We start from the raw sequence: 72089 nt of genomic DNA on the forward strand, positions 1-72089 counted from the left end.
ATTGTTCATCAGTTTTAGTATTTAAGAGCACATAAGTAAGAATTAAATTAATCTTTTTCTTTATCAATTGATCACGTTGATGGTGTGATACCTGTATATTTTTCTGCATGTTCTCGTCAGACCTGTTTTATTTTACAGATTGCCTACATGTATTCAATATCTTACTCAATATAACCAGCACTGGGTTATATTTTATTTTTCAGACTGCCTGTTCAAGATCTGCCCCAATAATCGGTACTCGGCTCAGAAGCAGTTCTGGCAGGCCCAGCGGTCCGGGACAAACTCGACTACTTCCTGCTCTGACACAGTCCTGCTGAAAAAACTCCACGTAATAACATCTCTCTGTCCTATTTTGTGATAATGTGGTTTGTTGCATAAGTTTAAGACTCGCATTTCAAATAGAAATGTATTTTAAATACACTGAGTTTGACTAAAAATCTGTTTTTAGAGAAAATACATGTATATAGAAAAAAAAAATGTTTACTTGCTTGATTTATATATCATATGACCACCTTTAAAACATTCACAGTGAAAAGATTAGGGTATGTTGAATCCCCTTCAGTTTGGTGTTGGTTTGGAGAAAGTGGCTTTGATATGATATTATGACTGTGAAATAATAAGCCCCTAATGGTCCATACAATGACCTTGGAAATACAATTTCTCATTGAGTCAAATGCTGACTGACTTTTTCATACTTTATCATTTGTCCATTATTTTAACACTGAACTGACAACAGATTTTTCCGTTATTTCCCAATCACGAAAAGGAGCACATGGCGGGTGACCGGCTGGAAAGGGATACTCTCTTCTCCATGCACCTGATCCCACCCCTGATGTTTGGGGGGTCCTTGTTTACTCTGATCTTATTTTCTATTGTTTTATAGACTTTAGAGCTTGAATACTGTTCGTTATCTCAATATGTTTCATCAGACTCTTACTATAAGAGCTACCCACTCCCCCCGGCCCCCTCTCGCCCCCCTCCTCTCCCCCAACCTTCAGTTTTTCAGCATTCAGTTGATTTACTTTTAACAGTCAGTTAAAATCTTTGTTTAAAATAAAAGAAGTAAATTCTTTACTGCCACAATGTCCTTTTCAAACTGTAGTACATCTGAAATGGAAAACAATTTTATGTTATCTGGTTATTGATTGTAGAGTGCAGCGGAATTAGAAAAGAAACAGAATGAGACAGAGTACAAGAAACAGCTGGGGAATACCGTACAGTACGGGAATGTTATACAGGTAACCTTCCATATGTAACTTGATGGGAACAATTCTTACAGTCAAGCATTTATCAATAACCCGGTAAATTTTTAAAAGCAATTTTTAACAACTGAATCAATTGATAATGCCTGCATGAAACGAGGAATCTGAGATATACTAAGCAGATACAAGTAGTGTATTCCTATATACAAATAAAAATGTAATTCATCTAAAAGTTCAAGTAACACCACACCTATAACATGAGGGAAGGTAGCGCTGTGGGCAGGTTCTGTTATAGTTCTATCTGTGTTGTTAAGTAACCTGAGCTTGTCTGCAAAATACAGCTCAGAAGAAAGGTTTCAAATGCACAAAAATGATTTGTGTAATTCACACTCTGTCAATTTTGTTTATTAGGATTAAATTTGAATATTATATAGCTAGGTGATCTGCCAAGTTTTATAAATAAACATAACATTGGCGTTTACAATTAAATAAAAGAGAAGACTGTTAAATCTCAGAAACATTTTACACACTTGGACAACATTATAAAATAATAATTGTTATTTTGCCAAGAAAAAAAGTTGTTTTTATGTTGGGGTAATGAAGGTGCAAAAACCTGGATGTGTGAATTCCTAATGAAGAAGCTGTATAACTACATAAACAATAAAGTTACATAATCTGTCACCTAGAAATGCTTTCTCCAAGTCTGAATTTTCATGTATTGTATCATGTTAGATAATCAAAGAAAGATAAAATTGTACATGTTGCTTCTTTTCATTTCAGTTTCTGCTTTATGTATTATAAGTATTATGTATTATAAGATTTAAACATGTCAAATTGGAATAAGATAAAAAAAAAGTTTTGAATATTAATACACTTGATTCATTAAAGCATTAAATGAATATAAATTTTAGTATGTAAAATTGAATAGCCTGACAATTACAAAGTACCTGTTGATTTGTTTGAACAGTTATTACATCTCAAGAGTAACAAATACCTGACCGTTAACAAACGACTCCCCGCCCTGCTGGAGAAAAATGCCATGAGGGTGACACTGGACATCCAGGGGAATGAGGGGTCCTGGTTCTACATTGAGCCGTTTTACAAACTCCGACAGTCAGGGGACGCGGTAAGTATAGAGCTGTTCTACAAACTCCGACAGTCAGGGGACGCGGTAAGTATAGAGCCGTTCTACAAACTCCGACAGTCAGGGGACGCGGCAAGTATAGAGCTGTTAGAGGATGCTTTAAGTAAAAGATTCCAACATTAGTACATAGAGGCATTTATTATACTCTAAATCAATTTTTATTCACTGTAATTCCTTTATTTGCCAGAACTTTTTTTGGCGTATTTACACGAGACAGTGTGCTAGTGAAAATTTAATTCTTGCTTATAATATTTTCATTGAGATTAAATATAGCAATTAAATGTACCACAATTTGTGAAAATTTTGTCTCGCTATTCAAGAGTCAATGACCATCTCGCGAAAATAAGGTGTCATGAAAATTTTGTGACCTACAGTTTACAGACAGTCAGCTGACATCCTAATGAAAGACTAAAAAATTTTTTACATTGTTGTAAATAACCCTTTGATCATTCTGAGTTGTGACTTATACACCACTATACTGAGTTTATTAATTGTCTTACAGGTGGTGGTCGGGGATAAGGTGGTTCTGAAGCCGGTGAACGCCGCCCAGCCCCTCCATGCCAGTAACTACGACCTCCCAGACAAGCAGGGCTGTAAGGAGGTCAGTATAATTAACTGTCACATCATGCACATCATTAGTAGACAAGCCTGTATTGATTTGTGATAAGTAGACACAACTGTCTGTTGACTATTTGTTGACTTGTCTGGTCAGTAGACAGGACTATCATCATGGATAGAAGTGTCAGGGCTGACCAGGCCTGTTGTCAGTGAAGACTTGACTGTCTGACTTGTCTGGTCAGTAGACATGACTGTTTTAGTTGACTTGGTCTATGATCAAAAGAGACAAGTTACTTCAGATATAAGGAGATAATTTATCGGAGAGGGTGAGTGGCTGGGTGGGTCCACATTTATCATTTATCGGAGGGGGTGGGTGGTAAGGATTGGAGAATTATCTTATGATTGAATATCTGCTCTAACTTTTTTTTTAATTATGTTATTCTTTTGCAGATAATTTTTTGTTTTGAATATCTTCATGATAAAATTTATTGTTTTTGGCATGCAGAAAATGGTTTCAAATTCCTATCAGTAAGATAAAGATGACTATAATTGTCAGTAATGTCTTTGTCCAGGTATAATTACAACATAACACTGTACATTTCCACCATCAGGTGAATGCTATCATAGTTGGAATGAATCCAGATGAACGAGAAAAAATGGTGCTCTGTTTTCTTAAAATCTTGAGTATCTCCCTTGCTGGTGGGGTTGATCTTCCTCTCCTTTGTCATTTTCTTGCATATACTCAGAGATAAAATACAACACATCAGTTGTCATTATGAGTTAAATCTTTGTAAGAATTTATTTATAAACATTACCTAAAGATTAATAAAAAATTACTGTGTTTATTTGCATAATGAGTTTAAAATACTATACCGAGTGGATCTAGATTTCTTGATTTCACAGCTTGTTAAGATATTAATCAATGCCACTTTAAGGATTTATTTCTTGCAAGTCCAGAATTTCCCTCTGTTGCTTTAAATGTCATGGATGAGGGATGTATACTCTGTTTTCAATCTAATTAAAATTAGATGTTAGATCCGCTCGCATACTCTCTACACTAACATCTAACAACATCCCATAAAAGGTCACGTCTGAGGTCAAATTCTATCAACCAATCAAATCGTCGCTGGCAAAATCATTGTATATTGTTGAAGCGAATTGTCTAGCAGCCGTTCCAAATTTGAATATGACCCTCAATGGGATGTTGTTAGATGTTAGTGTAGCGAGTATTCGAGCGGATGTAACATCTAAATTTAATTAGATTGATTCTGTTTTTTGATATTTATTCAAAGATGTGTTCTGTATTTTTACATACAATGTATCCAGATCAGATTTAAAAAAAACATGAAGAGCTTTTTAAAAGCTCCACATAATTGTGTTGATTCAGAAAAGGATTAATTTTATAATTAGTGTTTTACCCTACTCTTGTAGAATTCAAAGTAAGAATTCTTATTTTTTTAAAGAAAAGAACAAAGATAACATTATTAGATACAGAAAAAAAAACATTATTTAAGCATTGCTGATATAAAAATTAAAACTTAGGAAGTTCCTGTTCTTATATTTTGACAAGTATGGATTATTTTTTAGGTGAATTCTGTGAACTGTTCGACCTGCTGGAAAATGACCTTGTTTATGGACTTTAAGGAAAACATGGAGGATGTCCTCAAAGGGGTAGAGCTACCTTAACTTGATCAGCTCAGTTGTAATATAAAATTGAGCTTAAATTTTTTTATGATGTTTTAAAAATATATAGATTATTTTTAAGGTACTGCAAAATTTAGATTTAGATCAAACAATATGTAAAAATATGAAGGAAAACTCAGCTAAATTCATAAATGTGTAAAGAAAATGTAATAGCACGGCTTTGTGTTTTGTAGTATAGAATCAATATGATTATACATTCATTTGTTCTGCAGGGAGATGTGGTGAGACTGTTTCATGCAGAGGAGCAGATGTTCCTGACGGGGGATGAATACAAGAAGCAGCAGTATGTTTTCCTGAGGGCCACTGCAAGAACCACAGCTACCACCGCCACCAGCTCCAAGGCTCTCTGGGAAGTAGAGGTAGGTCAAACCGGTCACCACCACAATTCTGGTAATAGGTGGTGATCCTATTAGAAGAAGGTGAGTGTTATTTAAGATAGGAACTCTAGATCTGCTTATACATGTTTTATATGCAGTCAAATCTTGTTATCTCAAACTCAATGAGACCAAGGTAAAACTGAGATATCCGATGATTCGAGATACCAAGGGTAAAATGCCTAAAGTATAAGTGGTTTCGTCTACCAAATAACTTTGACATATCCATGGTATTTGAGAAATTGATGTTTGAGATATGGAAGTACAACTGTTATATAAAAAAAATAATATTAAAATAACTATGTTATCTATGTAGAATTTTAAAACCTGTTAAGATAAGCTGTTTTAGGAACACCGTTTTTTTCTGTGACAGGTGGTGCAGCATGATCCGTGTCGGGGTGGAGCAGGGCAGTGGATGAGCTTGTTCAGATTCAAACATCTGGCCACGGGGCAGTACCTAGCAGCAGAGGTCAGCTAGGCTAATATAAAGATCAAGTCTTCATTCATAATTCTGTTCATGGTTTAATTTTTATAGCCAAAACAGTAACAATTGAAAATACAGATTTGGAAATAATAATTTAAATTGAAATAAAAAATGGAAAAAAAAAATCTTTATTTGGAAAATTTGGAGTTAGTTTTCAATGAGAATCATGACAAAGGAGTTAGTTTTGAATGAGAATCATGACAAAGTCAGATAATGTTTAATTGGTTATTTTATTTTTCTTTGTAGGTTGACAAGGACCCTACCAATGACCCCATGAGGAGTAAGTTACGAGGGCCCCCCACAAACTCCGTCTTCACCCTGGTGTCTGTGCCCCATGGCCACGATGTGGCGACCATATTTGAACTGGATCCTACATCACTGACCAGAGACACCTATGTACCAAGGTAGAATTAGGAGAAGACAACTCCAGATTGTTATGCTCTCTCTCAAAAACCCTTAAATTACTTTACAATGAAATCCTACAAAGTCCTAATATGAAAGACCAATCATATCCTATGGAAAATTTTGTCAGGCTTTTGATCTTCACCCACAGTGTTTGAGATAGTTAAATTTCACAAATATTGAATATTTTCTTAATGTTGAAGAGCACATGAAGTTATATTTCCAGCTTGTACATATTCCTAATTGTTTGTAGGAATTCCTATGTCCGGCTCCATCATCTATGTACTAACACCTGGGTCCACTCTACAAGTATAGCTATAGATAAGGAGGAGGATAAACCAATCAGAAAAAAGGTAAGATAAGTCTACAAGTATAGCTATAGATAAAGAGGAGGATAAACCAATCAGAAAAAGGTAAGATAACTCTACAAGTATAGCTATAGATAAATATATATTATTATAACAGTAACTTGATCCGAAGGGTCGTATCACGTCGAGGACAGGCGCGGATCATAGATCAAACGAGACGCCAAGCGTCGAGTTTGATCTGATGATCCGCGCCTGTCAACGAGAAACGGCTCTTCGGATCAAGTTACTGTTATAATGATAAATTTATTATATACCCCCTTACAACTAGGGCTGGGACGATCCACCGGTGCACCGATGCATCGCAGAATTCACTTTGACGATATACGGATCGATTCCTCTAATTTAGTATCACGATACCTGACGGCACTTTTTTTTAATTTCCAAAAATGTCCGGGCTCTAGAATTCGAAATTTTTAGTCCTTTAGTCTGTATCATCAAGACGTTTAAACAATTAGAAATTAAGTACAAACGTCTTGGTGATACAGAATTCAAAATACAAGCGTCAGAATGGCGTCAGACACGCCGGATTATGTTAAATCAACAAAAACCCAGTGGCAGTAAGTCGGGTTTCTGTTGAATTAGTTTATTTTTTATAATCTGTAATTAAATGTTCTAAAAAATATCTAGTTTTATTTGGTTTCAAATGTATCGTGATATGTATCGTATCGCACCTAAGGTATCGTGATATGTAGCGGATCGGCTAAGTTGGGTATCGTCCCAGCCCTACTTACAACTGGCTGAAAGTATTAAAATAAACCTTTAGAGATAAATTGGATAATATTAATCCATTAAACAAAGCATAATAACAAGGGACTTTTTAACACGCAAGAAAAATAACGTCATATTTCTGCGTACTACGTCATCAGTTTCAGAGAGTGGTGATATGGATTCAGAAAACAAAATGTTGGTGAACCGGAAAATCGGATCACGACGTCACGTGATAGCGTACATTCAATAGTAAAATTGGGTGATACACATTAGGTATATAATAAAGAGGAGGATAAACCAATCAGAAAAAAGGTAAGATAACTCTACAAGTATAGCTATAGATAAAGAGGAGGATAAACCAATCAGAAAAAAGGTAAGATAACTCTACAAGTATAGCTATAGATAAAGAGGAGGATAAACCAATCAGAAAAAAGGTAAGATAACTCTACAAGTATAGCTATAGAGAAAGAGGAGGATAAACCAATCAGAAAAAAGGTAAGATAACTCTACAAGTATAGCTATAGATAAAGAGGAGGATAAACCAATCAGAAAAAAGGTAAGATCAGCACATAGGGTCTACTCTTCAATTACAACAAAGATAAACCAATCAGAAAGAAGATAACATGAGCACATAAATTATTCTACTGTCAGGTGAATATGCAGTGAATTATTTGTAGACTTACATGTGTTTTTCAAGAAAAAAAAGAAGTCATAAAAAAATATTATGGGTTATCAGGAGATATTTCTTTATGCCAGTCTAAATATAGATCTATCTTGTTCTAGGTGGGGTGTGCCTCTATTAAGAAGGATAGGGAGGCCTTTGCAGTGATGCCAGTCTATATATAGATCTATCTTGTTTTAGGTGGGGTGTGCGTCTATTAAGGAGGACAGAGAAGCCTTTGCGGTGGTACCCGTTTCCCCACAGGAAGTAAGAGATCTGGACTTCGCTAATGACGCCAGTAAAGTTCTGTCAGACATCGCAAGCAAACTAGAGAAAGCCTCCATCACCCAGAACGAAAAGAAGTATTTGTCCTATACAATACTGTCTATGTGTTGAAAATGTTGTACAAAATTTACTACCATGATTTTTCTCTTCAAAGGCCCATAAAACCCATAATAATTTGTCAATTTACAATGATTTGAACTAGTTTTGAGCTACAGAGAATAAGTTTTATGTGGCATTCTGGTGCTGGATTACATGTAAACTATATAGTTAACTTAGATTCCATTGGAAAAGAATTCTCTTCATACAGTGACTTTATGTTGTAGGTTTGTGACCCAGCTGTTGTCTGATCTGATCTACTTTGTGACGATGCAGGAGTCACATAATTCTACTGGGGACCCCCTAAAGGTGGAGATGACGAAATCCAAGGACTGCAGGGAGCGGCAGAAACTGCTCAGGGAACAGAACATCCTCAAACAAGTGAGACTGGGGGGTAGGGTGTGTGTGGGGGGGGGGGAGCGGAGTAGAACATCCTCAAACAAGTGAGACTGGGGGGTAGGGTGTGTGTGGGGGGGGGGCGGGGGGATCGGAGTAGAACATCCTCAAACAAGTGAGACAGGCAGAGAGAAGGGGTGGGGGAAAGCAAAATAATGTAGAGAATATAAACATGAGGAAAAATGAGCAATCAAAATGAGTACACCATTTCATATTAAAATTTAGATAGTTAAAAAGTACCGTAGCAAATAATCGGTAAAAATTAGGGATGTCAACGAGTACCCGGTTAACATACAAAAATATACATCAGAGTAACCGAGTACCGATTAAAATCGGTATTCGGTTACTCGGATGTATATTTTTAAATATTCTTAACTTATTCATTTATGCATGAAACAATCTGTTTTAAAACTTAAAATCCTCCTTGCACTTTTACATGCAGTAAATAGGGTTTCCTATGCCTCTAAATGACCGTAATTGCTTGTGACAGTGTTTATACAGTAATTATGGGGGTTCACCTTTGGCTGTCTTCTACCCTTATTTTTGGTTTGCTTTAATTATTTGTTTTCAGAGAGCTAATTTATTTAAATAAATTAAATAAGAAGTGAAGCCGTAAATTCTCGGGAAAAAGAAAGATGATATACGCGTGCGATTGTTGATTGGTTGTGTTTGATTACATGGCAATACAAATATAAGGCAAAGGCTTTGAAAGATTTCCATCATTTACTACAAAACATGTCCAGTAAAACTACAAAATATAGGAGTGAAAAGTGAGAAAATCAAAATGCTCTGCTAGGCCATTTCATATTAAAATTTAGATAGTTAAAAAGTACCAAATGCAGCAAAGTTCCAACATTTGGTAAAAATTTTTTTCAAAAAAGAAAATTTTATTGTGCTTCAAATTTAAATTAACTTCAAAAAATGTTAATAGACTAAATAATTCAAACGAAATAAACTTACCATAACCTCATGTTTTCATTACTACAAGAGTTTACAATGTTTTACAGTCATCAATTTACTTATTTGTATTTATTTATTTATTTATATATATTTTGTGTGTTTGTAGGTGTTCCAGATCCTGACTTGATACTTTACATCTGTCTGTGTGTTTGTAGGTGTTCCAGATCCTGACTTGTTACTTTCACACTGTTTGTTGTGTGTTTGTAGGTGTTCCAGATTCTGAAGGCCCCGTTTGGTGGTAAGAATCCTATAGTAGAGATGGAGGAGCTGGCTCATCAAAGACATCAACCATTCCGACAGATCTGTAAACTGTGTTACCATATACTGAGGCTGTCCCAGCAAGATTACAGGAAAAATCAGGTATCTCATGAAAAAAATCAAAACTCTTATCATCAGGATATATAATTGTGATTCCACATTACTAAGCACGTCTATCAAGAAATTCTGTTGTTGTGTCACATGATGAATGTTCACATTTTCATTTTTGCAAAATCCTTTTCCTTATCCTTTTCACTTTAAAACCTCATAAAAAAATGGGGGTAAAAAAAGGAAAAACCCCATATTTGTTTTCTATCCTTTTATTTTCTATATGAATTCTTTTACAAATACAAGTGTAATGTTAAAATTCATACATTTGAAATTTGAGAATGACATAATTTATAATAAGACCTTTTACAAATGTCATGATATATAATAAATTAGTGTGATTATTTACAAATGACATCGATAATAAATAAGTATGACTATATTTACAAATGATATGATTTGATAATAAATAAGTATGATTATTTACAATGAACAGAATAAATATTAATGATATATGAACAATGATGGATGCACAATAAATGTTCACAATGCACAATAAATGTTCAGTAGTCAAAATCACTAAATTTTCTTGACCGTTCACATCCTGCTGAGGCAGTCGAGGGCGTCGTCCAGTTGTCTCCTCTTGGACATCCTGAGGAACTCTCGACTCCTGCTGACCAGCTCCACCTGGTGGCTGTACTCAGGGAACTTGTTGATGAAGTAGTTAGGGATCTGTCTCCGTGTGTTGTTGGCTCGACTCCTCTTGTTGGACAGCCACCGCTTAACCTGCTGGGCGGTCAGACCGGTCTGGGCGGCCAGCTCCTGTCTCTGTGCCTCGGTGGGGTAGGGATGGCTCTCGTTGGCGGAGTACCACTGGTTCAGAACGTCTCGTGACTCGGCAGGCATGGGCTGGAAAGCAGGTGTCTCCTTCTTCTTGATGTTCTTGAACTTGATCGGATGCTGGTTGCCGGTGATGGACAGGGTGTTGAAGCAGCGGACTCGCTTGTTGGCCATCCACTTCTTGACCTGTTTGTGAGTCAGACCGGACATCTTGACCAGCTCCTGGACCTCCTGGTCTGTAGGGTAGGGGTAGTGGATGTGGCTCTGGTACCAGGAGTTCAGCACTTGAGTGGAGTCCAGGCCTGTGGAATCGGTCCTGTTCCTCTTGCTGTCTGGCTCCTCTGTCTCTTCTCTCTTCCTCTTCAGTGCGTTACTGGGCAGGACGTCCTCTGGGCTGGTGGTGAAGATCTCATCACTTCTGATGGGGCTGTAGTCACTCAGGCTGGAGTGGGAAGAGCTGGTGGAATTGAAGACGGTCTCGTGTCGTGTCGTATCGAACTCGTGTAGCACTGGGACTGTAGGCAACACAGCAGTAGGTGGACTGACTCTCTGGCTGTTATCACTGGTGGATGACGTGTCACTGAGGGGAGGAGCTATGTCCTCTTCTGTAATCCCACACAGATCACTGGCCTGCTGGAGGAGGTCCACACCACTGTCAACTTGGAAGGATAAGCTGGTGTCGACATAAATCCCAGAATCCACTTCTTGCTCGGATGAGGAACTGTTGCTGCTGGAGTTGAGCTGAGAGGAGTTGGGAGAGATGGCAGACGACGTCTGACCTGGAGGTGAGGTGGTGATGACTTTGGAGTCTGGTGTGGTGGTGAAGTCAAGGGCACGTCTGCTGGATTTCACTGATCGTGATGATGCTGAAGATGAAGTTGATTCTGATGAGGATGGTGGTATGTGTGGAAGAGGAAGGTCACTGGAAGCACAGGATGACACGGACATGCACTGGGACACTGAAGCACACTGTGAGCTGTAGAACTGCTGAGCTGGGTCTGTCTGGAGGAGGGAGCTGTGATTGAAGTCTGGTTGAGTTCTGTGGATCTGTAGCTTCTGCTGACAGGACACGCTGTATCCACTGTAGTCCTGGGTCACGGTCTGTACCAGGGTAGAGGGGCGGTGGAAGTGGAGACATTCTTCTGCGAGGATCTCCTGGAGAGGTCCAAACATGGGGTTACTCTGCAGGTGGTGGAAGAAGTTGAAGGAGGACGGCACCTGCGTAGACATGTTCTGTGGGTGGAATGCTGTGTCTGCTGGACCTCGCTGGAAGTTGATGGCTGGAGGGGAGAAGATCTTCTCTGTGACGTGGTGCTGAGGAGGAAAGCTGTGTCTGTAGTACTGGGGCTGAACTTTTGGGTAGGCGCTGTACCTCTGTGTTGTTGGATACTGATGCTGGACGTACCTCTGGGCTGTACTGTAGAAGTGATGACCCTGGGGGACGGCCCTAAAACCAGGATGAGAAAACTCACCTTCCATGTTGAAGCTGAATTCTCTTCTCTCTGACAGATCACAAAAGATTTCTTATTAAATCTATATAATATTTATTGAAATCTTTGTGAAATCTTAGTTTAGTGCACACACTATAAACTCTATGGGAACTTTCTGTCACAAGTTCAGAATACTTAGATTGCTTTATTCTTTGCTTTGTGAGAATCAAGGCTTTGATGCTGGGGACTGACCAGGCCAGGATTTATATACAGGGAGGGGGCACCTGCTCCCCATTACCTGAGTCTCTCTGCCTGCAGGTGTCAGTCTCCTCTCCCCCACAAACCAGGAGTCTGTAATTACTGTCTCTCTGCATTTGTTTGCTTGGTCCAGTTTATTAATGTGCATTAACAAAATTATCTGCTTGTTTACAACCATGTTAAAAGGATAATTAATTAATTTATTAAGTATTGTGTTTTGATACTGGATGCAGTTACAGTGTGTATACTAGGCGAGGGTAATTAAGTAATTATACATTTATTCAGTTAGGGGGAAATTAAGATACAGTGATAGCTTGGGTATAAATTATAGGTGTTACAGTAAAATATGCAAGGGATTAGTTGCTCAATCTACAATTGAAAATTCATACTTTATGAGACTTTAATTTAATTTATAGAAATAAATTCATTTGATTACTTGGAAGAAATTAAACTTCTTTTTGATAATGCATTGAAGGTGAGCTGACAATGAGAAAGTATAATAAGATTATAAAAAAAAGAAATAATCAAAATAAAACATATAGGTTCATGTATATAAAGAATAGGATATTCATTATGATTAGGAAAGAATTAATTTAAAAGTTCTTTCTGATAATTAATTGAAGAAAAGCTGACAGTTAAAAAGTATAATTATTTTTATTAACAAAAAACCCATATAAGTTCATGCATATATATATTTATTTTTTATTTCTTCTGTACACATATTTAAATTATGAGTCAATAAGTAAAACTTATCAGTTGACATAATGAAATTTTTTTTACAGAAAATATAGAACTTGGAAATCATTAATTTAGTTTAATTTAAACAAAATTGTCAGTAAAGAATTTTTCTATTTATTCTTATTTGTGCAATTAACTGATTGATTGAGAAACCAAATATTATGTCAATATTTATTTGAATTGACAATTTGGACAGTTAAAATTATACCCCTTGGATTTTGAAAAATTCTAATTATTCAAAGAGGTTTCTGTTAATTTTCTTTGCAAAACTTGCACATAATATTGAAACAAAATTTGGTGTACATATAGTTATATCATAAGAATAATTCCAATTATTTGAGGGTAAGGTGGCATAAATGTTTTACAAACATCTCTTCCCTTTTATATATATAACAATTCTTCATGCTCTTTGTATTACAGGAGTACATTGCCAAACACTTTGCCTTCATGCAGAAGCAGATCGGATACGACGTCCTGGCCGAGGAGACGATCACAGCACTGCTAAACAACAACAGGAAGTTACTGGAGGCCCACATCACCAAACAGGAAATAGAGACGTTCGTCAGCCTCGTCCGCAAAAACAAAAAACCCAGGTCTGTCTGCTAGAGGGAAGATCTGATTTACTGCTATTGTAAATAAAAGGATTCAATTAAAAATATGATACCATGATCAACTGTCTCATAAAAACATTTGTTAATTTACATAATTTATGTATAATTTGTACATGTTACCAGATAAGGAATGAACGATTTAAACATACTTTTATTTTTGCAACTGAAGATCTATTTTATAATTTTTAGCATGTTAAGTTTTAATACTTGCAGGAGATAGTTAAGTGATCTATGTATGTACTCTGTGTTTTGTAGATTTTTAGATTACCTCTATGTGCTGTGCGTCTCTAACAATGTGGCCATCCCCGCTACACAGGACCTCATCTGTAACTGTCTACTTTTGGAGGAGAACAAGGACATCCTCATAGAAACAAGGTCGGTACCATAGCAACCGTCAACATCACTATATAGTCTCACAGTATCATGTCTGTCATGTTCTTATATCATCTCTCTGTACACAATTAGTTACACGATTGTCCAAATTGGAAGTCGTATCACTATATGTGCCGGATGTAGAATATTTTTCAAATGTTGAATCTGAATTTCATCATTTTTTTTCATGCATTTGAATGTTCTGTAAACATTTCATAAATTTTGCAATAGAACGGAAACTAAGAGAAAAATTCCAAAGTAAGTATATCATTTTGTATTAAAGACTGAGACATTTAACTATAGTACCTAGTACTTTACATTTTCTATGAACATATGCTTTTACAAATATGAAAAGCATGAATCTGTAGTGCAGAACACAACATCAACAGACTAAAGATGATAAAGTCTACATTTTAATTCAATAATAATCATTTATATATATATATATACAAATTCCTTTGAAATTCATGATTTTGTAGGAGCTATTACTTTATTTTGTTGATTATTTTTCTAGTGGTTTATAAATAATTAAAAATAATTATTTTATATATTGCTTAAGATATACTTTTAAATACACTTTAGTCAATATTATACCCTATAAGAAATTAACTTCTTTCAATTTTCATTTATGCATGTCCCCTGTAAGTAAATATATGATTAACAAATATATTTTCAATCATTAATCACATATATTATAATATTATACATGACCTTCTTAATCATATTATGAGGGAGTTGTGTAGGCTTGCTGTTTTTCCAACTCAGACAAAAACTTAAAATTAAATATGGAACTGAATGAATTCAGAATGTGGCTAATTACTGCCAGTTAATCAAAGTGCTGTCTGATTTTAATGATTTTAATGTAAATTTTAATTATTCATTCTGTTGAAAAAATCTACAAATTGATGTCATCTTGCTGAAATTCCACACTGTGATTTTTTTTTGTAAATAATCAAGATTTGAGAACAATTATATAGAAAAACAGTTATCCATTCAATACAAGATTTAATTTAATATGAAATGAATTTTTTACTAGAAAGAGGAAATGAATTTTTTACTAGAAAGAGCTTCAAAGAATCACTTTGGCTTTAACCTAAGTTTACAATTTACAGTCATGTTAACTTTGCTTATCATTGAGTAGAGGTTGAAATTTATAAAGAGCTTCTGGGAGTCGTTTAAGTTTCTCATTTATAAGCTTGCTGATGGAAGTCAATGTATACTGGTAACATATTTACAACATACTTTCAAGATACTTTCTGTCGAGAAAGTTACAAAACCTATTTGTTTGTAAGTCTGTGTATTATAATAAAGTTTTAAATGATGTAAAAGAATACGCTGAAAAATTCATAAATTTGTTATGTGGATTGAAAACAAGACTAAATGTGAATCTTCTAAAGAGTTAATCATGAAATCTGAATTCTTTACTAAAGTGGATCTACATCTCAATAATAACACCAGTCCTTAATCCAGAATTTTAATCTTACATGCATACTTATTTATAACACAAACAAAGAATGTCAGTATGAGTATATAACAATTCTATGTATAAAGTAGGATAAGCATGTCAAAGACTAACATGGATTGTAAATGATGCCCGTTACAACCTGTACTGAGTTCCCTCCGTTTTATTTATAGGTTGGAGAAGACCCAGATGGAGGTTGAGATGGAGGTCGAGACGGCGGACGGAATCCCGGCCTCTGAGCCGATTGTTACAATAGAGGAGGATGAGGTCGTCATGTTGTACTGGGACTGGGGCAATAATAACACCAGTCCTTAATCCAGAAACTTAAGTATAACAACAGGAACTTGTCAGTATAGGCTAGAGTAACAATCCCTTTTATAAAGGGATAACATGAGAGACTAACATGGAGGGGAAGGGGATGAAGGCTGTACTCGAAAAAATACTACAGGTAAAACTTTGTATATCAAGTATGACCGGAACTACAGGTGAAACTCGGGTTAGACAACTACAGGTAAAACTCATGTCAGAGGACTCAGCTGTACTTGAGTACTACAGGTAATACTCATTTTTCAGAGTGAAAGGAAATGGGATTTTGAGGATGGCTGGGGGGGTCGAAAAAGGATTCTTTTGTAACACTGCAAGTATTACACATTACACTTTTTAAAACTTAAACAATAAAAAAATTAGGTTTTCCAAAAAATCCTACATAAAGAAAAGAGCCCCAAAGTTTAATTTCGTCATTGTATTGATTAACTTTATTGTTTGGTGAATTAACTTTTTAGAGGAAGTAGGCTATTTCTTTTGTAAGTTTTAAGAATAATTCTGAGGATTGATGATGAATTTTAACATGTTCCTTTGTCTGTAGGCATCAGCTGGATCTGTTCTCACACATGTGTCTGGATCGTCAGTACATCGCCATCAACCAGCTCTCCAAAGATCTGGAAATCGATCTCATTCTCAGGTCAGTTTGAACATACCATAGACCAATCAGCTGAAAAGTTCACATAAAGGTAACTTCCTAGGAAATTAAATGTATTTCTTATGAAATGATACTGTGAATCAGTAGTCCATGTGTGAAGAAAGTTTAATAGTTTTAGAAACAAAATATTTGATTTGAAGAATGAATTTCAAGACAGTGTTGATGAATAAATGAAGGAAATATAAAAATGATGGATAATGAGACATCAGTTTGTGATAAGAAATATTTAATATTACATCAACATGTCTATGTCAGGTGTATGACAGATGAGATCCTGCCCTATGACCTGAGAGCCTTGTTCTGTCTGTCTGTCTGTGTTAAGTAATCTATTATTTCTGTGTCAGGTGTATGACAGATGAGATCCTGCCCTATGACCTGAGAGCCTCGTTCTGTCTGTCTGTCTGTGTTAAGTAATCTATTATTTCTGTGTCAGGTGTATGACAGATGAAATCCTGCCCTATGACCTGAGAGCCTTGTTCTGTCTGTCTGTCTGTGTTAAGTAATCTATTATTTCTGTGTCAGGTGTTTGACAATATTCCATAGACCAATCCTGAGAGCAAAGTTTCTGTCTGTCTGTCTGTGAAATGTATTTCTTATGAAATGATATAGGAATTGTGAATCAGTAGGCCAGGTGTGAAGAAGATGTGATAGTTTTAAAGACAAAATATTTGATATGACCTGAGAGCAGTGTTAATGAATAAATTTCTGTCTGTCTGTCAGTGTGTTAAGAAATATTTAATATATTTCTGTGTCAGGTGTATGTCAGATGAAATCCTGCCCTATGACCTGAGAGCCTCGTTCTGTCGACTGATGTTACACATGCACGTAGACCGCGACCCCCAGGAAATCATCAAACCCGTCAAGTACGCCAGACTGTGGTCCGAGATTCCAACCCAGATCTCCATAGAAGAGTGAGTTATCTCCCTGTATCAAGCCAGTTCTGAGCATTTGGTATTTTGTGTCAGATCCTAACATTTTTATATGTCTGTATTTTCAGCATGTAATATTGATGATTTTGATTGAACTTTGTTTACTATTGGCTTAGTTTTGAATTTAATTATTAATATTTATTTTTAATTTTGTTGCATGAGTATGTTCATTAATATTTTCTTGTGAAAACATTGCTAACTGTATGCAACCATTGACATGATTCATTCTTTATAAATTTATAAACCACCCACATTGTCATTGTTTATGATGCCTTATATCAAATTTGGATCTTATGCTTTTAGAAATCAAGCGATTTTTGACAGATATACTATGGATAAACAGTAGAGTTAAAGTAAATTGATTTAGCGACGGGAAATGATGTATGGATCTCTCTCATATTATGGAGAACTTACTGTAACTTTACGGAGAACTAACTGTTAGCCCTGTATTTCAGATATGATAATATCGAGAGTGAGAAGTATGTGTGTCACTCAGACTTCACTTTTATCTTTCAATTCAGTGTTTAAAATGTTCTGCCATATAAAATGTTTTTTTTTCAAGCCATCACTATTTTTCCTCCCGCCTCTGTAATATATTGTCAGTAGATTTAGTTGATGTATAACTTGACTAACACAGTTGTATCTGAGTCTGACTTGCATATTTTGGTTTAATCTAACATACACTGCTTGGTTTCTTGGACACTTGTAAAATAATTGTTTTAATTAAATATAATTTTTAAACTGATTCCTAGAGATCCATATAGGAACTTAACAAATATATGTAATATCATTTCCACAGATTTTCATAATTCTCAGTGACTGTGAACTAAGATGAATTTTAATTGAAATTATGACACATTCAGTGAATTGCTTAACAATTACCGTAGACTAAATTGTATTTCATAATGAAATCACATCTTGTGCAAACAACTTAAGTAAGATAAAATCTACAGCAAATTCATAAAAGACTGGCTGTAACAATCTCTTTATTGTTTGTTAAAACAGCCATGTAGTATATAACTATATAATTATACTGGTCTCATAATGCAAGTAATATTGATATTTACTGTAAGTACAGAGTTTGTTTTGTCATTACAGCTACGAGTCTAACATTGGTAAGGACCCGGAGAAGGAGAGAGTCAAGCCAAAGTTTGCCTCCACCATCCTGTTTGTAGAGGACTACCTACTGAACGTGGTGTCACACGACGGAGCATTCGCCGACAAGAAACAAAACAAACTGACGTACGAGGTAAGCAAACAAAACAAACTGACGTACAAGGTAAGAAACAAAACAATCTGACGTACAAGGTAAGAAACAAAACAAACTGACCTACGAGGTAAGCATTTGCTAACAAAAAACAAAACAAACTGATGTACAAGGCAAGCATTCGCCAACAAAAAACAAAAAAAAATGACCTTCGAGGTAAGAAGCAAAACAAACTGACCTACAAGGTAAGCATTTGCTGACATAAAACAAAACAAACTGATGTACAAGGCAAGCATTCGCCAACAAAAAACAAAAAAAAATGACCTTCGAGGTAAGAAGCAATACAAACTGACCTACAAGGTAAGCATTTGCTGACATAAAACAAAACAAACTGATGTACAAGGCAAGCATTCGCCAACAACAAACAAAAAAAAATGACCTTCGAGCTAAGAAGCAAAACAAACTGACATACGAGGTAAGCAAACAAAACAATCTGAGGTACAAAGTAAACATTCGCTGACAAAAAACAAAGCCTACTGATGTAGGAGGTAAGAATTCGCCCTTCAAAAAACAAAACAATCTGACATACCAGATTAGCATCATTTCAATGACAAGAAACAAAACAAACTGACATGAAGTAAGCATTTTCCAATATGAAACACTACTTACTGACATAAAAAACACAAACTTTCAGGGAAAAAGGGGAACTGAATAGGCAGATTTTTATTTAGTTGTAAATGAAAAAGAGGATTGTGAAATAGCAGCACCAGCTAGTTTATGTTTATTGATTCCATGAATATTTATCCCTGACCTTGACCTTTTCCCTTTGCTCTCTATTACAGGTGGTGAACCTAGCCAAGCAGTTGATCTACTTTGGTTTTTACTCGTTCAGTGATCTCCTGAGACTGACTAAGACACTACTGAGTATACTGGACACCATCCCCGAGAAAGAGATCTCCCCCGCCGCCCGACCAGTCGTATCTGTAGGGGACGGTAAGGGGACCAATGAAACAGCTCATATTGTCACATTATAGTCACATGATAAACTTTTACATAAGGCTTGCCATGATGTTTCAGTTTTATATGAATGTGTGTTTTTTTTAGTGTAAAAAATGAGAGTAGACTCAGTCCAAACCCTGTACAATACAATCTGTCTGTAGGTGTTAGATTTGGAAAAAGTTAAGAAAATTAAAGGCTATATGTTTAATGATGATAATTATTGTGGTAATTCAGCTTTTATCTTCCTCAGAACCAGACAAGGCCATTATATCAGAGGTGATTCCGGCCACTAAAAAGGTCGAGGAAGAGGTGGATACAATCGTCATGGATACCAAACTTAAAATTATAGAAATCCTGAAGGTAACTCTACACACAAACTCTGTAATCATTATAATTTGTAAGCATTTTATGCTTTTATCAGAGTTAAATCAGATAATGGAAATTAACTCATATAACACAGATTTTAAAAATTCTTCTAGGTGACAATAGCTTTTAATGCATATTTATTTGTTTGGTTAAATTGATATCCTGTATTCTAAGGCTATACTTTTTGCTCAATAATTCCTTTTACGTACATTATATTAGAATTTTTGTTGTTGTGATAGCTTTCTTTTTAATCATAATGTTTATTTTAAATAAGAATTTTCAGTTAACTTTATGTTAGTTGGACCACTTAATTATGTTTAAATAGTTACACTGGGGGAGAAAACTTGGGGAAAAAAATCATGCCTTTGCTTAATAACGTTCAACTTACTGTAATAACCTTTCTGCTTTATCTATGGTTAAAAATCTGAATATTTTGATAGCCTTTTTTGTTACAAGACCTATTGAATCTGAAGTGTCTGTGAACATCAGATGGGTACAGTTTTTGACCTCCTTGATCGTGTTTTCAGTTTATTTTGGATGTTCGGCTGGACTACAGAATTACGTGTCTCCTCTCGATATTTAAACGAGAGTTTGACGAGAATAACGCTCCCCGGGACACGGATGGTAAACACAGCCAGTATCTCTATCTACTCGCTTCACGCTTTACTACCACTAACAAAAACATTACAGGCAGGTCATGACCTCTTCATAACATTCTAGATCAATTTCAAATGAAAAATTTATGTCAGGAAAAATAAATACTCTCTAAATTAATCCCTTAGCTGTTGTATACCAAGTCTTCATTTTCATTTCATATGAAGAAGTAATTAGGTCAAGGTGAAAAGGTCATGACCCTCTGCTCGCATTTAACTCTGTTGAATTTCAGGTGTTTCTGTTTTGGGTTGTGTGTTTAAGGTTGCTATGGATTTGACCTTGTTGCCTGCCAACATGATCAATACCTTTCCCCTTTTGGCTGACATGACAACCAAATGCATTATTGACCCTGTAAATATAGAGTGCCTATATTCAAGATATAAGCATGAACCAACACATATATTTCAATAATGTAGATTTATATCTCATGGCCTGCAGTGAGGGTGGTCTTGGGTTTTTATCTTACAGAATATGATGTACTTCTTGTGGTTTATTTGCAGTACTTGATGCAGGTTCGTTTGGACTACCGCCTGACTTGGATTCTCTCTATGTTTAAATGTCAGATAGAACAGCAGCCTGCCGACGAAAAGTCCGACGTCATTTGTGGGTTCTCAGCTGTTTAACAACCAGAAATTCCTCTGAACTAATTCTCATTATTGTTCGATTGTTTAATGTTAAAAGTTCATTAAGTGATTAATGAAGGGATGGATCTCCATATAATTTATAACAGAAATTAGTTCAGAGGAGCATGATGTTGTAGTGGCCATTGTTTGTGTTGGTTTCGTGTTCCCAAATATTTGTTGTCAGTGGAAATTAGGAATAGGTGTAACTTGATGCTTGATTTGGCTGATCTTGTAGTAGGCTAGAGTTATCTATCTTGCCCACATAAGACTCGATACCTGTACTAACTTCCCATGCACTTTGTCTGGTACATGATTGTGTACTTATTTGTGACCTTTATGTAACTAAATATGGTATATGTAAATTGCAATCTAATTTAGAGGTACTGTGCTACAGTAGTACATGTATATTAATCTGGTTTCAAAAGATTCTGTTTTATTAATTTTGTTTAAGGATTAAATTTTATCTCAGTTTTCCTTCATTTTCAAAAATATTTAATCGAAATTGATACATTTACATTATGATCTGTAATTATTCATTTTTTTCTGTAATCAATCTCTTTGGTGCACTTTGTTTATTCAGTCTTTGAATTGCACTGCATGCATTACCTTTGTGGTATATATTTCATTTCAATTCAGGGTTTATCTTTACTTAATTTTTTAATCAGCTGCAATTTGCTTTAATTATATTTATTTCTATAGACTTTCTCTCCACTGTAATATTTTCATTTTAAATAAAGCATTCATTTTTTTTAGATAATGTTTGTAATGCAGAACAATTTTTTTTCTTCTTTACAAAAACTAAAACTAATTCTCTCAATGATTTCTTATCTACTAACCATGTACTCGACTTAATGACAAGCTTTACTATTTTTGTTGTAGGTCTAGACTTAGACAGCATAGGACAGCAGGCAGAGGACATCTTTGGAGGAAAGTAAGGATTTGTTTTATCTCTCGTGGACTGAAAAATAGTCCCCAAAACAATGTCTTTCTGACCTTAAGTATTGAACCCTAAAAGAGTTCAAATTGGGTCAAGGACATACTAAAAGGTTAAAAGTCAAAAGTGCTAAAATTTACTGTAGGAGGTTGTGTGTTCATCTGAGAGTGTTTGTGTTTTGGGAGGGGGGATAATAAATTATTATATCACATTTTATTGTTGGAGGTTGTATGTGCCTCAATCTGTGGTGTTTTAACTGGAGGAGAGATTGTAAGAAAACATTATCACAAGTATTTTTTGTGATTTGATCTGAGTTGTTATGGAAAGAGGAATACATGTACCCGGTACTTCTTCTTACTATTCTAGAACTGAAATTTGATTAAACTATTGCAGTCTATTTAATGCAGTAATATAAAAACTATGGTCATGTTCATAAAAGAACCTTTTTTCTATGTCAGTCCTGATCATGAGATATCTTTTTCTGTGTCAGTGCTGAGACCTCCAAGCTTGACCTAGATGAGCAGGGAGGGAAGATGTTTCTGAGGGTGCTACTGAACCTGGTGATGCACAATTACCCCACCCTGGTGTCCGGGGCCCTACAGCTTCTGTTCCGACACTTCAGTCAGAGACAGGAGGTCCTCATGGCGTTCAAACAGGTAAGTAAATGTAAATAAACAGGTGTGTAAAAATAAATAAACAAACAGGTAGGTGAATTAAAATAAACAAACAGGTGTGTGAAAATGGTGTGCAAAAATAAAAATACAAGCAGGTGTGTAAAAATATAAAAGGTGTAAACAAACTGGTTTGTGAAACCTACAAAATCAAATAAGCAGGTGTCTAAAACAGGTGTGTAAAGTCTGCTTTATAAAATGGGTGTGCAAGACTTGCTAAGTAAAAACAGGTGATTGTGTAAAACATACAAAATGAAACAGGTGTATAAAACCTATGGATCTTATTCCATCCTTTCATTCCTTCTGTACAGGTTCAGTTGCTGGTGACGGCCAGTGACGTGGAGAACTACAAACAGATAAAGACCGACCTCGACGAACTCCGCAATCTGGTCGAGAAATCGGAACTCTGGGTCTATAAGGTCAAACACGACGATAGCAAGAAAAAACACAAAAATAGTGGGGAGGATAAGGTAAGGGCTAACAATAAATAAAGGGGTGTTAAAAGGAAGAGCAGAAGGGTAGAAAAAATAACCACTTAAAATATAAACTGTTCTTCAAATAGCAGCATTTTGTATAAGATTTTTTAAAATTTAAAATATTTCTAAGGAATGAAAATCATTATTTTAGGAAAACAAAGAAGAGAAAGGTGAAGGAGAAGGAAAGAAAAAAACCAAACATCAGCTGTCTATGTGGGTGAGTACTTGTAGTATGTGTGGATAAATTTTAGGTGGTATGTATTGTATGCCAGGGTATTGACCTAGTAAAACAAACATTCAAAGGCAAAAATGTCTAATACACAACAGAGGACAAGTAGATGGACTTTGTTTTATAGAATGTTGTATCTGATTTCTGTAGAATCTTTCTGGAGAGCGGGGCTCGGCTATTGATCTAGATTTAGGACCACCCATAGACCCAACCTCAGCAGAAAACTACAAAAAAATCAAACAGGTAATTAAAATCTGTCGTAGGTAATTTGTCTTAAAATTTGAATGCTTTAAAACAGATTTTTTTCACATTGTTTTGATAAAAATGAACATCTATTTGACCAATCTTTCTATAATCGTTTCAGATTTTGTTGAGGCTGACTAAACTGTGTATCCAGGACACAGCAGAGCCCGGTGTGAAGAAACCAAGGAAACACGAACAAAGACTACTGAGGAACATGAGCGCTCCCAATGTCGTCCTGGAATTACTGCAGATCTCATACGAAACGGTGAGAGAAATTGGCATAATCTCATATATATATATATATACTGTATGAGAGTACTAGTATGTATGGGAGTAGCTGCTCTTTATTGTCCTTTTGCAATGAAAATTGAGGGTATATAGTAACCCACTTTTGGGTATGCACATAAGTTATTAAAGTTAGTAATTTTTCATATTGAATATTAAGAAAACCAGTATTTTTATGAAATTTTCTAAAAAAAATGTATGTAACTGTGAGAGCTGACATACATGTAAGTTTCTTCTACTATAATTTATTATATTTGTGTTATAGTCTACCGTGATGACTCTGGGTAAGAGTTATGATATTTTTATGTTGTAGAATGAAGACGTTAGAATGCATGAGGTGATGAAGTACGCTCACGAATTTCTGCAGAGTTTTTGTCTGGCTAATCCTCCCAACCAGGCTCTACTGCATCAGTACCTAGAACTGTTCCTGACCCCAGGGGTAAGTATTACTACACCAAACCAGACCCTACTGCATCAGTACCTAGAACTGTTCCTCACCCCAGGGGTAAGAACTCAGTATTACTACACCAAACCAGGCCCTACTGCATCAGTACCTAGAACTGTTCCTAACCCCAGGGGTAAGTATTACTACACCAAACCAGACCCTACTGCATCAGTACCTAGAACTGTTCCTCACCCCAGGGGTAAGAACTCAGTATTACTACACCAAACCAGGCCCTACTGCATCAGTACCTAGAACTGTTCCTCACCCCAGGGGTAAGAACTCAGTATTACTACACCAAACCAGGCCCTACTGCATCAGTACCTAGAACTGTTCCTGACCCCAGGGGTAAGTATTACTACACCAAACCAGACCCTACTGCATCAGTACCTAGAACTGTTCCTCACCCCAGGGGTAAGAACTCAGTATTACTACACCAAACCAGGCCCTACTGCATCAGTACCTAGAACTGTTCCTAACCCCAGGGGTAAGAATTACTACACCAAACCAGGCCCTACTGCATCAGTACCTAGAACTGTTCCTAACCCCAGGGGTAAGTATTACTACACCAAACCAGGCCCTACTGCACCAGTATCTAGAACTGTTCCTTACCCCAGGGGTAAGTATTACTACACCAAACCAGGCCCTACTGCTCCAGTATCTAGAACTGTTCCTTACCCCCGGGGTAAGAACTCAGTATAAATACACCAAACCAGGCCCTACTGCACCAGTACCTAGAACTGTTCCTAACCCCAGGGGTAAGAACTCGTACAGTATTAGTTAATCAAACCAGGCCAAACTGAACAAAAAATATTGTGTCCTGGAATATATTTTTTTAGAAATTTAGTCGGTCAGGAGATGGCAACCAAGCAATGTTTTAAAGATGGTCTAAATGAATTTAGAATTGTTCCCAAACCAGCCAAGGGTAATAAATTGAAAACAGGTCAAAGTGATACAGTGCTTTGACTTCAGGGGGGGGGGGAAGTGGTAGATGGAGCAAGTCTTTAACTTCAGCTTATTCAATATTTATGAGAAATTATTAGAGATAACTTCCTTTTTGCCATTAATGAACAGTATACAGATAACTCAACATTAAACATTATTAGTTCATGTGTATGTTGTGTATTGAAATTTCAATGACATCATACACAGATGAATTGATTTTTTTCCCTGTCCTTTAGTTGCTGGATGCTGCGACAATGACAGCTATTTTCCACGACAACAAGAGCCTGTGTAATGAGGTCACGGAGCGTGTCATACAACACTTTGTCCACTGTATCGAGACCCAGGGCCGTCACGTGCCCTACCTCAAGTTCCTACAGACCGTGGTTAAGGCGGAGGGCGAGTACATCAAAAAGACACAGGACATGGTGATGGCAGAGGTAGTGATTGTTCATTCATTCATACTGTATTTCCTCATTAGAGGATTATGTGTGAAAAAAAAGTTACTGTTTTACAATAGTCCTAAATCCTCATGACTACACTTCTGTATTTTAAGTTGTCCTTATTATGAGTTCTAATGACTACACATGGCTTATGACTTATCATTAGTCCTAATGACTACACTTCTGTAATTTTAGTTGGTGAACGTCGGGGAGGAAGTTTTGCTTTTCTACAATGATAAATCCTCTTTTGAGACCTTTGAGAAGTTGATGCGATCTGAGCATGACCTTTGTGACCCCGCCAGCCCCCTGATCTACCACATTAACCTGGTGCAGCTGTTGGCCCTGTGTACGGAGGGAAAAAATGTGTACACTGAGATCAAGTGTCACTCCCTGCTCCCATTGGATGATATTGTCAGAGTGGTCACTCACAAGGACTGTATACCAGAGGTAAATAATCTCTCTGTTCCCATTGGATAATTGGCATCTCCATAGGAGTGAAAAATTCTTAAGAGGGACGTTAAACAATAATAAACAATCAATCCGATTGGATGATATTGTTAGACTGGTCACTCACAAGGATAAATAAATAACATTAATTGATGTTACTAAGATTTATGATGAGTATTGTATAGCAGACATAAACAGGGACCCTGTCATGTACGATTTCAATTTAGTAGTCGATCAGTGACATGAAAGATCTGTGTTACATGATATTAACTGATTGCAGAAGTAGATTGAATTGTTTCACTGTGAATCTTGTATTTACTTTTGACATGATCTGTTTTACATGATACTGTCTGTAGGTGAAGACGGCATACATTAACTTCCTGAACCACTGTTACATTGACACGGAGGTGGAGGTGAAGGAAATCTACACCAGTACTCACATGTGGACATTATTCCAGGATTTTCTGGATGACATGGGCAGGGTAAGTTACTCTGTATAACATAAAAAAGTCATGTGATCTTACCATGGGCAGGGTAGGTAACTCTTCACAGAAAAAAAGTCATGTGATCTTAACATGGGCAGGGTAGGTAATTCTGTACAGAAAAAACATCATGTGATCTTAACTCGGACAGAGTAGGAAACTGTGACTGTACAGAAAAAAAATCATGAGCAGGGTAGGTAACTCTTCAGAAAAAAAGTCATGTGATCTTTATACTTAGGCAATGGAGGTAATTTTATAGAACCATTCATTTGATCTTCTCTTGGGTACAAATAAAGTTGTTTTACATAATTCATTGTTTACACTGACTGAAATCTTTCACTCTTAACATCTTTTGCCCTTTAGATAGATTTTTGAATATGTATTGTACGGAAGACATCTGAAATGTGGAGTGATTTTACAGGTATCTACAGCAACCACAGACAGGAAGCATGCGGACCTGGCCCTGGAGAATTACGTGACGGTGACTATAATGAGCGTCATTGACACCTTCTTCAGCTCGCCTTTCTCTGACCAGACAACGACGCTACAAGTAAGTCCCACCCCGAAACATAGGTAACAAAGCCGTAGATGTTGGACTTACTGTAAAATAATATATCTCTTTAAGTGGGTTTTTTCTCTGCAGTTAGATGTTGTATCTTATCTTTGTTCTATTTTCTCCTCTGTCAGAGATCAGTAAGTATTGGATGTGTTGCCCCTCTGTCTGTGTGTGTGTCTGTGTTCATATATATATATAATTATATACACAGTCTATTATCTAATTGTTCAAGTATCTTTTTTGTTGATTTAATTGTTAGACTTAAAAACTATAAAATATATATTTATGTGAATTTTGAAAGTCCAGTGAAATGATTGAAGTTTTCATAAAAAAAAAATATTCATCAATGGAAAAACCCATAATGTTGTGTTGAATTTTTCCAAATATCATTGAAGCTTTAATTTGGAGAGTGTACAAATCAGAATTAGTTAAGTGGTAAAACCCAGAGCATTTCAATGGACAGATACAGATTTTCTTTTTAACATGCCATTGTTTTTAGAGTAGAATATTTGTATAATATATTATGTGACAAGTCTGCAGTTTAGTGTTCTATTGTTCCAGGACGTATGTACAAAATATCAGGTTTTTATCTTCAAGCCAGCTCAACAATATATTCGTAGTGAAGCAATTAAAACCAGTCTTTAAAACTCTACTTAACCTCTGACACTTGTACATGTCAATAAAATTAAACATGATTAAAGCCTACTTCTTTTCATACTTTATCAATTGACAACCTACTCAGACCTACCAATATACAAAGCTTTCTGGACTATACAGAGATTTCTCTCTTGATTTTCTTCTTTCTGTGCTGAATAGGAAGGGGAGGTAACCTCCGTTTACATGCTTTTTCTGAGTCTCTAGTTATCTCCCTTGACATCTAATGATTAAGCACAACATAGTATAGATCTAGATCTGGCACAATACCTCAATCTGATGTTAAAATAGAAATACTAGTACAAATTAGGATATATTCAGTGTTTTCCTCCCATTTGATGCATTGGTACTGACTTAATTTTACAAAACCAAACACATTGCTGCACTCATTTGTTGACTGTTTTATTTCTCGGTAATACTAGCCGTCTTTCACACTAGACTTTGTTTGTAGCCAGAGAAATTCTCCTCTCACTGACCCACTCATTACAATCTGTTCCTTTATCACACAGAATGCTTCTCAACTCACTGCAGCACCACATTCTAATTTATTTTAAAAAGTTAATTCTGAGTAAGTAAGTGATAAATCAGTACATGTATATAATCTGTATGACAGTACTATGAATATCGAAAGCTTGATGATAAAGCATGTTACCAGTGTTGAAAATATTTAATGTCAAATTAAGAGATCCTTTAAATTATTGTAAGAGTCAGTCTAAAATTAAGTTTTTATGATGCAGTACTTTAAAAAGATCACCAGGAGTAAAAGTGAGTTGTTCTGATTAAAGTTTGTCTTGGGATTATATTGTCCAGATAAGTAGGCCCAATGGCAGAGGTTAGTCTGTGATAAATCAGAAGATGTGTACAGAATTTTGTGGAATAATTTTATGTTAGGACTTAGTTTTCATGTAAATTGTTCATCAATAATCAATTTAATTATACATTACTGTAATTTAAAATCATTTCAATCATGGACTTGAGGTTGAAGGCCAAAATAATTCATTTGATATATGGAATGAACTATGTCATCGATAGGGGGAAAAGGTGGTCAAGATGAGAGTTGTGGCCTATGGGTCTAAATTAATTTATATTAACTACAAGTGTGATATGATCACAGTGAAAGAGTATGATACAAGATTTAAGAGTAAATTTTTAAAGGAGGAATATGATTTACTATAAAGTATTAGTGAGTGTTATATTTTAAGTGTAAAATTCAGATTTGACTGTTGATCTTGTATATGTATATGTTTGATGCTGTTAATTTTATTTTAATCAGAGATTTATTATACCTGTATACAGTGTATATTATGGAGATGGCTACAATTGCTTTCTGTGGATAATATTCCATGCATTAAATGTTATTGTCAGAGTAAATGGACAATTTATAGGTGTATCATGTGCATGACTGATTTACTTTTGTGATTAACTGCATACATAATTTGTCTTGTAATTATTGACAAAAAAGGAATGAATTATCTTTGCATCTAAGTTTTGTTCATGAAATTGTATGCTTAGGAAGCCTGCTTTAATCTTTAAGTTTTCTGGAGTTCTTTGATTTGCAGTTGGAGTTATGTTGTTGATATCAGAAATGTGAAGAATTAGTTAGAATGCAGATTAAAACCCCCAATTAGCATGACCTTGATCTATTTAGTAAATTTGGATTTAGATCTAGAAGTTATTTTTGCTTCTTCTTTTATGTTACTGTATGCCTTTAGCTTATAGCAAATTTAAATAGCAATTTATAAAAATTGAAATTGAAATAACTTAAAGTTTATTTTGCTTCTGGAAAAAAGCCTATGAAGTTGTATTGATATTTGATTCAGTTATTTTGAATGGCTAAAAGAGTGCTCAGTTTATACTGATACAGTCAAGATATATTCCAGAGAATGTAGTTGAATTCTTTTATTGTTTTAATGATATGTGTACATTGAAATATAATATGCATGCCCCAGGGCATTTAAGATTGAACTTAAATTGTTTATAAAGTCTGTTATGTTACAGCAGTCCCTGTCATTTGTCTGTGTTAGCTCTTTCTGTTATTGTTGCCACTAATCTGTCTGTCTGTGTGTGTCTGTTACAGTCCCGGCAGCCCGTGTTTGTCAAGCTGTTACAGGGAGCGTTCCGTGTGTCGGACTGTCCGTGGTTGACCGGCACTCAGAAGTTCCACGTGGAGACCTGTATAAAGTGCCTTGCTGATATCGGTAATATCAGGGTTTTTTTTCATGTGTGGTCAAAGATATTTCATATTGCTAGTGTTGAGACCTGCCCAATCCAACATGCATTGAGAGACTGTCTATTTGTTTTCAATTGGGAGAATTTGAATGTACTGTAAAAAATTTTCAGTTTAAGTTTAAATGTATAAAACAGTAAAATAGGACTTTGAATAAGGCTTGGAATTCACAGAGAAATAGCTTGTACGTGTGTCATATAAGATAGTTTTCTCTGTATATCCATTGTTACAATGATTGATATCTTTTATTTATTGACAGCTAAAAACCGAGGAATAGCCATTCCTGTGGACCTGGACAGTCAGGTCAATCAAATGTTTGAGAAATCTAACAACGTGATGAACAAAGCCAAACTGTGGATCAATTCCCGAGTCAACAAACGTGAGTCTATAGCATCAGTGTCCCGGGACTACCGCAACATCATCGAAGGTCTACAGGTAAGTTTGGCAAGTGAGGTCTGGACCATCATAATATTAGGGGCATTGGCTTTTTCTAAAGAATTTTTTCCCAAAGAGAATCTATTTACCAATATAAATTGTTTAATGATTTGTATTTTTTTCAAATGGTAAATTTGGTTTCAGGACATTGTTACCCTGTTGGAGAAGCAGTTACGTCCCTTGGTCCAGGCTGAGTTATCTGTCCTTGTGGATGTGTTACATTGTCCGGAGGCGCTGTTTCCTGCCGGCACTAAGTGTGAGATCGGAGGCTTCATCTCAAGGTCAGCTGGGTGTCTCCACATTATTGCCTTTGTTTCATTGTTTACCCTTTCACCCTGGTAACAGGTTTATCTTTCTGCTAACACAATGTGTCAAGGTAGAAATGAAAATGGAGATGGGATATGGTGAACAAGTAAAAAAATTTTTATTGCAGAATGAGCTATAATATAATTTAAAAAACATTATAGTGTATTTACAGACAGATTGTGCTATTTAGTTTTGTTGTTAATTTTGCAGAATTAAATTATAAGGAAGTGTACATGTTTGTTGCTTTTTATTTGCTCTACTGGTCAGAGACCAGAAGAGCTTATGCGATAGTAATGCGTCTGTCGTCCGTCTGTCTGTCTGTCTGTAAACAATTTTTCAAAATGCTACTCCTCCTACAGTTTTTGTCCGATTTCAATATAACTTGGCACACAAGTAGACTTCACTAAGATACATAATTCTGTGCATCGGTTTTTGATATCAATGAACGGTGTTGCCATGGTTTCTAAAAATAGAAATTTCTGTGAAATTCTTTCAAAATGCTACTCCTCCTACAGTTTTGGTCTGATTTCAATATAACTTGGCACACAAGTAGACTACACTAAGATACATTATTCTGTGCATAGGTTTTTATTTTGATGGATGGCAAGGATCATTTTTCTATTTATTGCAGCTGTTTTAAAGTCTCAAGTCCCAACTGCTTCTTTTCCTTCCTTTGTTTTAATTATAAACCAGTAGAGCTACAGTCTCTACAGAGACTTCTGGTTTTATTTCCATTAATTTTAAAATTGATAAACTATGAAGTTATACTTGATATTGAGCTATCATCTGATTCGTCGCACCAAGTGATGATTAATTATAACTGATCGTTATTTTTTAGACTGATTCGTCACACCAAGTGTCTATTGGAGGAGAAGGAGGAGAGCCTGTGTATTAAGGTTCTACAGACCTTACGTGAAATGATGACAGTAGACAACGAGTATGGAGAAAAGGTAAGGGTTATCTCCCTTTTACAAAATAACAAAAATGTCTATAACACCTTGATATTTCCTGCTGTTGATTTTTACTTTTATTAAAATTAAACAGTTACAAAGTGATTTCTAATCTTAACTGTAAAATGCAGAATTTATATTCAATCCAAATATTTATTTCTAAGTGAAAATGTAAGTTGTAGAACAAGGATCATTTCAATTATAATCTCCCTTGTCCTTTGTGGAGGAATACCTATAGAAGCTAGTAACTGAGGGCTCTCTTCACTCAAACCTGCACTCCCTCTGTTTTGTGTCATTTACCATTACATTTATCATGGCAGAGAAATGTTTATTATGAGATCAATTTAGTTTAAGTACCTTTTATGTAGAATATGCACAAGTAGGAATTATTTAGAATCTGAAATCCTTTAAATTTTTTAAATTTTTTAATCACCAGTCTTTAATATGAAAGTTAAGTACTAGTACCTGTAAATGAATATGTAATATATGTGTAAGTTGCAGGAAATGACTATATTCCTTTTGCAATTATTAATTTTCATTTTCCTTTGTTGCTTTGGTAAGAATCTTTTTGTTGCTCTATAATGACACTGTTTCCTTTGCCTGGTTAATAATTGTGTCCTGTTTGCCATTGCTTTCTCATCAGCTGGATAACAAGACAAAAAAGGAGTTAGACGATCATCGCCGGGTAAGATGCATGCTTTACAGGGGCACAGTAGGGGGGACTGATGCATGCTTTATAGGGGCACAGTAAGGGGTGGACTGATGTCATTTATATTTGTGTTCATTGTGTTCTGTAGAGCCGTCATGTTGTCAGTATGAATATCAAGCCTATAGCTTTAACCTTACAATTTATTGTTTTACAAAAGGTCTGAGAAACTTTGAGATTCATTCAGATTTGTTTCCAAAAAGTTGGTTTTATATAGTGACAGTTACCTTTCATTATATTAGTTACATTATTGTTTTAATACAGAGCCTTCCCTCAAAGCATTCATAAATAGGTAAAAGATTTAAGGTTTCATTCTTCATTGGAGAAATTACAATGAGAAAGGATTTTTTAAGTATTAGACGTAACATTTTACTTTCATTATTTAAGTTGAGAATGCATGGCCTTCTTAATACTGTACAAGGGTCTGTGTACTGTATACAGGGAAATTTTCGCCCCCATTTTATTTTCGCCCGTTTCGCCCTTCCCTCATTTGGGCGAATTTAAAACGGGGCGAAACGAAATTATACAGTATAATTTCTTTAATAAAACTATAATTGGCCGAATTTAAAATGGGGCAAAATTGTATGCAAGTGTAAAAGGGCAAAAACAAGCAAATTCAAAGAATTGTGGTCCCCCGCTTTCGGTGTCTTCGTAGGTGAGATGTCAAATATGAACGCCCTATCATATGTCATTAAGAAATTATCAAAGTTGAATTTTTTTTTTTAATAAAGTCAATCGTAAAGGCCAAGGTCAAGGAGTCAGAAATCTTATCATGCTTGGAAATATCTTGTCATAGGTAATGCACATGTCAAATATTAAAGCCCTAATCTCTTCTCAGTCAAAAGTGAAAAGGAAAAAAATGCGTTTGTGAAACATTGATGACCCCGTATGGCAACAAAGCGAAGATTAAACTTTTTTAAAAATGTAAATTAAATATATTGGTACTCGAATTTTAAAAGTAGGTCAAACTGCAAGGTCAAGGTAAAAGGATCAAAGTTCTTGGTATCCAGTGAAAGGTCTTCTCACAAGGATTACTTATGTGAAGTATGAAAGCCCTAGCCCTTACCATTCAAAAGTTATGGCCAAGGTTAAATCTTTTAAAAAGTAGGTCAAACTCCAAGATCAAAGTCAAAGGGTGTATGCTTGATATCAAATGAAAGGTCTTGTCACAAGGATTAAATATTTGAGGTATGAAAACCCTAGCCCTAACCCTTCACAAAAGTTATGGCCAAGGTTAAATTTTTTAAAAGTAAGCCAAACTCCAAGGTCAAGGTCAGAAGGTCAAAGTTCTTGTTACCCATGAAAGGACTTTTCTCAAGGATTATATATTTGAAGTATGAAAGCCCTAGTCCTTACCGTTTTAAACTTATGGTCAAGAATAATGTTTTTCAAAAGTACAGAAATCTCTATGGTCAAGGTCAAAAGGTCAAAGTTCTTGATATCCAATGAAAGGTCTTGCCAAAAACAATACATATGTGAAATATGAAAGTCCTAGTATCTACCGTTCAAAAGTTTTGCCCAAAATAAAAAAATTAATTTTTTGTGTAAAAGTGGGTCAAACTCCAAGGTCAAGGTCAAAAGGTCAAATTTGGTGGTACCCAAAAAAAGTTCTTGTCACAAGGAATACACATGTGAAATATAAAAGTCATAGCTCCACTTAATTAAAAGTTATGGGCAAGGTTAAAGTTTTTGTGACGGACGGACAGACAGACAGACAGCTAGACAGACTGACAGACAGACGAATGAGATTTAATGTCCCCTCGCTTTCGCGAAAGCGGGGGACAATTAAACAGGGCGAAAATAACCCTGTATACAGTATTTGTTTACACATTTCACCCTCAAGAGCAGAACATGACTTGCATACTTTACAATAACTTAATTTCACTGAATTCAGGGTTTCTCTGTTTCCATATACATAGATTAATTAGATTATGTAATTACACTTTAAAAATGATACAGATCTTCTTGCTTAAAATTTTGGTGCACTATTTTTATATATAACTTATATTATCATCATTTTTATTATATTTATCCAATTAAACATGCATTAAATACACAATAGTATAATTTTAACACTAACATAGTATTTTTCTTGTTATGAAGATCACTCAGTTCACCTTTTATTATTGAATATTTAGCTAAATATAGATTTGTAGCTCTCTGATTTTAATAATGGAACTACATGTAGTACATGTAGAAAAAGTATTCACTTTATAAATTCCTAAAAACTATATATAGCCATGGTATATAAACAAGAATGAATAGTTTTCAACGTATTCTATAAAACATATTATTCAGAATAAAGACATAAAGCCTGATTATAGTGATATCTTAGCTTAATGTGAACCTTCTCCTAAAGCTAATGTAGTTTTATATGGAATAGATTGTTAGAATCTTAGCATGTTCTGTAGTGTAGTACATGTAACACCATGTAAATATTAAATGAATGTCTAATGTCAAATTCTAGTTCTGTTTTATCTGTAAATGGAGCTGAGTTTATAGACATAGTAAAAATATTAAAAAAAATCGGAGCACTAATTTTTCATAACCTAAAAAAGGGACATTAAAGTTGCAACAGATCTAGTGATTTATAAACTCAGCTTATCTGTGTAATATTTTCTCAGTTTGTAGACTCTCATTCTGACCTCTTTTGATTCAGAATTCAGTCATTGATTCATACTTTTACTTACTTGTATGACATCCTTTGATTTCATTCTTTCATTCATTTCATGTCATTGAGTGTACTCAGTTGAACATTGAGTGTACTCAGTTGAATATTAAGTATATTCAGTTTAACATTGAGTGTACTCAGTTGAATATTAAGTATATTCAGTTGAACATTAAGTGTACTTAGTTGAATATTGAGTGTACTCATTGAATATTGAGTATATTCAGTTGAACATTAAGTGAACTCAGTTAAAAATTAAGTGTATTCAGTTGAACATAGAGTGTACTCAAAGGAACATTGAGTTTGTTGAACATTGAATGTACTCAGTTGAACGTTGAGTGTACTCAATTGAACATTAAGTGTACTCAGTTGAACATTGAGTGTACTCAGTTGAACAATGAGTGTACTCATTTAATATTGAGTGTACTCAGTTGAGCATTGAGTATACTGAGACATTATAACGTGACTAATTTCCTTTACAGGGGGAGGCCCTGAGACAGAGTCTTTTGGCGCAGTACTACGAGAAGGTCCCCCTCCGAGGTCGAGATGGGGGTGGTGGCAGGGGAGGGGGAGATGGTGGGTCAAGGAATATGGCCTTAGGGAGGGAGAGAAAGTCCCTCACAGAAGTACAGGTAAATATATAGCCCTAGGGATATAGGGAAAGACCCCACAGAAGTACAGGTAAATATATAGCCCTAAATTTTCATGTGGATATAGTAGAGATTATCAAGACCATTCCACATCTTATAGTGAATTTATATACTTAGTATACAGAAAATAAAATTTTGGAAAATTAAATTTCCATGTGTTAGAAATTAAATTGGCAGAGATTGTCATCTGCTGTATGAATTTTCCATTCTTTTAATCTTAGAGTAAAATTTACATATTTGATCATGAGAAAATAAAATTTTGGAAAATTATACAATGTACATACCTGATCCTAAAAATGTGAAAAAAAATCTATTTCTACTTTTATTTACTTTGAATTATTTTTAGTCTGCTTTCCTCTATAATTTAATATGTTTATTTTGATATAACAAGATTTATAAATGCTAAGTATTTTAGTGTTAAATGTCCCTGATTTTTGTACAGTGCGGTCTGGAGAAGGAGGGGGCAGTAGATCTTATAGTGGATCTGATCATCCGAGAAACCAATAACACTAACAACAAAGTGTTCCAGGAGACCGTTAAACTGGGGATAGCTCTACTGGAGGGGGGCAACACAGATATACAGGTAAGGAGACGGTTAAACTGGGGATAGCCCTACTGGAGGGGGGCAACACAGATATACAGGTAAGGAGACGGTTAAACTGGGGATAGCTCTACTGGAGGGGGGCAACACAGATATACAGGTAAGGAGACAGTTAAACTGGGGATAGCTCTACTGGAGGGGGGCAACACAGATATACAGGTAAGGAGGGGTTAAACTGGGGATAGCTCTACTGGAGGGGGGCAACACAGATATACAGGTAAGGAGACAGTTAAACAGGGGGTGTAGACATGGAGGGGGGCAACACATGTGTTAAACATTGTAACAGAATAGTAAACAGATATTAAGGAGACAGTTAAACTATTTGGAGGGGGGGGTTATACAGATTTCTCAACACAGATGTACAGGTAAGGAGACAGTTAAAAATATTTCACATGGAGCAACACAGATATAATAAGGAGCAGTTATGTTTACCTGCGCAACACAGATATACAGGTAAAAGTTCAAGTGAGCTTTTAAACTGAGGATATCACAACCTTCGTCTGTCTATCTAGCTGTCCATTCATCTGTAAACTTTCACATTATAAACTTCTCAAGAATCACTGGGCTTATTTTAACCAAAGTTGGTAAAATGATTAATGTCCAAGGGGGGGGGGTTATACTGGGGGACACAGATTTAGAATTGTTAAGTCCCCTGGAGATAGCTCTACTGGAGGGGGGCAACACAGATATACAGGTAAGGAGACCGTTAAACAGGGGATAGCTCTACTGGAGGGGGGCAACACAGATATACAGGTAAGGAGACGGTTAAACTGAGGATAGCTCTACTGGAGGGGGGCAACACAGATATACAGGTAAGAAGATGGTTAAACTGGGGATAGCTCTACTGGAGGGAGGCAACACAGATATACAGGTAAAGAGACAGTTAAAAAATCTTCTGATGAAGAACCCTGATAGCTCTAGCAACACAGATATACAGGTGAAACTTGGTGGAAGCATCCTGGAGGGGGGCAACACAGATATACAGGTAAAGAGACAGTTTTGGAGGGGGGCAACACAGATTATAAATTGTTCAAATCGTGTGTAGGTAAGGATATGGGAAGACTGTAATTATTGTTTAATAACGCATGATTTAGGTCTATCAAGTATTACTTCTATATATTGAAAAAAATTGTGCTATAATTAGTGCATTCAACAACATTAAGAAATATTGTCATGTTTGTGAAATTATATCAAACAGCATCTTAATCCACAAATCTGGTTCTTTTCAAGAAATCCATCTACAGAAGATTAACCAAGGATAAGAACTCGGAGACTTTCCTGAGAGTGTTCTACAACAGGATGGTGAAGGCTCGGGAGGAAATCAAAGGAATCACTGTCAATACCGTGGAGAGCGAGAAGAATACAGATGAACAGAAGGAAAACAAAGAGGCAGCCATCCAGAGGAGGAACAGAGGAGGTAGGGAGGGGGGTAAGGTGAGGGGACATTGTAGTAGACTGAGGAAAAAGGGAGAGAAAAATGGGGCAGTGAAAGTAGGGAGGAGCAAATGGGGAAACATGAAAGACACTTAGATGGGTAAAGGGAGGGGAAGGGCACTAAAAACTTAAAAAGGAAGAATGGGGTATAAGAGGGGACACTGAAAAGGAAGAAGGGATAAGGAGAGGAGCACTGAAAAGAAAGGAAAGCTGAGAAAAAGTGAAAAAAAAGTAAAGTAACTAGAGATCATTTTGTCTCTAATCTTGTTGAAAAGTTGAAGTTTGTGAAATGAAATTATAGAGTATACTTTTGATATTGCCAAAAAAACAAGTCAGATGCTTGACATATTTCAAATCTCTGTATTTTGTTGTCTTATTTGAAATATCCAATGTATGATTTAAAAATCTTGAATGAAGATATAAGTAAGTGTTAATTGCTTGATTGCTTTTATCTATCAGTGTTTATTTATTGTTTGTCAAGGTTTAAGACGATTGGATGGAGAGGATGAGCATGGTGGTCTGCTTCGACTTCGCCGGGCAGCGCGTCAGGGTGAGGACCAGGAGGAGGGGCGGGGACCTCACCCCGGGAGTGAGGAGGCCGCCCTGGAGAAAGACAAGAAAGAGAAGGAGGAGAAGAAACTGCCCCCCAACGTGGCCCTGATGAAGTACATACTACGATTCCTCCAGCTTCTGTGTGAGAACCACAACTCTGATTTACAGGTGAGGGGCTTAGTATATACTATAGGGGGGAGGGTTTGTAGCCTGTGAAAATAGGGAAAACTAGAAGAACACATGGTATATGGAATGATTGCATAAATTTGCAAGATAAACACTATGTAAAGCAATATTCATAGAAATGTAACTAGCTAGAATGGTCTGAATGCCATATTGAATAATCAATTTGTATCATTTAAGATTTGGAAAAAAATTAGCATTGACATTGTATTGACATTATATTGTGGACAATAGTAATGGCATGTACAGAACAAAAATGGTTTTTTTTTTAACCTTTTCAGAATTTTCTGAGACACCAACAAGGCCATGCTAAACCATACAACCTGATCTGTGAGACACTACAGTTCCTTGACTCTATATGTGGCAGTACAACAGGAGGGCTGGGCCTGCTGGGTCTGTACATCAACGAACACAATGTGGACCTCATCATACAGGCCCTCACTAGCTTGACAGAGTACTGCCAGGGACCGTGTCATGACAACCAGGTATGTCACAGGTGTCACACAGGTATATCACAGGTATATCACAGATGTCACACAAAACCAAGGTCTTACATTAATATCTATATTTTTTGTTGAAATGCTCAAGCTGTTGTTAGGGAATAAATGATCTGAATATGTTGAATGTTTTGTAGAATGCCATAGCTATGCATGAGAGTAATGGGATAGACATCATTATAGCACTGCTGTTGAATGAAATCAACCCTCTGGGGAAAAACAAACTGGCCCTAGTACTGGAGCTCAAGGTAGGAGAAGAATCAAGCTAGGGGTTCTGTAACAGTGATTTAATGAAACATTAATCTCATGCAAGAATTTGTATCATTCTGTGAATTTGATTTATCTTAAAAAATGTTATAATCAGTTCAATAAACAACAAAGAGAAACACAATATTATTATGCCCCCCCTCCCTCCCCCCCCCCCCTCTGAAGAAGGAAGGGCATATTGCTTTGCTGCTGTCTGTCAATCTGTCTGTCCGTCTGTTTATTTTCTTTGCAGTGGTTGCACATATTGAAATGAAATTTGGTTAACAGATCGAACATAAAAATATCTAGGCCAAGTTCTACGAACGAGCTATATATGGACAGAGTTATGTCCCTTTGACTTGGTAAAATTCCAATAATTTGCAGTTTCCATCATCTTTGCAGAGGTTGCACATATTGAAATGGAATTTGGTATACAGATTTATCATAAGAATATATATTTTAAATTTTGTTTTGGGTACAATTGTGCAATTTTGGACAGAGTTATATGTGCCCCTTTGACTTAGAAAAATTCCAATTATTTTGGGATTTGGGCATAAGTGTTTTACAAACATCTTGTTTCATAAAAGATATTTAATGTGACAGCAGACTTCTTATTAGTTGTTTTGTTTGAGTTGTTTTGTTTGAGTTTGCTTTTAAGTCACCATTTAGTAAGTAATTCATCTATAAGTCTTAGAGCGTTCTTAACAGAAGGCTTCTGTTGAAAATTTAGGTATCTGTAGAATTTTTTTTTTTATTTATTTTACCAGATTTTTAAAATTTTTAATTTAATTTATGTTGTAGAATAATGCCTCCAAGTGTCTATTGGCTATAATGGAGAGTCGTCATGACAGCGAGAATGCTGAGAGAATCCTGTACAACATGAATCCAAAACAACTGGTAAACTCTTCTGTATATTATCAGCCATGCCAGATTTCTTAACATGCTTTATATAATACTGCATTGCAAATTTAATTAATTTTTATTTTTACAAGAAATATGGCAATAAATTTGAATCATTATTTTTTTTATTTTAATAAATCTGATTTTTTAAGCTTTATATTGTAACACAGTAACACACATCCATATAACTATGCATTAACCCATTTGTCAAGTGTATAAATCTTTTGTTTTCTATTAATTCAATAATACTGCTTGATTAATTGTTGGTTAACAAACTAGACATATCACATTTATAAACATTAAAACTTTAGACATCCTTCATATTTTATGTCCTATCTAAAGAGATGAAGTTTTCTGAACTCAGTTATAGAATTTTAAAAAATAAGGTTTTTATTTGTAGAGAATTTAAGATAAAATGATGTACTTAAGCATTTAATTATTTCATTTCTTGGGTGAAATGAATTTTGATTAAAAATCTAGAGATATGGCCAAGTTACAATATGTCCCAGAGAATTCTTCTGAAGAATAATTCAATAATTTTTTTTATGCTTTTCTGATCTTGCAATTTTTTATAAATTGTTTTGAAAAAACAAAGCAAGGTTTTTGGATTTGTGACCTTATCCTTTTCTGTTTTGTTTTTATTGTTACAAATAAATTTAAAAAAAAGCTTTAATAAAGAGAGGGAGGTAACTAGTGAGTGAGTGTGCTGACAGAGTGATGTCCCTTGTTCCTCCAGGTGGAGTCGTTAGGTTTGGTCTTTAAGCTGGCTACAATGGATGGATCGGTTATCTCCAAGGTCAACCTAATCACCCTGTAGCTCATTTTATCTGGCATGGACCTGTGTAAACCTTTATTTTACGTCTTTTTTTCTTTTTATGATTTTTTGATACAAGTGCATTGATGTGGTTTTTTGATTGATTTTTTATTTGTCAATGATTTTATTTTTAAATAACTCTCAGTAGAATAGTGGATTGGTGCCATTGTGTTTTCAGGCATAGTTTAAACTAGTTTGTATGTTGGTTTGTAAATCTTTCAATTACATTGTATCATATCTTCATACTTGTATCTAGATTTTGTTTGTACAATGTATCTATCACTTATTTTTTTATACATTTAAAAAAAATCTGGTATTTTCATGCATAGTTATTCTGATTTTTGTTTGTGCCTCATTTTCAAACTGCATAAATTTATTTACGACTATAATGTAGTGTAGTTTTATTATTTCATCACTGAATCTTATTAACTTTCATTTAACAATATAAGTAACATTATCTAACTTATCTCACCCATTATGTATACAATTTTGGCTAATAACAATTAACTATTTTTATTAATTTGATTTTATGTTCATCATTGACAATATTTTCATTCTGCTAACACAAGTTTGTTTTATTTCCCCCATCCTATTAACAATCCTGTAATATTAACATTTGTCAGTACTGTAATGTTGTGTTGACTCCCTGACATCTGATTATCTAGGTGGACATCGCTAAGAATGCCTTCCACCAGGAAGCCTCCATTGACGATGACGAAGAAGAGGAGGGAAAAGAGGCGTCGCCCAAAGACGTAGGACACAACATCTACATCCTGGCTACACAGGTAAGAACCACCATAAGATGTAAGACGTGGGACACAACATCTACATCCTGGCTACACAGGTAAGTACCACCATAAGATGTAAGACGTGGGGCACAACATCTACATCTTGGCTACACAGGTAAGAACCACCTTAAGATGTAAGAGGTGGAGCACAACATCTACATCCTGGCTACACAGGTAAGTACCACCTTAAGATGTAAGACGTGGGGCACAACATCTACATCCTGGCTACACAGGTAAGTACCACCTTAAGATTTAAGATGTGAGACACAACATCTACATCCTGGCTACACAGGTAAGTACCACCTTAAGATGTAAGACGTGGGGCACAACATCTACATCCTGGCTACACAGGTAAGTACCACCTTAAGATGTAAGACGTGGGGCACAACATCTACATCCTGGTTACTCAGGTAAATACCACCTTAAGATGTAAGACGTGGGGCACAACATCTACATCCTGGCTTCACAGGTAAATACCACCTTAAGATGTAAGACGTGGGGCACAACATCTACATCCTGGCTACACAGGTAAGTACCACCTTAAGATGTAAGACGTGGGGCACAACATCTACATGCTGGCTACACAGGTAAGTACCACCTTAAGATTTAAGATGTGAGACACAACATCTACATCCTGGCTACACAGGTAAGTACCACCTTAAGATGTAAGACGTGGGGCACAACATCTACATCCTGGCTACACAGGTAAGAACCACCTTAAGATGAAAGACCTGGGACACAACATCTACATCCTGGCAACACAGGTAAGGAAATGTTTAGTGGAAGAACTTATACACATTTGTTATACCTACTGGATAAGCTTTGGAAGTTCTACATTAAGTCTTGGTGACAGTACACTGCTCTGACTGTTAAAGAATTGTAATATATATGTTGTTTCTTGGCAGTTGTCCCTACACAGTGAGAGGTTGGCCCACTTGTTGAAGCCCAGTGGAGATTTATGGGGAGACCAGGCTTTAGAATTTTATGAGAAACACACTGCTCAGATTGAGGTACAAAAAATTAATTATGCCAAATCTGCTGTAGATTTGAGTAACTTGCAGTTCCTACAATTTCATCCCTTAAAGATCTTTTTCATGCAGATAATTATTTTAAGTACTGTAAATCACTTTTATACCTGAGAACTATTTTTTTTTTTTGCTCAATTAAGGAAGTTGGCTTGCAAAAAATTTCATTCTCACATATATTTTCATTCCTAAAGATTATATACTTTAGACCAATAACCACAATTCTTGATCATTTTGTCTCGCCAATAAAGAGTCAATAACTATCTTGCAAAAATTTAGTGATTTACAGTACTAAAAACAAACTATTATTTGGGCGAAAAAATTTTTCAAATGTTTTTACTTGTAAATGCTAATATTTCTGACTGCAAACTTTGCATTTTGTTGTGAATTTAAACATTATAATCCCTTAGTCAAAAAGTATAGTTCATAGGAAAATATTTCAAATCAACACATGGCAATGAAGGTTGTGGATAATGGTGGGTTTACAGTAAATAAAGGTGTTCTTTTTATGATAAAAATGAACTAGAACTGTAGAATAAATGACAATATGATTTTTTTTACCAGATCGTGAGACAGGACCGGTCTATGGAGAGGATTGTGTTCCCGATCCCCGAGATCTGTGAGTACCTGACGGAGGAGACAAAGACTCGTATCTACTACACCACCGAGCGAGATGAGCAGGGCAGCAAGGTCGCCGACTTCTTCGAGAAAGTGGAGGACATGTTTGCCGAGATGAGATGGCAGAAAAAACTGAGGGGTTAGCTAGTTAATAATAAACTTATAATGTGTCAAGTTAAACATATTGAAACTAAATACAAAATACAAAATCACATGAAAATTCTTAAAATAATTAAGCATAAGATTTTTTTTTTTTGATTTGTAAGTATCCGGACGATTTTTCATAGGAACAAAATTTTAAAATGTTATTCTGTCTTGTTTAACTGGTGATTCAGATATCCGGATGCTTCACATATCCGGACAAATTGACTGGGAACCAAAGAGTCTGGATAAATGAGGGTCCACTGTATATGTATCTGAAATAATTAAGCATAAGATTTTTTTAGACGGGGTCACGTGACCCCGTCTTTTAGTTTACTCTCAGAGGCCTAAAAATAGAAAACGGAAGCCGTGGTGATAACACATGAATTAAATCTACGCATACGAAAGAGTGCAGAAATTGTTTATCAAAACATAAACATTTTGTATCAAACTGAAGAAATTGATATGAACCTTTGTCTAACTCAACTAATAAAGTATTTTGATAATTTAAAACTGTAAATATTAACTGTAAATAACACTAGTAGACAAAGTACTATCCTGCGTATTATTATGACTGTGTACGCATCATCCATTGTTTACTTCCGGAAAAATTATTAGTTCGTACCTGATGAAATTCGGAGCAGTTCAGAAAGGTTTCCAGACTGAACAATTATTGAAATTTCTATTTCAAATCAAATTAAATGAAAAATGTGAATGTATATTATTCATAGTTTTGTTTTTAGTATGTTAATGAAAAAATAAAGTTGTTATTAAAACTCGTAAAAAAAATCACATTTGTGAAATCTAGCATGAAGATTATTTTGACCCCGTCTTTCAGTACTGTCTCAGTACTTTGATTTTTATTTGTAAGTGGCAGTGATCAATTTTATGTTAAGATTTAAGGTCATAAAACTATTGTGCTAGTGTTAATTTTTTTAGATTTCATTTTTACAAACATTGTACAGTGATGTAGATGTCTGTAAACTACACATTTATTGTGATTCACATGTATATACATGTTTTGTACTGTTGTGGTTCAATAGTCACATGTCTTTTCTATATTTAGCTAACCCCTACCTGTCATGGTTCAGTAGTCACATGTCTTTTCTATATTTAGCTAACCCCTACCTGTCATGGTTCAGTAGTCACATGTCCCTTTGGAGCAGTATCACCTTCCAGTTTGCAGTGCTCCTTAACTTCTTAGTGGCCTTCTTCTACCCATTTACAGAGGTCAAGAAAGGTACGTACCAGTGAGTTAGGAATAATGTTAATAGTTTCAGAAATTAAAAAAAACAGACAATTAAACTTGTACATAAATTTTTTGTTGTGATTGTTCTTTAAAGATGAAAGTTGCAATTGATGAATTTCAAAATAATAAAAGTCTACAATTATTTGTATCAAATTATCAGTATTATTCATTTCCATAATGAAAGTATGAAGAAGTACAATGTTATGCTCATATATCATATACAAAACAAAATTAGGTGCACCAAAGTCTAATTCTTTTCACCTGATTCTCTAGAACTGGACCCTAAGCTCTCCGGTTTGATCTGGACGGCCATGTTCGGTTCCCTGGCTCTGGTTACTATGGTGGGTGTCAATCCAGCAGCCATCAGAACATTTTTTATTTCCACGATTTTCCGGTTTATTTTCTCTGTGGGACTTGACACTACACTGTGGTTATTAGGAGCTATTAATGTAAGTATTTATCTGATGATGTCTGGCATAAGTTTATCTTTGTAAATGCAATTTATCACTTTTGTGTTTCAAATTAATATCACAGCTGTTAACTTGAATCTTTTTGAAATATTCGATAAGGATGAGGAAAATGTATAGAAAAGATTTATTTCTTAATTGAACATGATTTGAGCATTTGAGACTTGATATATATACAGTGGAGCCTCATTTATCCGGATGCTTTTGTTCCCAGTCAATTTGTCCCGATATGTGAAGCGTCCAGATACCTGAATCACCTGTTAAACAAAACCAAATAACATTTAAAAATTCTGTTCCGATGAAAAATCGTCCGGATAGTGAAGCATCCGGATATCTGGCGTCCGGATATCTGAAGGTCCACTGTATTTATGCATCTTAAGACAGTTTCTTTTGTAAATTAATTCACCAACATTATTTTTGATTTATTAAGTAAATAAATTTATATGTTTTTTCTTTGACAGGTGATAAATAAAGGTATATTTTTGATAAGTATGATGGGAAATCAGGGGACATTCACTAAGCTGCCCCGACAGGTGCTGACAGACTTCAGATTCATGTACCACATCATCTACCTAGTGTTCTGTATCCTAGGACTGTGTGTCCACGAGTTCTTCTACAGTATATTGGTAAGACTGTGTGTCCACGAGTTCTTCTACAGTATATTGGTAAGACTGTGTGTCCACGAGTTCTTCTACAGTATATTGGTAAGACACTCACATCATATACCTCGTGTTCTGTATCCTAGGACTGTGTGTCCACGAGTTCTTCTACAGTATATTGGTAAGACACTCACATCATCTACCTAGTGTTCTGTATCCTAGGACTGTGTGTCCACGAGTTCTTCTACAGTATATTGGTAAGGCACTCACATCATCTACCTAGTGTTCTGTATCCTAGGACTGTGTGTCCACGAGTTCTTCTACAGTATATTGGTAAGGCACTCACATCATCTACCTAGTGTTCTGTATCCTAGGACTGTGTGTCCACGAGTTCTTCTACAGTATATTGGTAAGACTGTGTGTCCACGGTTCTTCTACAGTATATTGGTACATCATGGCCCGGTTTTCTGAATATTGAGGTTGTGTGTACCAAACATGCCAGTATATTTAAAACTTGCATCATCTACCTAGTGTTCTGTATCCTAGGACTGTGTGTTTTCTACAGTATATTGGCAACAAAAATAATTATCAATTACACAAAATGTATCTAATAATTATTAAATCTATTCTCAAACGTTTATAATTATTTTTTTGTATGTCAAAATTGTAAAATTTAAAGGTGACTGTGTGTCCAAATACTTCTAAGTATGATTATATATGTGTGACGAGTTTTCTACAGTATATTGGTAAGACAATCACATCATCTAAGGTTCAGTATCCTGGACTGTGTGTCCATATAATCTTCTACAGTATACAGGTAAGGATTTGGCATCGCTACCTAGTGTTCTGTTTTCCTAGGACTGTGTGTCCACGAGTTCTTCTACAGTATATTGGTAAGAACATCATCTACCTAGTGTTCTCCCTGTGTGCACCTCTTCTACCCCTACAGTATATTGGTAAGGCACTCACATCATCTACTAGGCCAACAGCTGTGTTCGGCTTCTACAGTATATTGTAAGACAATTAATACATGAACAGGGCTGTGTGTAGAAATTCAAGTAATTGGTTAGCTGTGCTGACCTATGGTTTAAAAGTATATTGGTCCCTGCACTCACATCATCTACCTAGTGTTCTGTATCCTAGGACTGTGTGTCCACGAGTTCTTCTACAGTATATTGGTAAGACACTCACATCATCTACCTAGTGTTCTGTATCCTAGGACTGTGTGTCCACGAGTTCTTCTACAGTATATTGGTAAGACTGTGTGTCCACGAGTTCTTCTACAGTATATTGGTAAGACACTCACATCATCTACCTAGTGTTCTGTATCCTAGGACTGTGTGTCCACGAGTTCTTCTACAGTATATTGGTAAGGCACTCACATCATCTACCTAGTGTTCTGTATCCTAAGACTGTGTGTCCACGAAATTCTTCTACAGTATATTGGTAAGGCATCTATATCAAAAGAAAATCTATTATGTTGTATGTATTGACTGTTTATTACTAATATGTATTTTGACTGTTATAGTTACTTGTATAATGTTGACTGTATGTGTTTTTTGTAATAGTAACTTGTATTCGTTTCTTGTCACAGTTACTGGACGTGATCAACAGAGAGGAGACGCTGTGGAACGTGATTAAGTCGGTGACTAAGAACGGCCGCTCCATCATCCTGACGGCGGTCCTGGCCGTCATTATCATCTATCTCTTCTCCATCATTGGCTACATCTGTTTCCAAGATGACTTCCTGTTGGAGGTCGACCCCATACCACAGCTGATAGGGGAAGGTCTCAAAAGCTCATTTTAAAATTTAATGTATTTTTTTTCTCTATATCGGACACTGAAGTTTTATTGTACAGAAAAGGTGCATTGAGAACTCAGTAACTGGAGAAAAAAAATGTACAGTCACTGTGATAAAGTTCTTCCTTTAAATGATGAAAACAAGAGAAAGACACAAACCGTAAAATGATGTGTTTCTTTATTTTTAGATTGTTTGTAAATAAAATTTAGATCTACTGACTAATTATCCTACAGTGTATAAAGAATATACAAAAATCATTGATATTTATATCACTCCTCTTACCTATTTATTGTTCTGTATAGCGGTGAATGATACAGATAATGGTACGTGTGACAGTCAGAACTGTAGTACTGTAACAGAGGGTGTCAGGGCATCACAGGATGTGACAGGTGGGTGTCGATATATCACATTAATATTCAAATAAAATCTATTGCCAAAAAGAACTAAACATGTAGATTGACAGCAGGCAGTAAGACTAATCTATTATAGTATGTAGAAACAAAGAACTGTCTGAGTATATATGTAAAGATTTCTGTATCGTTCCAAATTTCCTCAGCAGCTGACACCACAGAGGATGGTAAACAGAGAGTGTGTGATTCCCTGATCATGTGTATCCTGACCTCCCTCAACCACGGCCTCAGGAACGGCGGGGGGATCGGTGACCTGCTCAGAAAACCGGACATCAGGGTAAGGCTGCATTGTCATTTTGTTTTCACTGGGTGTTAAGTACTGATAATATTATAAAATGTAATGTCACCTGAGTGGCGCAGTGGTAAGAGCGTCTGCTCTAGAGACAGGGAGTAAGGAGTTGATTCTTACATCCTGGGTTTGAATCCCACTATGGGACAAGGAGACCAGTTCTTTGGATGAGACTGTATAAACTGAGGTCCCATGTTGCAGTAAGTGCTGGCGCAAAAAAGATACCTCATTGCTAAATGACCGTGGGTGCCGAGTATAGGTCTGGACAAAATTTGCATCTCTCCACTCCAAAGTGATGGTCTCTCTATATTAGTGAAAAATGCTGGAGAGGGACTTTAAACAACCAAACAAACAATAAAATTTACTGACAAGATTAGTAAGAAATAACATCTGACTATATTGTAGGAGAATCTGTTTGTAGCCCGGGTCGTGTATGATCTACTGTTTAATATTACACATTGTATTGTAGGAGAATCTGTTTGTGGCCTGGGCTGTGTATGATCTACTGTTTAATATGATACATTGTATTGTAGGAGAACCTGTTTGTTGCCCGGGTCGTGTATGATCTACTGTTTAATATGATACATTGTATTGTAGAAGAATCTGTTTGTGGCCCGGGTCGTGTATGATCTACTGTTTAATATTACACATTGTATTGTAGGAGAATCTGTTTGTGGCCTGGGTCGTGTATGATCTACTGTTTAATATGATACATTGTATTGTAGGAGAATCTGTTTGTTGCCGGGGTCATGTATGATCTACTGTTTAATATTACACATTGTATTGTAGGAGAATCTGTTTGTGGCCCGGGCTGTGTATGATCTACTGTTTAATATGATACATTCTATTGTAGGAGAATCTGTTTGTTGCTTGGGTCGTGTATGATCTACTGTTTAATATTACACATTGTATTGTAGGAGAATCTGTTTGTTGCCCGGGTCGTGTATGATCTACTGTTTAATATGATACATTGTATTGTAGGAGAATCTGTTTGTGGCCTGGGTCGTGTATGATCTACTGTTTAATATGATACATTGTATTGTAGGAGAATCTGTTTGTTGCCGGGGTCGTGTATGATCTACTGTTTAATATTACACATTGTATTGTAGGAGAATCTGTTTGTGGCCTGGGCTGTGTATGATCTACTGTTTAATATGATGCATTGTATTGTAGGAGAATCTGTTTGTGGCCCGGGCTGTGTATGATCTACTGTTTAATATGATACATTGTATTGTAGGAGAATCTGTTTGTGGCCTGGGTCGTGTATGATCTACTGTTTAATATTACACATTGTATTGTAGGAGAATCTGTTTGTGGCCCGGGTCGTGTATGATCTACTGTTTAATATGATACATTGTATTGTAGGAGAATCTGTTTGTTGCCCGGGTCGTGTATGATCTACTGTTTAATATGATACATTGTATTGTAGGAGAATCTGTTTGTGGCCCGGGTCGTGTATGATCTACTGTTTAATATGATACATTGTATTGTAGGAGAATCTGTTTGTTGCCCGGGTCGTGTATGATCTACTGTTTAATATGATACATTGTATTGTAGGAGAATCTGTTTGTGGCCCGGGCTGTGTGTGATCTACTGTTTAATATGATACATTGTATTGTAGGAGAACCTGTTTGTTGCCCGGGTCGTGTATGATCTACTGTTTAATATGATACATTGTATTGTAGGAGAACCTGTTTGTTGCCCGGGTCGTGTATGATCTACTGTTTAATATGATACATTGTATTGTAGGAGAATCTGTTTGTGGCCGTTAAAAGTGTTTAATATGATACATTGTATTGTAGGAGAACCTGTTTGTGGCCCGGGTCGTGTATGATCTTCTATTCTTCTTCATTGTTATTATCATCGTCCTTAACCTCATTTTTGGTGTCATCATCGACACGTTTGCTGATCTCAGGAGTGAAAAGCAGCAAAAAGATGAAATTCTCAAAAATACATGTTTTGTTTGTGGTAGGTTTTCAGTTTTATGTTAGTTAATATACACAACTGGGGTAGCTAGGATTTTAGTTTAATTTTAGCATATATTGTGATTTCATTTCAAACATATTTTCTAAACAAGATTTGACAAAGATTAACTTTCATTTAATGATAAAATTGTTTTGTAAGTCATTTAGTGCATTTACTAGACAGTAGTTTATAGAAAATATACTAAATATGGCAACAAGAAATGAGATCTACTGATATTTTTTTCAGGACTAAATCGAAGCAATTTTGACAACAAATCTGTTTCTTTTGATGAACACAAGTCAAAGGAACACAACATGTGGCATTACCTTAACTTCATTGTCCTTGTCAAGGTCAAGGATCACACAGAATTCACTGGACCAGAGAGCTATGTGTACCAGATGGTCAAGGTATCCTACTCATTGTGAATCAGATAAATTAACTCAAATTGTCTCTGGATCACAGGCTTTTATGGTATATCTTTAAACTCACTGATTACAGAACAAGTTGATGTAAGCTTGAACGACTTTGTCTTTGATTCATTATTTTAATTAATAAAAAATTTCACTGACAAGATATAAAGCTCAAGCTTGTTTGATTTCTTTTGTAGGAGAAAAACTTGGACTGGTTCCCCCGAATGAGAGCGATGTCTTTAACAGCTGAAGACAGTGAGGGGGAACAGAGTGATTACCGAAATCTACAGGCTCAGCTGGACGCCACAAACCGACTGGTCAAGAATCTGTCTAAACAGCTGACTGATCTAAAGGAACAGGTTAGTGGTCAATATAATACAGACTGGTCAAAAACCTGTCTAAACACCTGGCGAACCTAAAGGAAAAAGTTAGGGGTTAATATTTCACGTCATAATATACGTCAAACAGACTGGTAAAGAACTTGTTGGAACGGCGGACTTTGACCTATTGTGACCACAATCTACACTCGGGTAATGAAACCGTGTACCGGTAATGAAGATTCCGCATTAGTTTTAATTTTTTTGGTCCATTAGTTATTGAAAAGATTTGTAAAGCTACCATTAAATTTTCACTTTTCTACTTAAACTGGAGAAATTTCAATCCCATCACTCAAGGATGCTCTGTATAAAATTGTGTCTGAAATTGGCTGAATGGTTCTGAAGAAGAAGCTAAAAATAGTAAAAGTTAAAGATGACACAAGGCGGATGACAGAAGTCAGCAATTTTCTGTTTGAAAAACTTAACTGAGCCATTTGAATCAGATGAGCTAAATATTTGCTTCCTTTTTGTATTTGTACATTGATAAACATAATAAACCATATTGTAGATGACAGAACAAATTAAACAGAAGAAGAGAACAAAATTTCTGACATCGGCTACACTGAACATGTAGAACTTGACACTTGGTGCTTTTGAATCGATTTCTCAACTGCCACATCGAATGTAGAACTTGCCACATGGTGCTTAAAGAGGCAACACTTAAGCATATCAAGAGATCTGAATTCAGAAACCACCAACTTCATAGACCCTTTCCTTGTCATTGTTAGAATGTAACCATTTCATTTGTGAATTCAGTGAACATTGTGATTGTAAATTGTTGAATGTTTGTAATATTTAATTAAACTGAGACTCACTTTTTTTCCTACATTGTTAATTTTTTCAGAGGAAGAAGTGGTGATTGTATATTGTGATGAATTTTTTATTATTTACAATGTAAGTTTGACCATGATGACTGTCCTAATGGATTCTTTGATTTGTCTAAAAACTGAAATTAAATATTTGCCAAAAATGCTTTTAAAGTGCAATGAAACAGAGAAATGGCAGCTTTTTGACTGCAGCAAGCAGACCTTTTGTGTTTGTAAGAAAACCATCAGCTTTGAAGTATAGCATATATTTGCAATTTCTCTTTGATCTTTACAGTTTAAAGTCCTTAAGATGTTCTAAACATTCATGAAAATTTCCCTTTGTCCATTCCATTCATAAATTCTTGACATAGATGCATGTTGTACAATTTATTTTGTAGGCAGTCAAAATCATTTACAATTCATGTGTGTTATTCACAATTTAAATTAAAGGTTACAAACATAGCATTGCTTTAATCTATATTCCTGACAATTTCCCTAAATCGTCTCTTAGATACTACGCTATATGTACAATATAAGAATTATTGATGTCGGATGTAAATTCATTAATTATGATATTTGTATGATTGTTAAAACCTAATGTTCTGCAAAAAGTTTGCTTGAAGTGTATTTTCCTTAAATGGGCGAATCCAATGCCCCTAACACATTGAGTGTAGATGACAAGATTTCAGTTATAAGATTTGTATAAGAATAAAAATCACTTAACATTATTAAAAAAAAGTATACATTTATGTTGCACTCACACAAGTTATTTTAACATTCATTTAGAATTAACATTTATTAAGCTAACACGTATGCTGCCCTGGATTTATACAAACTATCCAATGTTACAGAAGGCATTTACATACATGTCCTTCATTGTAAATTGTGATGAAATTTGTGTGCCTACATTTAAAAGGGCCTACGTTGTTAACAACTGAGGCCTGTTCAGCAGAGCGAACTTTCGCAAGCGCTCGCCAAAATTCCTTATTCCTCCAATAGTAGTTTTGGCGAGTGCTCGCGAACGTTCGCTCTGCTGAACAGGCCTCAGATATTAAGTTTATATAACACAATGTGTCATGCAAATAAAGTGCATAACAAACAAATTGTTAGAAGACTGTGATAGAGATTATAAGAATATTAGTTTATATATTTCATTTATATATAAGTATTTACATTGACTAGTAAGTATATAATGAGGTCTGTATACATTTATATATTGTCATGTGACTAAGGATTTTTTTTTTCACCAAAAAGTGTAATTCTACAACATGTACAGATTTAAAAGAAAATTCTGTTGTTATTTTATGATGAAGAATTTTTTTTTGATTAACCTAATACAAATTTAAGAGTGAATAGTTATGTTCTTCAATAAATGTCCACATATTTCTTCAAAATGGTGGAAGTTAGAACTTGATGCATTAAAGTGTGTGTTCTGATAAAGGTGTGCATTATACTGTAACGTGTAGTTAACAAAGAAATGGCATTTCATGTAAAGAAAGTGTTTTGAATTGAATAACTACTGTAACCAATTTAAATGAGGATAATATTTCTAATATGTGATCAGAGATCATTTGAAAGACCTCAAAAAGATTTTTTTTTTTATAAAAAAAGGGTATTTCTCCCAAAAAGTTGTCACACAGAAATAGACATTTGTTATTTGGCTTCTATAATTGATTGGCATAAATATGATAACTGAACAATACTGTACAGCCAGTACTGTTACTTACATAGTTTTATGTGTCTTTGTTTTCATATATCCTGCCCCCGCCCCCTTGTAAATGTGAGTGTATTGTTAGATCTGGTTGAAGTATCTCTAATGTCATGATATTCTTTTTGTCAGAAAACACCATTAAATGCATTTACACATTTATTGTATTGTTTTTCGTGATAAATATGTAGTTGACTCAATAGCTAGAAAATATTTGCATCATAAGAAAGATATCTGTGATTGCAGACTAGGGACATTCAGTCAGAATATCTTGACTTCGAAGCTGGATAAATATGATGATGAAATGACATAAGGAAAAAGGTTTATTGAAGCATTCAAGTAAGTCCTTGTCAAACTAGTTATATATATATCAATGAATTTGGAGAAGTACGCAGTACATTGAAACTTAAACTAATTAGCATTAAATTCTCCTTGTGAACGCTGAGCGAAGCTAATTCTCAGTAACTTACGTTTAATTCGAATTAAACTCTCCTTGTGAACAAGAGTATTCTTTTGAAATGACTCAAAATTGCAAAGAAGATGGGGGGTCAGTACGTATCTTACTGAGGTGGCAGAGGATAGTTTTTTTTTGCAATCAAAACGTTTGACTGACGGTTTACTTAATATTGAGCTGCTTTAAAAATGTGCATTGAAAAATTTTTAATTCCCTCTACATGTAATAATAGTATGATGTTGTCCCTTGAGAAATTTGAATCTTTCTGGTGAAATACCGGTAGAGCGAGTTTTGAGCTTAGTTTCGTATTTCTAGTCCATATCCTATATACAGTATACACTAAAGTGTCATATTTCAATAAAATAAACAAGGCCACCAGTTCCCTCCAAATGCACCCAAAAATATTCTAGCTATAAAATTACCTATTGAAACAAAACTAGGAATCGAAATGATAAATCCCATTCTGTCCTCCGGAAGCTTTGTGTGTAATAAATACTTCCTGTTTAGTTTACCCTTTCGATCTTCGAAGATCACGTGATAGTTTAGGGTATATAAGCAGCGATATCAGAGCTCTTAATTAGTTCCAAACTGAAGTCGACACCAGTCAGTTGTTTCCAGTGAAGGTGAGAAACGTAAACTTGCTTAACGGGTCTTATGTGCCTGAATAAGGCTTTCGAGACTGTTGTATTTTTCTGCAAGTTGGTAACTATTGTTGTTTTGTCTGCTTAGCTAGGAAGCGCACGCGCTCCAGGACAGAATAGGATATTGTATATATTGATAATTAAAATCTTTGATTGAGAAATTTATATAATTTGATTTATTCCTTTATTTGCTCAGGCAGAGCAACCGAATCTTCGAACCCAGAAACGTTACAAAAATTTGGTGGCAGCCGGTTGAGATTCGGTAAGGAATATTTTTTATAATTAATTGTTAAATTACATTGAAATCATTATGGACAAGATTGTAGATGAGGAAATTTCATTCTTGGAAAAGAGCTGCGAGCAACTGAGCAAAGAAATAGAGAGGTACTCAACACCTCTAGATAAACGTGTGCGAGCGCGCGATTCGGGGATTGCGACCATGGTAGGTGCAATTGGAGGCCAGGGTCATCCAAATTCATCTTCAACAGATGAAACGGCAATGCAACAGAATAATGAGCAAAGTGCATCCGCCACCGTGGAAAGTACAAACACCAATCACGTTACCATGAGGGCTGCGAAGGCGCAAAAGAAAAAGGACAGAGATGAAACTGAACTTGCGGATGCGATGTTTAATTACTCTTTAGGTGATGATGAACATAGAGTAATGGTGGATGCACAGCAGACAGCGAGCGCGCCTCAGTAGCGATTGAGCCACGACCTAGCAGTGAAACGCCGCGCCTTTCATCAAAAACACATCTTCATCCAGTTCATTTGCTGAATAACACTCTTGCGCATTCTCCTTTTGAATTTCCACGGGGTGTGCAATCGCAAGTACTACCGGAAGAACAAAATAAAATTAAGCCTCCTGCGCAAAATAGAAATGATGAATTACCTCACGGGGGTCGGGCACAAAGGAAAGCAAGCGTTCACTTCAGAGACAACCCTTTCTTGATACAAGAGGAAAATATCAGAGAGGAAAAGGCTGCAAAATGTAACATCAAACCTGCAACGTTTGACGGTAGTCATTCCTGGCTGGACGATCAGTTCCATTTTGAAGCATGCGCTACCATTAACAACTGGTCAGAGAAAGAAAAAGGTCTTTACTTAGCTGTTTCGTTAAGAGGAACCGCACAGGGTGTACTTGGAAATGTTTCAAAAGAAACGGGACAACAATATAATTTGTTGGTTAAGGCCCTTGAAGAACGCTTTGCGCCGCCAAATCAGACTGAACTATACCGTGCGCAGTTAAAGGAAAGAAAACAAAGAGCATCTGAGACATTGTCTGAACTGGGACAGGCAATCCGTAGATTGACTTGTTTAGCTTATCCTACAGCACCATCAGAAGTATTAGAAACACTGGGAAAGGACGCATTCATTGATGCATTAGTCAACTCAGATATGCGCTTACGCATCAAGCAGAGTAGACCTGGAAATCTTAATGATGCTATTCGCCTGGCGGTAGAGTTAGATGCTTACTATAAAACGGAGAGGCGAGAAGATTTGCGACTGATTGAGGGTGTAGAACGCGGCAATGTAAAACCCGCACCGCCATTAGAACTAGTAGATATGATGACAAAGATGCAAACCCAGTTGGATAGATTAGAAAAACAGGTCCGAGATCAAAACTGGAGACCAAGGAAATACACATCGCAGTTGACAGACAAGAAAACAAGTGATGGAGTGATTTGTTATTATTGCAAGGAAAAGGGACATATTCGTCGGAATTGTCCTAAACTTAAAAATAAAGACACAAATAAAAACACTAATACCCTATCAAAGAGCTTAACTAGTGGGAATGCGCGGCGAATCCGTAGTAAGCGCCGGAGAAATCAACGTAGGATGCAAGGACACGTAGGTGGAAGCACCATGAGTACTGAGGCTGGAATTTTTATTGAGGCAGAGGTTAATGGTACACGTGCAAAACTGTTAAGCGATACAGGAGCTTCATTGACATTAGTCTCAAGAAGGGTGCATGATATGATAACGCAAGAAAAGCGACCTGAATTAGAAAACAGTGCACAGAAAGTTTTAAACGCAAATGGAAATGCACTTTCACATTATGGAAAAGCAGATTTTCAGATCCGAGTAGGGCAATTTAAAACAATTATTCCAGCTATGGTAATAGACATCACAGTAGATGGTATCCTTGGCCTAGACTTTTTGAAGAAAGGTAGTGGTATTATGTGATTGATTGATTGTATACTGTTTAACGTCCCACTCCAGAATATTTCACTGATATGGAGACGTTACCATTGCCAGCAAAGGGCTGTAAATTTAGGCCTATGCTCGGCACTCAGGGCCTATATCTCAACAATAACACGCTGAGACTAAACAATAAGGACTACCGCATTTCTTGTGAAGGAACCATAGGTTGTTACCGTTTCATCGCAGCTGATGACATTTTTATTCCCCCTAGGAGTGAAGTAGTTACTGCGGCTAAAATTCCAGGGCAGAATACATTTGGAGGCTCGGACTACATAGTCGAGCCAGAGGCAAAATTTCTGGAGAAGGGTCGTGCGCTGGTTGGCCGAACATTTGTAAAAGGTGGCGAAACTGTGCCTGTGCGACTTATGAATATTACAGATGTAGCCCAACAGATATATAAAGGAACAACGATTGCGAGAATGACAGCTGCAGATGAAGGGAAAACACAAGGGACATCAAGAGAAAAGAACGTAGGACTCCGATCTGACGTTCAAGAGTTACTGGGCAGATTTAAGAAAACTCTTTCTAATGCACAAGCCTTGCAAGCTGAAAAATTCTTGCATAGATATTAACATTTGTTTGCAACTTCAAATTTTGATCTGGGTCGAACTACAGTTGTTAAACTCAGAATCCAAACTAACCCTACAGAGAAACCCATTAAGCAAGGAGCACGGAGAATCCCGTTACATATGTTACAAGAAGTTGATAAACAGGTGAATGAAATGATTGAAAAAGACGTAATAGAACCCTCAAATAGCCCTTGGGCTTCGCCTGTAGTTCTGGTGCGTAAGAAAGATGGGTCGATACGCTTCTATATTGATTATAGGCGACTAAATGCAGTAACAGTAAAGGACGCATATCCCCTCCCAAATATAGAAGAAGCATTTGACCACCTGTCCGGACATGCCTTATTCTCTACGCTAGACCTCAATAGCAGATACTGGCAAGTTGCCATGGAGGATGAGGACAAGAGTAAAACAGCTTTTGTAACACTCAAAGGTCTTTTTCAGTTTAAGGTGATGCCTTTTGGTCTTACATGTGCGCCTGCAACCTTTGAACGTTTGATGGAAACGGTTCTTGCAGGTCTCCAGTGGGATATATGCCTGGTATATCTCGATGATATAATAGTAATTGGAAAACCATTCGAAGATATGCTCAGCAATCTTGAAAAGGTTTTTGATAGACTGCAAGGGGCAGGTCTAAAGTTTAGAGCAAGAAAGTATCACCTGTTTGCCACCAAAGTCTCATACTTAGGTCACATCATTTCGAAAGAAGGCATTGCGACAGACCCAGAAAAGATTAAAGCTGTTGCTGAATGGCCTGTACCTTCAAGCGTATCCGATGTTTGTTCCTTCCTCGGGTTTTGCAGTTATTATAGACGTTTTATTAAAGATTTTGCTATGGAAGCAAAACCTTTGCACCGTCTTACAGAGAAAGGGCGTAAGTTTCAATGGACAGAAGAGGCACAGGATGCTTTTGAAACTCTTCGGAACAGATTGATCTCAGCGCCGATATTGGCACTACCAGACGTATCTTCACTTTTCATTCTGGACACGAACGCGAGCAATCACTCTATAGGCCGTGCTTTCCCAAGAAATATGGGGAAAAGAACGAGTGATAGCTTATGCTAGCCGCACATTAACAAACGCAGAGAAACGATACTGTGTGACAAGGAAAGAGTTATTGGCTGTCGTACACTTTATAAAACACTTTCTCCATTATCTGTACGGAAGACAATTCCTACTTAGAACAGACCACGGATCTCTTAGGTGGCTACTCAACTTCAAGAACCCAGAGGGACAATTGACAAGATGGCTGGAGGTTATTAGCACCTATGACATAAAGATAGAGCATCGCCCAGGTCGAAAGCATGGAAATCCAGATGCTCTTAGTAGAATTCCGTGCACACAGTGCACACAGTGGATTTGAACCTAACTGGGAAGAAGAAAAACCTAACCTGTCAGTGAGATCTGTGCAGTCATGCATGAAAGTAACAAACGAGGAATGTGATAAGGAAAATAAAAGTCTTTTAGAAGCGCAAAAGGCTAACAAAGATATTCAGCTCGTGCGCCAGTGGGTGGAAACAGGCAAACGACCATTATTTGCTGATGTCTCACAGTATGGTTAATTCACTATGGAATCAGTTTGAGAGATTGAACATTCGAGATGACTTCCTAGTGCGACAATGGATTTTACTCCCCTCAATTCGAGAAACATTTCAAGTTATAATACCAGATTCAGAGAGGAGAGATGTATTAAAGATGTGCCATGATAATAAAACATCAGGGCATCTTGGTGTAACAAAGACGTTAGCCAGAATTAGACAGAGATATTACTGGCCGGGATTACAAAGGGATGTCCATCAGTATATAGCAGGATGCGATACTTGTACAAGAAGAAAGAATCCTATTCCTAACAGACAAGCTCCAATGCAGATCGTTGCATCTGGCGTGCCTATGGAGAGAATAGCTTCAGACATTTTGTGTGAATTACCGGAAACCGACAGAGTGAATCGTCATATTCTCGTCGTGTCGGATTATTTCACAAAATGGACGGAAGCCTTTGCTCTTCCAAATATGGAAGCAGAAACTATCGCCCGAACGATTATGGAACAAGTAATAGTAAGATTTGGCGTTCCTTCCGTTCTCCATTCAGAACAAGGGCGTCAGTATGAAAGCAAAGTATTTTTAGAGATGTGTCGGTTGTTGGGAATCACTAAAACAAGGACTACTCCGTACCATCCTAAATCGGATGGTATGGTTGAACGCTTCAACCGTCCACTGATATCAATGCTGAGTGCTTATGTCCAGGAAAATCAAAATGATTGGGATTTACACCTGCCTTACATCTTAATGGCTTATCGCTCCACAGTACATGAAAGTAAGGGATTTTCACCCAACATGTTAATGCTGGGAAGAGAGGCAACAACGCCTCTAGATTTAATGTATGAAATGCCGTGAGAGATGAAAGACATTCCAGCGCATCAGTGGGTATGGATATTGCGCAAACGCCTAGAGAAAGCGCATGCAGTTGTGAGAGAAAATATGCCTGGAGAGATGTTGCGACAAAAGAAGTATCATGATACCAAATTATCGTGGTCGTCGATTAAGCCAGGGGATATGGCATATGTATACTTTCCAGTCAGAAAGAGTGGCTGCTCCCCAAAACTGACATTGTTTTGGAGGGGACCATTCAAAGTCGAGAAGAAACTGTCTGATGTGTTGTATGAGGTTGCTTGTGATTCTAGAGGGAAAAGCACCGTCATACATTGTGATCGGATGAGAAAAATTCATGCACAAATACTACAAGGAGAAACCACGGAAAACATATGTGATAGGAATGCTACTCCAGATGGAGATCAGATGTCTCCCATAGATGTTCCTGTAGCTGAATATGATGAACCTTGGGCTTTAAGTGAAGAAGCTGGTGCAAGCGAAAGCAGTAGAAAAAGCGAAAAACTTACCCAAAAGGACTACGAAGTGGATTACAGCGCTTACAGCGGTTAGAGCTTTAAGATTAGCTATTGCTTATGTGTAAATATGTAGATAACCTGTTGTGATAATATTGAAATATGGGTAATTGAAGTTTTTGTCTTATTTTAATAGATCATGGTTAATACAAAGATTACTCCCAGGAAGGAAGGTCATCGATGTCCGATGTGTAATCTGAGAATTCTAGACGAGGTTGAGTGGGAGAGACATGTGGTGGAATGCGGTAGACAGCGGAGACAGAAGAAATTCGAATGCGCTGATTGTGATTATGCTACTAATAAGAAAAGTGACATGGGGAGACATCGCCGCACTCGACATAGTGAAGTAGTTTCGGCTGCAGCTGATAGCGGCACAGATGATTGGGAACAGTTGGTCCCAGGAAATCTATCTGATGTGGTCGGGAGCACATCACAGAGTCGTCCTGCGGAAGCCGTCTGTCAGAGCAAGCCTACCAGACCAGCTCCAGTCTCTGCGCCGATATCCAAGTCCATAGCAAGCCAGGACCCCTTGACGCCACGTGCCCCATCACCATTCCGACATCCAATGACAACTCCCAGAAAACGATCCTCTGTTCATTTGGATGCACCTCCCGTGCAGTTGTCATATCTAACTCAGGATGCCAGTACGCAGACACACGTGTATTATCAGTTAGTTGATGCGAGTACCCTGACGGATAAAGATTGTGAAGAGAAAGGCACCCAAACAAAGAAAGACAAACAGCGTAGACTAGACAGGGTACAGGAGGTATACCAAAGAGACGGGAAAACAGTCTCTTTGGTGTGCATGAGGAGGAAAGCTGATTTTGAAGAGAATATTCTCAGTTGTTATTTTTCTGACATTGATATTGGATGACGATTTCATGTCATATTGGATATTTTTGCACATTTAGGAATCATTGGTTGATTGTTTTCTTATGTTATCAATAACAGTGTTTGATGATATTTGGTTACTTTGTGTGTGCAACATGTACATTTGTTAAATCTTATGAACAATGAAAGCCAGGTAGCTTTAAAATTCGTTGTTATTTTGTTTTATACCACGCGTTATATCTTTAGCCCAGGTAGTTATTGATTTAATGCGGGACGCATTCCTGGAGGCGTGGGTAATGAAACAAAACTAGGATTTGAAATGATAAATCCCATTCTGTCCTCCGGAAGTTTTGTGTGTAATAAATACTTCCTGTTTAGTTTACCCTTTCGATCCTCGAAGATCACGTGATAGTTTAGGGTATATAAGCAGCGATATCAGAGCTCTTAGTCACATCCAGACTGAAGTCGACACCAGTCAGTTGTTTCCAGTGAAGGTGAGAAACGTAAACTTGCTTAACGGGTCTTATGTGCCTGAATAAGGCTTTCGAGACTGTTGTATTTTTCTGCAAGTTGGTAACTATTGTTGTTTTGTCTGCTTAGCTAGGAAGCGCACGCGCTCCAGGACAGAATAGGATATTTTATATATTGATAATTAAAATATTTGATTGAGAAATTTATATAATTTGATTTATTCCTTTAATTGCTCAGGCAGAGCAACCGAATCTTCTAACCCAGAAACGTTACACAATAATATGCATTCAAACCTCAGGTTTCTCTATTTTTTCTATTTTTTGACAGGTACTTTATTCGAAACTATCCTCTGCCATCTGATCAGATACGGTGCAGTTAAGTCGACCATTTTTAGCTCTATTGGTCAGAGATCAGAAGAGCTTATGCGATAGTAATGTGTCTGGCGTCTGTCTGTCTAGCTGTCTGTTTCTAAACATTTTTTTAAAATGATACTTCTCCAATGTATACAGTTTTCGTCTGACTTCAATATAACTTGGCACACAAGTAGACTTATGTGAGATACATAATTCTTTTTTTATCGGTTTTTGATTTGGATGAACGGTGTTGCCATGGTTACTAAAAATAGGACATTCTGTGAAATACTTTAGAAATGCTACTACTCCTACAGTTTTGGACTGATTTCAATATAACTTGGCACACAAGTAAACTACACAAGATACATAATTCTGTGTATCGATTTTTGTTTTGGATGAATATTGTTGCAAAGAAAGTTTTGTAAAATACCCTCAAAATAATTCTTCACCAAAAACAGTTTTAGTCTGATTAATATACTCAACAAAAAAAGAAACGCATATTGTTTTACTCGTCAAAGAAATTTTTAAAATGTACATGAAACAACTATTTTTTACATCATTGGATACCTCTGACCTATTTAAAGGACAACATGGGGTTTTAAAACCCAAGTGTTGAATTATCTCCCTTGATTAAACATGTTTATGAAAGTAGTGTTTTTCATGATTTCTTCTAAATCAGATGTCTATTTTCATCGATATTTTGGATTTAGAGAAACTTTTAACACTTCTTTTAAACCCATATTTAAGATTTGATTGCAGTGTTAATGCTGCAATGCCACGCCCAAGCAAAGATGAATACAACCAGGCTAACGATGATACTAAATGGAGCTACACAACAGGAAGTTGCAACTGTATTTGAAATAAATCAATGGGTTTTGCAACCTTAAACCTAACGTCTGAAGACCACTATTTGGCCATCCGCAGGTAACCACAACCAGGCAGGACCGTCAGACACCCCCCCCCCTTCATCACCTCATGCGATTCAGAACTTGCTGTAAAAACTGCTGCTACAATTGCTGGATGAAAAAATCATAAAATTAGGATAAAAATGCATAAATTGTTCGCATGAGACTGAAATGAGATGATATTCCCCCACGATATCCGTACATTGGAAACCCACTACTATTGAGACTTTGCACAGTACATATTGTTATGCCCCTTGAATTGGGGGCAATGAAAATGACATCATCTTGACTTTTCAATTTGCAACATTGATTTTTATTATAACACACTCTAAAATCGCTTAAATAATATAAGGTTTAAACTGAAAACGTAGAATTTCATATTATTCTGATTATGCGTTTCTTTTTTTGTTCAGTATATAATGTGGCATGCGTAGACAACACTGAGATACACTTTCATTTACTCCCAAAAATTGAAATAGAATGTTTAAATTGATAATTTTATGTGATATTCTTTTCATCAGGTCAAAATATCAGGTCTTTAGTATGTTCCGAGATATATAATTGTTTTTCTTTTTTTTTCTTCATTTTGATGAATGATGTCATGGTAACCTAAATGGAAAATACTGTAAAATTGTAAAAGCTACTCCTACAGTTGTAGTCCTGTTTAAGGAATGAAGCTTATTTCAATTTTTGTTATACGATATAACATAACTTGGAACAGTTTACGCTACGCGGTTTATAAAAAGCGTAAACTGCCCAAGGTTATGTTATATCGTATAAGATAAGTTGAAAAAGGCCCATTCCTTATAATTTAATTTCAGTGTACACAATGAGACAATTTTACCTCTAGTTAAAAAACTTCAAATTAGCATATTTTAAAAGGTAACGTCAAGCGGAGTATAATATGTTTTTGACGTACCGTACAGGGAACTAATTTTGATACAACATCGATGCTGATTTGATTGCTGATTTGAATGATTCCTTTGCTTACTGATTTAATGCTTGTAATTCTTATCATGATGCTGTTTTATAATTAGGTCAATGCTATCGGAAGTAGCATTATGCTACCGGAAGTATATAATTGAATTTCAGCATTGCCGTTTAAAGCAAGTAAAGTGTCTTATATATTAATTTAATCATAATACATTATATTTCATTTATTTATAGATTATTTAAATAATTAACCATGATCTTACTTTCTATATGATTTCAATTTCTTTATTGAATATAACATCATTGATTCTCTGATGCTAATAGGATAATGCTGATTTTAAATAGGTCAATTATCATGTTGTAAATTTTGAATTTACTAGAGGGAGGTAAATACAAAATTTACAACATGATACAATGCTAGTTCTATCCTATGCTTGTTGATGATGATCCTGGTAATGCTAGCTAGATATACTGATGCTTATTTTGCTTATGCTGATTTATGTAACAAAATTAGTCCCCTGCACTATAACACATTGTGACGTAGACAAGTTATGTTAATTTACAAAATGGATGAAATCTTTTTTCCGATTAAGTGAGGTATTGCAACTAAAATTAAATTGTTGCAATATATTGCCACAAAAGAGATTTAATCAAGATTCATTATTCTATTTATTGCTTTTGTAAAGATTCAAATCCCAAATGCATGTCTTAAATTTAAACTCTTTAATATCATATTTTATGTAAAAGAGTTTGAATAATATTTATCACTAGAAAAAACATTCGTACAATATGCATAAATTAGTGTGTGATCTTTTGCACTAAAATCATATTATTGAAATGTTTTCTTGTATCGAACTTTTTATGAATTAAAGACAAAAGAAACGTTTCTCAATAATATACATTTTACCCCAAGATTTTGTCATTGAAGAATTACTACTTTAACATGTTTACTAAAAAAATGAGCTACCTTACTGTAGGCATTTGTGCGAGATACCAGAGGATGGCATTTCTTATATAAACCTTTTGGGAAAACCTTAGTTTGTTCAAATCACATTTCTAGTGTTACAAATTTTTTAAAACAATAAGAAACCAGTTTTAGAAAAAAAATCAGAAAATGATTAAAATTTTGTATATTTTTCATACATTATGAAGATATAGAAAACAGACCTTAAGTGACCTTAAGTGCTGAAATAATAAATGATGTCCTCGGTGCTCGGAAAGAAATAAAAAACCCTCTCAGTAATTTAGTCTCAATGATTTTACTTAAATGTCATCTTTCATTAAAATACATGTCCGTAACATTTTAATCCAATTTCTGATTGTTTTTACAACATATTTTAAGTATGACTAGAATATAAAGTGGGGAAGATCTGGCGAATGTTGTTGGTGTGACAAAACTTTAAATAATTTTTCATCACAAAAAAGCTCCTTTTTACTTTTTATTGCGTGTGAGTTTGGACGCTGGAGAATTTGATGTAATTGATTCCTGATTCTGGTTCCCTCTCATAAATCTTTTGATTTTATTTTTTTCCTGCAAAAACGTGCTTTCTAGCCTTCTCGAGAAATTGAACTGCCTCCCCGAATAAGATTTTAGCAAAAAGACCACTAAATATTTAAGAAAATGGTACATTGTATATTAAACTGTTTTGTGTTTTTGTAGTTCTTTACTCTTCTCAGACCTTGGCTGTTTTTGACAAGAGCATCGTACTGTAAATTTGTTTTCAGGGTTTAAAGCACTGAACTCAAGTTTCATTATCAGTTTGAATTTCAGACAAATGTGTATAACCTTTTTTTATTTTTATGAAATAAATGTTTAGATATTCTTACTTGCTGTCGTTTCCACTCATTTTTCTAAACATAGCATGACCATTGAATTCTAAGCCTTACTACTGTCAAATGTTTCTTTAAAAAAGTGTTAACTACCCCAAAATGATGCCTATTAATTTCGCTAGGTGTCTTAACGTGCAATTATCATCAGAGATTTTGAATTTTGGCAAACAGTACATTGGATGTTGTAAGTCCTTGTCGCCTAGGTCGGTGTCCATTTTTGATGCCCACTATATCATTTTTGTTCATTGAAACCCACCTGCTCATGTGTCTTAAAATACAGACATTGGTTGCTGTAATTTAACATATTTCAGCAAATATTTCTTTGAGATTCTTAACGAGTTTTACAACAGCTTTAATGAATCGTTTAATTTCACTAGTTCACTGATGCTTTACTATTCATTTTTAATGCAGTGTGTCGAATAGATCTTGTTTTCCAGCATCTCATAATGAGACTATGTGATGAGAAGTGGTCACATAAACTGCAATCAATTCATCAAAGATTCAAGTATGAGAGAAGGTCAAGCTTGTTGCCATATGATTTCTATGTTGTATGTCATAGAGCTCAGGACATTATTTATTGAACAACCCTCGTATGTTCGTTGTTTATTTACAATCATACCGAGTACCCGGGTAGTCTATCGGAAAAACGTCCGAGTATCCGATTATAAAAAATTGACCGATTTGACATCCCTAATATATATAAACAATGATAAGCGTGGACTCAAAGAAGTAAATCATTGACAAATAAACAACGAACATACGTTTTTTTTTGTTTGTTAATATTGCATATAAAGTGAATGGAAATCTGTGTGTCAGTGCAAACAAATTTTTAATACGGGCTAACGCACGTCACTCTATTTGTTTGCACACACCTTTGCAGCTATGAGACTAAATCTTTCAAAAACTAACAATTCATTGCTTAAGTCTTCACACATTTTCTACAGACACTCTACTAAAATATTGAATATGAATAAAGTATTTTTTCATACAGATTTAATAAAACACACGCAGCATGAGGAGGTTCGCCCTCCCACCTTTACCCAAGCATAACTTCCACAGATGAAAATGTTTATCATACGGCCGCTTGGCTCCCGTACAATTTTTTGTTGCAGCATAGTCAACTCATCCTATTGAAATGTTTTAGATAAAAATAAGTTTTATTCCACTTTCCTCCACCAAATAGAAATTTGGAGTTTGGATACTCTCTTTTCCTCAGTCAAAGGTTGCTCTGGTACGTTGTCATTTTTTTATTGGCTGCACCCAATTTTTTGCGACTTGTAAAAGCTAAGGAATGATTATTCCATGACATCAATAAAGCTTGAGATGACAATCATGCTTTTTGGATAGAAAAATTGGAGTGTTTAAGTTTATTTTCCAATAAATGACATGTTTCTTTGTTAATAAAGAAAATTATTTGATCGATCAAAGGCTTCCAAAAATACACAAGAGTACTGGTGCCTGCATGTATATCAACATATTATTACTCAATATCTTATTGATCTGTATAATAACTTTTTAGTTTATGTATTTGAATAAATACATTTTGTTGTCCAACCAAGATCCAACGCATAGAAGGTGATTAATGTTATCATAACTCAGGCTCCTTGGTTGCTCTAAACCATGTTTATCAGTCTCTATCATTCGAAAAAAGTGGCCATCCTTGTCTATCATCTGGATATTGTAATTTTTATAATCACATACCAAAATGTTTGACAGATCGTCCGTACAGATTCCACGTGGCCATAGTGCTTTTCCAGTTCCTATGTACGTAAAACGATGATTTCCTTTACTCCCTGTAACCACCAATGCTCGCAAACCAGTGTTAGACACTATAACATCACCATTCCGGTTCTCTGTGATGCATTCAGGTGATTGAAAGAGTCTCTCACGTTGTATGTTTTCTTTTGTCTGTATGTGTAATCCCGTGTAGTTGTACCGATTCACTCTACCTTTATGTATATCAGCTATATGCATCCCTACCAGCACAATTCCGTTTGAGGGAGAGCAAACGACAAACAATGGAAGCCACGGATTTGATTGCCTTACTAGGACATCCTTTCTTTTGTTATCCGAAGATAGTAAATTAATGTTAAAATATGTATCTATGTAAACAAGAGCACCATTAATATTCATTGTATGTTTTCCCCATCCACAGGACTTATCGACATCCGTGAGATAATGTAATATGTCTCCTGCTGCGGTGTTTTTCAAAATAAGGTTGTTATTATTGCAAATGTCACTTAACCAGACCCTATCGGATGTTATAAATGAAATGTGTCCAACACCTCTAACACCCTGTCACTGGGGAAGACATTTGTAACACGGGGGAAGGCATCAATTTCAGGAGATGATCATTTCTTACTTGCCTTTTTGTCGTTCCTTTATAATGTTTAAATTTTCGATCAATAACTTGGTCACATCCATGATGTTGATTTCCTCAGTCGGGAAGACCAAGGCGTTTTATGTAATATAAGCAGTGTCCTTTATCTGTGGAGTCGTGTTCTCTTTAGGAATGAAAGGAATTTTACTGGTCTGAATGCTTTTTGCTAAGATTTGTGCTCATGGGTCTCTATGCTCGTAATGTTTCCACCCATTGTCCTTTTCTGTTGTTTTAATATATGAATAAATCTACTTTTTTGACTGCATAAAGGATCATGTATAGCAATGATGCTATGGTTTTTAAGTCTTGCAGCTTTTGTGAACATATCTGACTGGCAGTTAGATATTTCTGTGTGATAAATTTTCATTTTGTTTTGATTCCTTCTAAGATAGAATTGCTATTAAAGAGTGTTTCACTTCTGATACTATGAAATATTTCTCTTTGTTGCTGAAGATTTAAATCCAATGCTGTTTTTATGTAAAGTAATTTGTGCTTTCTGTGTTCTGTACACTTGAGACAGATAGGGAGTCTACACGAATAACAGTACATTGTGTAGACCTTGTCTGGGTGTATTACACAGGTCTCTTGTTCGGTAAATTATAACATCATGGTATATATTTAGATCAATATCATTTTTTTACACGATAGACACAGGTCCTGGTTACGAAAGCCGGATAGGCTCATTTCTGATAAGATAAAAAAAATATTTAACTCGTTATAATGAGTTAGTTATCTCGTTATAACGACTTAGTTATCTCGTTATAACGAGTTAGTATCTCGTTATTACGACTTAATTATCGCGTTATAACGAGTTAACTATCTCGTTATATTTGCATATCCACTGCACTCTCCCACTATGAACATGTAGCCATCAACTGCGTTCATAGGACTATAGACGCAACTGCTACTGCTATGAGTGCAATTGCTCTAACTCACTGTGTAGAACAGACTCTACTACACTTATATACCGTGTTGAGAAGTATATATATGAAATATTTTGTAAAAGGACAAAATATAAGTTTTTAATAATATTCTTTGGAAAACAAGGAATTCAGAACAATTTAAAATTGCTGTTTGATATCTTTAAAAATTTAATTTTGGTCAATGTATTTAATTGTAAAAAAATATTTTTAAAAATTATAGAGGACTGCCATATTTTTATTTTTTCGTATCATGCATATTTATACAAAGAACGATAACTCTTCACACTTGGGTAATAACATTCAGAAAGAGAAAAAAAATTTAACTAGTAGATCTATATCTATTTCAAGAAAAAATAAATAGAAAAGGTACCCAAAAATTAGTATCTCGTTATAACGACTTAGTTATCTCGTTATAACGAGTTAATTATCTCTTTATAACGAATTAATTATCTCGTTATAACGAGTTAACTTACTCGATATAACGAATTAGTTATGAATTTAAAATGGCTGTAGTTTTAATGTCATTGATGTTTAGTTGATAACTATCAGTCATACTTCACTTTAAAATTGATGAAAAGTTGCAATTTTAATTTGCGATATAGTTTAAAAGACACTTATTTTTCTGATATGTTTTGGATGACTTATTAGCTTTCATAACCAATGTCTTATTACCTAAATTAATACATTATAATAGGAAGCTAATGCAGGCGTTAATGCAACATATATTATATACACTGACAGTGTTATATATATTATTTTCAGAGTCAGAAATGTTTGAAGAAGGGGGATATGGAGACATCAGCAATGAGGCCATGGGCGTAAAATTCGGGGGCTACTGCCCACTCATAACACAACATCAAGAGGCAGTCATAAGTTTCCGTATACATGTACATGTATTTGTCTTCGGCCTTTTAAGTATACAATACAAATCAACTGCATCGTTTATACATAAACAGAATACAATCACAGGCACAATCCCTCGAAAAAAAAACTAGTTTGCTGTTTTTCAATAAAAATCTTTATCATAAACACTATAAACGAACTTAACAAACTCGGTTTTATATGCTATACTACTATACTTCCTATCACTTAGATATATCAACTTTAGATCAGTTTTATTTCGTTATAACGAGAAAAATTAACTCGTTATAACGAGATAGCTAACTCGTTATAACGAGATAACTAAGTCGTTATAACGAGATAAGTAACTCGTTAAAACGAGATATTTAACTCGTTTTAACGAGACAACTTACTCGCTATAACGAGATAATTAACTCGTTATAACGAGATAACTAATTCGTTATAACGAGATAATTAATTCGTTTTAACGAGATAATTAAGTCGTTATGACGAGATAACTAAGTCGTTATAACGAGATACTAACTCGTTATAATGAGATAATTAACTCGGTATAACGAATTAATTTTTTTATCTTCTCAGAAATGAGCCTATCCGGCTTTCGTACCTGGTTACACGTGTTACTGTAGAATTCTGTATCTCTATAACATTGTGAACAATGTCGTACTTTACACTGTGTGTTGAAACCTAGCAGGTCCATGACGAGAAACTAGAAAAAGAGCTGCTGAAATTTATTGTTTCATAAATTAGTTACAGTTCTAGGGCACCGCTGAAGGGCCAGGTAAAAATATTTTTATTTGTTCGGACACATTAGATATTCGTTCGGACGAATTAGTTCTTTGTTCGGACGAATTTGATATTCGTCCGGACGAATAGGAAATTCGATCGTTCGGACAAATTAGAAATTCGTTCGGACGCATTAGAAATTTGTTCGGACAAATTAGATATTTGTTGGACAAAATAGATATACGTTCGGACGAAATAGTTATTTGTTCGGACGGATTAGATATTTGTTCGGACAAATTAGATGTTTGCACAAATTATCTTGTAAAGATGAATTTGTCTATTCAGGGGGATTCATCCTTTTTTAGAACATAAATAGCTCTTTGGACAATGACATACACATGTTGCAACTAGACTTGTGCTATTAAGTCGGGTATGTTGATTGTAAATACATGTATTCGGAAATAATGGTTCTACACCGGTATATATCATAGGCCTAAAGTCTGCCATTCTGAAAGTTTATTATATGACAGCCCACTAGTAAATTCAAAGGGTCAGGTACATGTACTTCTTATCAAACATCTTTTCACTCCCATTCCTGACACACTCATCAGATTTGTCATAAATAAACATCATCTGGGGTGCCAGTGGTCAGTTACCACTTCTTTGAAAAGATGAGATCCACTCCTTAAGGTTTTATTCATACTGCAGGCAATTGGTACGGGAAAAAATTGGCATTGAAAAAGTAAACATCCCCCCACCGAAATAGGACTGTCAACTTTGGGCAACTTTCCCTGTGCCCCCCTTTTTTTGTCAACTTTTCAGATAAGTATTTTCTCAGGCTCCCCCTTTCAAAAACGCTGCTACGTGTCTGTATTGTATTATATTAAATAAACTTCCTGCCTCTTATTCGATGGGTCTTAATTTTTTAAGGTGGGGCTTACTAGCTAGGACATTTGTAGTTTTGCTTCTATACACCTGTTCCCACATTTAAGTATTTTGTGATAAAGGTACAAAAAGAGGGAATCTCATAAGTCCATCTCCGATGGATTCTTTCTAAGATCGTTAAAAACTAGTACTAAGTATCTATATCAATTTTATTTTATATTTAAATATCAGAAAAGCGCATGAATTAAAACATGCAGGTATAATATTGACCAAATTAAACACACGCTCCTTTCCGGGAAAAGGATAAAAAATAGATGAATACATGTACGTTCATAGAAAGTGTAGTAAAATTTAAAAACACATCCTAATTTAATGCAAGTTAAGCTTCTCAATGATTAGGACAATCGATCGTTTTTAAATAGTGGAGGGGGGGGGGTTGTTACTTGAAAATATTTTGACATTCATTCCTATTTTATTTATTTA

The 72089-nt window shown here is 35.7% G+C and overlaps 1 protein-coding gene across 1 annotated transcript; it reads left to right on the top strand.

Annotated features, from left to right (window-relative positions):
• Nucleotides 1-1157: 1157 nt before the first annotated feature.
• LOC134260112 (inositol 1,4,5-trisphosphate receptor type 1-like) lies at nt 1158-53904 on the top strand. The gene is given in 58 exon segments (XM_062742694.1): nt 1158-1238; nt 2170-2328; nt 2849-2947; nt 4492-4575; nt 4821-4967; nt 5356-5451; nt 5713-5870; nt 6122-6221; nt 7807-7967; nt 8214-8367; nt 9550-9702; nt 13335-13507; nt 13781-13900; nt 15533-15687; nt 15845-15914; nt 16225-16320; nt 17094-17249; nt 18366-18516; nt 19317-19467; nt 19724-19833; nt 20367-20463; nt 21996-22047; nt 22541-22706; nt 23033-23191; nt 23349-23414; nt 23577-23669; nt 23791-23934; nt 24268-24393; nt 25578-25778; nt 25977-26228; nt 26585-26710; nt 27132-27260; nt 29998-30118; nt 30407-30582; nt 30727-30863; nt 31727-31838; nt 32482-32523; nt 35695-35844; nt 36305-36445; nt 37694-37880; nt 38379-38617; nt 38914-39117; nt 39267-39377; nt 40177-40272; nt 41012-41071; nt 41755-41874; nt 42783-42887; nt 43467-43659; nt 44779-44901; nt 45184-45359; nt 45839-46003; nt 47571-47763; nt 48080-48166; nt 48334-48464; nt 50279-50444; nt 50688-50848; nt 51049-51210; nt 51737-53904. Coding segments are annotated over 57 exon segments (7656 nt in total). The 5' UTR covers nt 1158-1238; nt 2170-2241; the 3' UTR covers nt 51803-53904.
• Nucleotides 53905-72089: the final 18185 nt, after the last annotated feature.

The sequence above is a fragment of the Saccostrea cucullata genome, unplaced genomic scaffold (assembly GCF_032062105.1).
Source record: "Saccostrea cucullata isolate Sc308-1 unplaced genomic scaffold, CSIRO_AGI_Scuc_v1 ctg442, whole genome shotgun sequence".
NCBI lineage: Eukaryota > Metazoa > Mollusca > Bivalvia > Ostreida > Ostreidae > Saccostrea > Saccostrea cuccullata.